This window comes from Nelumbo nucifera, chromosome 5 (genome assembly GCF_055504915.1).
Source record: "Nelumbo nucifera cultivar China Antique chromosome 5, China Antique-T2T, whole genome shotgun sequence".
In the NCBI taxonomy this organism is placed as follows: domain Eukaryota; kingdom Viridiplantae; phylum Streptophyta; class Magnoliopsida; order Proteales; family Nelumbonaceae; genus Nelumbo; species Nelumbo nucifera.
The window spans coordinates 42,442,653-42,514,741 of record NC_142653.1 but is presented as its reverse complement, the minus strand read 5'-3'; the positions used below and the strand labels follow the sequence as shown (position 1 = coordinate 42,514,741).

At 37.8% G+C, this 72,089-nt stretch overlaps 3 protein-coding genes and 2 pseudogenes across 4 annotated transcripts; 2 read left to right on the top strand and 3 right to left on the bottom strand.

Moving 5' to 3' along the window:
- Positions 1-10,183: 10,183 nt before the first annotated feature.
- On the bottom strand, positions 10,184-13,077 carry LOC104587048 (esterase-like). Its single transcript, XM_010244487.3, has 5 exons — positions 12,610-13,077; positions 11,397-11,606; positions 11,133-11,302; positions 10,754-11,024; positions 10,184-10,636 (listed from the first exon to the last, which is right to left on the bottom strand). The coding sequence occupies exons 1-5, from the start codon at positions 12,872-12,874 to the stop codon at positions 10,374-10,376; spliced, it is 1,179 nt and encodes a 392-aa protein (XP_010242789.1). The 5' UTR covers positions 12,875-13,077; the 3' UTR covers positions 10,184-10,373.
- A 15,295-nt stretch (positions 13,078-28,372) lies between these two features.
- LOC104587049 (magnesium transporter MRS2-F-like) lies at positions 28,373-51,818 on the bottom strand. The gene is made up of 6 exons (XM_010244489.3): positions 51,191-51,818; positions 50,766-50,984; positions 48,601-48,729; positions 40,984-41,135; positions 34,546-34,678; positions 28,373-28,965 (listed from the first exon to the last, which is right to left on the bottom strand). The coding sequence occupies exons 1-6, from the start codon at positions 51,572-51,574 to the stop codon at positions 28,684-28,686; spliced, it is 1,299 nt and encodes a 432-aa protein (XP_010242791.1). The 5' UTR covers positions 51,575-51,818; the 3' UTR covers positions 28,373-28,683.
- Positions 51,819-60,313: 8,495 nt separating this feature from the next.
- LOC148791483 (disease resistance protein At4g27190-like) lies at positions 60,314-64,751 on the top strand (annotated as a pseudogene).
- LOC148791482 (F-box protein CPR1-like) lies at positions 63,446-65,242 on the top strand. Its single transcript, XM_088888192.1, has 2 exons — positions 63,446-63,509; positions 64,614-65,242. Exons 1-2 carry the CDS (start codon positions 63,446-63,448, stop codon positions 65,240-65,242), a joined length of 693 nt encoding a protein of 230 aa, XP_088744318.1.
- A 2,697-nt stretch (positions 65,243-67,939) lies between these two features.
- Positions 67,940-70,760, bottom strand: LOC104587050 (L-type lectin-domain containing receptor kinase IX.1 pseudogene; annotated as a pseudogene). Its single transcript, XR_016075869.1, has one exon. The product of XR_016075869.1 is annotated as an L-type lectin-domain containing receptor kinase IX.1 pseudogene (transcript).
- Positions 70,761-72,089: the final 1,329 nt, after the last annotated feature.

The window sequence follows — 72,089 nt, the reverse complement described above, 5'->3', positions numbered from 1 at the left end:
AAGCTCAATGTATCTTTTGACTATCAAAACTACTAAAAGATCTTCCAAAAAGACACCAAACAGTCTCTAAAACTTTGTTTGGTTGGATAGAAAAAATAACAAACTGAAAGTTGATGAAAAGTTGTTGAGGAATGAGGATGCTTATAAATTTCGTTATTGAAAACTTTCTCTTAACTTTCTATTTCTCTCTCTTTTCTTTTTGCAATCAAACCAAACATATATAGCTTCAAGTATAACTCACTAATTTTCATATAATTACCCTACTTTGATTTTCTCTGGATGTATAACAAAAGGTAGGTCATGGGTCATTTGGTGATTTGTCCTTGGTGTTGGCTCTAGCCGTGGACCGTTCCCTCTAGCATCTAGGACCACCATAGACATGGAGAAAAAGAGCTTCATGTTGGTTGGAGATAAAGTGACATGACATGAACCAATCAACCATATTATACATATTTATATGCACGCACACGCATGTAATTAAGAGATTAGAAAAGAAAAGGAGCCCCATTAAAGTAGGAAACTGGTCAGGTAGGTGGATGGTCTGCTCAGATCCGACCCATCTGAAAATTTGACTAGTCTTAACGGGAAAGTAGTCGGAAGATCAATGACTTTTGTATAAGAGATGAGTGGGTCCAGCCAAGTTGATCCGAGTTTGGTTGGGATTTGGGAAATAATGCTCAATCAGAATGTAATTCGAATTGTAAACCGATAATTAAAAGAAATGACAGCTCGGGTAGGATGTTTTTGTTCCGTGGATAAGTGGGTAAGAGATCCGGATTCGGATTTGCCACCGTATATTCTTAAGAAATTTGAGTCAGACTATCAGTCTCAATGCCTATGTGTCAACTCAACCCGGAGTTCAACCGATGTCAGTTCTGCAAAGCATCGAGTTAACTGAGTTGATTTGTTGAAACACAGGAAATTTGAAATGAACCGACTTAACACTTCCATTTCAGTTTGATCAACTTAAGAATCATTGGAGAACATTACTCTGCAAGTCATCGAGTATACTTGTGACTCGGATCTCCGAGTTGTGAGTTTGTATTTAAAGCAAAAGTCATTTACTAAAACATTAAACATTCCCCTATATGGTTTGCAATTGGTTTAACTAATCAACCTTGAGTAAGATACATGGTTTTAAAACAACGATCAGGAAATGAAACTATTCTGACCAAAAATAGTTCAACTGTCAAGTTCCAATGGATGGTTTGTTCATACTAAAAATTTAAAAATATAAAAAAGTAATTAAAAATAAAAGAAAAATAAAAACCATTGAACAGGTTGACGAGCCAATGGTTTGTTGATTTTTTCAATGGTTTTTGGCCAAAGACTGGGTTTGGGGTAAAAATGGAATTGATTTTCTGAATGATTTTTGGGCCGAACGGTCTAATTGTCTGGGTCAACGACGGTTCGAAAACCATAGTTAGATAGAAGTGAAAAGGAAAAACCTATGATAGTGAAAAGACATGGTATCAGAAGAGATTTGAGTCTTTGACTAACCAAAGCACCTTCCGAATTTTGATGAATACCATCAGATTTGTCACTTCTTCTATGATAGTAATTGATTGACTCTAAAATTTTCGAGTATATGTCTTTCCATTGAACCCGAGTGAAAAATGATGGTTTGACCCTAAGGCTGTGTTTGGAAATGATACAAATAAGTGCGAATGCAAATATGTAATGTATAAAATGGTTCATATAAATTATAAGTTTGGGTTAGTTTTATGTTGACAATTTTACCTTCTTACCAACCAGACTTTTAGCTGTAATGGATGCAAACATGAATTCCAATAAAACATATGTTTCTTTTATCAAAAGCCCACTTGAATGCAAATTTACTTCTTTTTTGTTGATGTACTTTTACATCTTATTATCAATGTAAATATGCATTAGTATGCAATTTGTCAATGCATAAATGTAATATTGTCAAATACAGATAAAAGTGAATCAGAGTGCAAATTTACCATGAACTGAGATTTACACTCCATTTGCATCGTTTCCAAATGCAGCCTAACATTCCTTTGAACAAATTTAATCAAAAAAAAAAAATGAAGACATTATTCTTCACCCCGGTGAAACACTGATAACTATTTTGTTCTCTGAGGCATGTCGAGCGTCATTATTCTCTCTTCTTCGTACTAAAACCAAACACTGTATTGTTAGATCGGAAAACCAAACATTGTCTCCTATAAACTTCATATGAAGTTATAAATTGATAAGTGTTAGGGATATTTACTCATGGGCTGATGCCTTTAGGTATTTTTTCCTTCCGTTTAAATGATAACCATTTTCAAAAGGCAATACAGACGGTTTTCAATGAAAGATCGATTAAATAAATCAATTTTATTTTAATAAGCACAAATTATAGAATAGATTTTAGTAAATTCATAAAATTATAAGGGCTGTTTTAGTAAAAGACCTTAAAACAATTGTGAAGACAAACCAACAATAACTTCATTCCGTGAGAAAGCGAGTGGAGTTGGGGATGCGGATTGTTGGTGAATGGTGAGTAGTAGATGTGAATAGAGACGACAGACGTCAAATGCAATCACATCTGGTCAGTATCAGTTGCCTACAGAAGGTCCCAGTTACCTAAACAGTGGATTTAAAAAGCTCTGAGACATCCCTATCTTGTGGCCTACTTTTGTCTAGTATGGTATCTGCTCTCACCATGTGAGCACACTGAAATGTGGTCTCGCCAAGTTTAAAAAGAAATCATCAGCTAGCAACATGGTTGGTTTTGTAGTTTTACACGTAAAAGGAGTTATAGTCCTTAACTGGGTATCTCATGTCTCATATTTCTACAACTTTTAATCTAATTTCTTCTTTTTTTTTTTGTATATACTGGTAATGTTCAAATGCATGTTAGATATTAACCATATTGGTTGAAATATGAGAAAGAAAGAGAGAGGAAGGAAAGTGATGAGGACACATCAAGCCCTCTTCACCACAAATCAAATCAAGAGTAAAGTAGTCTTGGCTCATTGAATTCATCATAAGAAAAGGAAGCCCTTTTGCAAACCCAAGTCAAAGTTCTTTTCATAACTAGGCATGTTATAGAGGGTGAATATGGTCCATCCAAGCACTCAATTCTGAAAAGAAATGGTCCATGAATCAAAACTGTAAGGTGTGGTGACTGGTGAATGATGATGAATGTTGGATACTTGGACAAGAAATAGGAATCCTCATGTTTATTTTAAATTCTTTCTCTTTTAATTTTATAGAAATTAATATTAATTTAGGGAAATTGTCTAAAATTCATCATGAGTTTTCAGCATTCTTCTTAAATTCACCACAATTTTTCAAAACGTTTAAAACTCATTATGTCAATAAGTTTTTATTTTCCAAAACTCACATTCTTTTAGTACACCGTTAATGTTTCTTAGCAGAGGTGTCCATCACCCTTGAATGGTGAGTTAGAGGAAAATTCATTTTTCAATTTTTCTTTTTTTACATTTTAGTGTTTTGTTATAATTTCTGTTTTCTTACATTTTTCTATTTTCTACAATCTATAAGATTTTCTGTATTTTTTATTTATTTGCAATTTCTGTGCTTTTCTATAATTTTTGGTATTTTTTCTACAATTTTTATTTTCTAATTTTGTTTTCCAATTTCTATAGTTTCTATAATTTGAAAATAATTTTTTATTTTGTGTGCAATTTCTATAATTTTTTATATTTTTTCCAATTTCTGTGTTTCTATGTATTTTATATTTGAAAATATTTTTTGAACTTTTCCTTTTTTTCATATCTAAATATTAAAATATATGTATATATTTTATATTTTTCTATGAAGGTTAAAATGACAATATATTAACAGTTGTTAGTCTCTTTAACGTCAAGTTAGTTACAAGGTGAGTTTTAGACATTTTGAAAAGTTGTGGTGAGTTTAAGAGAAATGTTGAAAACTCATGGTGAGTTTTTGACAATTTCCCTTAATTTTAAGATGCAACTTCTGTGGTTATTTGTTAAAGACAAAGGCTCAGTTTGGAAGGTGTACAAATACAAATTTATAGAGTATAAAACTTTGTATTTTGTATTATTTTCTATATTTGTATTATAGTCGAACCCTGAAAAGGAAAATCTAAATTTATGGGACTGGGGATCCTACAGTTGGGACATTAAAGCATTTATCCTTGTTATGGTGGATTGAACCAGCCTGAAAACTGTCCTGGCGGACCTGGCCAGGTTCAAACTTGGCTTGACCTAAAGCAGCTGGTTTCTCTGCTCGTTGATGGGTTGAACACAGTGTTTTCAAAACCAGATCGGAACGGACCAGATGGGTGGACAAAAAAATCAGGTGGTTCCATTTCACCGCAAAATCACTTCTTGGACAAAAACTATTGATTTGGTCAGCAAATTGCTATCCTGGGCAGTCGTCCAAATTAATTTTTGGCCATTTTTTATTTTTTATTTATTTTTCTTATTTTTTTGTTAGAGTGAGCCATCTATTCAGATCGGATGGTCAGACCATTCAACCTGGGAACTAATCCCAGAATGATTCCTGTTTGGTCCGGTTTTGAAAACCTTGGTTGAATGGTCCAACCATCAGAGCCGGGCAGGGTCTTGTAACTGCAAGCACTGATATATATATAAACATGACCATATTGAAAAGTAGTTTATTTTATTTTACTTTTTTCTTTTATTACTATTATCTTGATTTATATCTACTTCCTCATTGACGTGATAACTTAATACTAACAGCTTGCACAACTTTTTCTCCCCTCAATTACAAGTAGTCCATTCAAAACATTCTATCTTGGAATTCACAGAATGTCATCACATGGCCATCATTTTGTCTTCAGTCCTGTGATAATGAAGCCTAGTCTGATTCATTCCTCAATGAAAACAAGTCGAACTCAATCTAATAAAGAAGCACAGACTCCAGCCTCCAGCCTCCAAAGTGTGGCTATGATGTCCTGGTCCCATACAACTCAAGCTCCATGGCTTCATGCAATGAACCTAGCTAAGTGGAGCAGTAGTCCGTGACTTCTACGCAACATTAGGTGGTAACTAGAGGCCTAACTGCTTGTGAGTCCATAGAATGTTGGCATGGCTATGAGGGTACCTTTTGGGCTCAATCATCAAATAAGCACAAAAGTCCCTAGAGTCTAAGCCATAGTATGTACATCTATAATTGAAACATTTCAATAGGTTTGGTTAACCTAGACTTAATAGAGTGTTTGGTGATGGTCATTTCTAGTATGGAAGCAGAGGCACCTAACTCTACCATACAAATATTGTCATCTTAGACATGTGCATATAAGCAAACATGGGACTCTTTGAAACCTGTCTTCTCGTAGGGTTCTCTAGGAGCTAATGAGCCTATTGGATGATGAGCCACAGTTTATGCCCAGCCCATTACTGTCCAACTCTTTGCCAGCCTTTAGATCCAGAATTTATCAACCTAAACATTAGTCATACTTAACCATGAAGGTCAAAACGCAACAAAGACTCAGGACAAGGTCTGATTCAGATCATGGTTTCGAAAACTGGACTGTATTTGACGGATGGACCAGAAGAACTGGGAATCGATAAGGAAATCAGTTTCATTTCATCCTAAAACTGTTTTTGGCCAAAAACCGTTGATTTGGTCAATAATCCATTGACCTGAGTGGTTGAATTGTCAATTCAGACAATGGTTTTGGCAGTTTTTTTTTTTAAGTCAGGACAGGCCATCTATTTGAATCAGACGGTCGGATCGTTCAACCTGGGAACTGGTCCCAGAACAGTTCCTGTCCGATCTGATTTTAAAAACCTTCGTTAAGACTTAATTGCACCAGGATTGGCCAAATTTGATCAAGTTTGACTGAATCATGTTATTATGAACACCAAGATGTTGGAAACTTGAAATTTTGGGAAAGTAGGAACAATTTTATATCCTATTTTCCCATAAAAATTTTCCTGATTATTCACATATTTTGCATAACTGTCCTATTTTGATCTATTTACTTACGTGCTGTATTGCTATGGAAAAATAATAGAATCATTTTTTATTCCGTACAAAAACAGTTAGGTTGACAGTTATTCCTATTTATGATAGAGCTAGGGGTGTCAATGGATCGGTTTTGGATTGAAGCCCAAAATCAATTTGAACGGATTGGACGGACCAAAAAGATATAGTGGATTGAACCAATCTGGTCTAAAGTATGTATTATATTAGACTGGACCTGGTCTGTCTATAATAAATATATATTGGATTTGGTTGGATTGTGTCAATATCTAATTCATTGATATAAGATAAGAATATAGGTGTCAATTGACCAGATTTGGTTGAAATCAATCTAAATTAAAATGAATTTGAACAAATTGATAGTCTGAACATTGAATTGGACCGGTCCAAAATGGTTTATGAATAATTAGATTGAACCTGACCCATTTATAATGGATTCTCATTAAACTGGACCAGATTAGACCAAACCTAATCCAATCGACACCCATAGATAGAGCTAGTTAAGTTGATAATATATTTATTATTTATGAGTATGACAAGAAAATTCATTAATCATATGCTCTGGTTAGGTCTTTCTCAATACAAGAGGCAGGACAAATAGTCCAGGTCTGAGTTTGAGATACAGATAAAGCTATACAATGGCCAATGGGCAGCAGAATTAGTAGACATTGAGCAAAGAGAGGTGTGATTCAAGTAAGCTCTGCAATCATCAATCAAGGAGGAGATTTTTCAATCTCCAACAAAACATTAATAATCTGAAGTGCATCCTCCTCAGTTAGTACCATATTCATCCCAATCTCTAAGATGAATTTTAATGGTTCAAGGAAGGCCAGAGCTTCTAATTGTCCAGTGCAGCTTTTGCACATGGGCCCAATTTAACAGCTATTACGATCATGATTTAGAGTTTTGCTCCTCAATTTAAGCATGGGCCCAATTAATGATAAATCATCCTAATTGCAGCTTTTGCACATGGATTTTCATATCTGCAATATATAAAATGATACTACACATTTAGCAAATAAATGTATACCAGGTGGCAAAACCAGTAAAAGAATCAAACCACATTGCACGTGGCGTGAATAGGTTATGAATCCCACGCTAAATCAATAAATGTATACCAGGTGGCAAATTTTTGGTACGCCAAGTAATATTAATTAATAAATGCAGGACGAGTAGTAGAGAACGAAGATGTAACGCTCTAAGCTACAGATGTGGTTAAATCTCTCGAGGAAATTTTGGTCTAAACCAGGTTTAAAAATTCGATATGTATTGGCCCATATCGCTCAATACGTCTATTATTGAAAATATCTCAATAATATGTCCCTATAAATAGTGTATCGGGGTTTTGACTGGTTCAAAGGGTGGAGGAATCTTAAACCGTCCCTCTGAACAAAAAAAGTAATGACGTATTGAGTATATCTATATTTAGAACCTTGTTCCAAACTAAACAATCCTCTCCATGCAGTATATCTTCTGAAAAGCAAAATATGTTTAATAGCATTGATTTCGGCCGCTGTATAATATCATTCCGATACATCATCCCTCCATTTGTGAGTATGAGTATCTATTAGGTGAGTGGCCCTGGTACATTGGATATTTGGAAGCTGCATCTCATCCATTACTGAATTTGAAAAACCCGAAATCCATGGATCAAACTGTGTATCAAAACTCCTACCATTGCCTATTGGTATTACCCATAGTGCCCTCATTTCAAATTAATTCTACATTCTTATCTTAATTAATTAATTTGATAAATGTAAACCAACGAAAATCGTAACTTACTACTTTTTTATATAGCAAGGGCAATCGTAACTTACAGTTGCAATTTTGCAAAGGCAATTAGTAACACTATATATATATATATATATATATATATTAGGCTTTATTGTAGACACTAGTTGGGCTGGGCCTGATATATAAACGTCCCTGTCCTCAACATCTCACAGTTAACATTCAACCAGTTGAGAATATATATCACTCTCAATTGGTCATGGTGGAGGAAAGCAGTGGATTTTGCCTTTGTACTAGCCGTTAGGGATGGCTATGAATTGAGCTTTTTACAAGCTATTTGAATTCGATTTGTGAAAAGTTTGGTTCAGCTCAGTTTAAACTGAATTTTGAGTCGAGTTTGAGGTTGATATATAGGCTCGTTTGTTAATCAAGTTGAGCTCGAGCCCAATGAAGCTCGACTTGTGAGGCTCACAAACAGGTTGATATAATAATAAATATTTTTTATTATATATACACACATACATATAAATATATAAATAATTTTTATTATATATAATAATATTTTTTATTTTTTGTATGTAAAATAAAAAACATTTTTATATGTATATATTTTTTATTTTATATATATAATAATAAATAAATTTTATAATTTTTAATTTTTTGTATGTAAAATATAAAATAAAAATTATTTTTATATGTATAATTTTTATTTTTTTTTTAAATACTTGGCTTCTACTCAAGCTCAACTCAAACTTGCGAGCTTTGAACCGAACTGAGCTCAAGCTCAAATCTTATACAGTTTTGGCTGGAATCCACCTCTACTAACCGCCTCAGAAAATACAGATTTGGGTTGTATAGGCCATGAGCCAATGGCATAAGAAATAGGACTGGTTTGGGTTTGGCCAAATTTGGGTTCCACCTTGAAACAGAGCGAAAGATCTGATTTTGAAACAAACCATGGGCGTTGGTAAGATAATCCATTTAAACTGAAATCAGGTGGGTCTAAAGACATATCTGATCAGACATTTTTTTTGGTAAGCCCCACTTTATGTAGGACCTATCTGAATATCTGCGACATGGAAAGTTACGAGGGATTCTGAAGACAAGTAGCGGTTGTGTTCCCACTTCCAACACCCGATCCAACTCCATTGATAAATTGGAAGAAGAAATTGGTTGATGGAACCTGAATGTCGACCGAGAAAGTTGCCGAGATGGTAAGTTTAATGGTTCGACCGAGTAGTTCATCTGGCGAAATGATCAAAACTGTCTAAAACCAGAGGCAGTCAGCTGTCTGGATTGTCACCGGTTCAATCATATAGGTCAAAGATGGTTTGATAACACTGGTCCGCTATTGTGAAAGAAAAGAACTGTTGTTGTAATGTTGTACTGTTTACTTAGATGAATAAGAACCCCTACGGGGGTGTCGGGCAATGGTTAATACGAAAAAAAAACTAATTGATCCTATCCTGATCACCAAATTTGGATTCGGAAAAGCCTTTATCAAAGAAAAATAAGCATTTTCTGTGACATAGAAACAATCTTAATATGAACTGTCCTATAGGCCTAGTTTGTTTGAAATGCAATTTCATTTGCATTGGTGCAGAAATATGGGAGTGTATGTGAATGGAATGCAAATCCTGATTTATTTTTGTTTTAAATTTTACTCTCATTTGTTTGCGTTGTAAATGAAGTAAAATATAACTTGAAGCAAAGCAAAGTAAAACCCCAAGCAAAAGTGAACCGGAATTTCGAGAATTTACATCAGTAGAAAAAAAAAGGAAAGACCCTCGTATGTCATATCTCACCACCTGTTGCATATTCAGTGGATAAAGATCTACATTGGATAGGTCCCACATTTAGAGGTGTCCAGCCAAAAATAGAATGATGAGATAACTTTAGGCCATCTCAGAATTTCAAGAGTAGTCAAGTACTTCTTGCAGCCTTCCATGTATTAACACAATGGATATACAGAGCTGCTAACAAAGTAGAGGTTTGATGAGACCAGACCCTCTGAATGGAGGACAAACGACAAGATATGGGGAGCCCCAGATCAGTTACTGGTCTTCTTCCCCTGACACAAGCTTTTGTAGATCTGGGAGAAGGAGAAACCTGAGTATGGGGACAAAGGACCAATAGAAAGATTAGAAGGGGGAGGGATATTCTCATAACTTGTCTTTTGTCCTATGCATTGAGAATCAGGACCAAACATTTGATCGGGTCCAAACTACAACTTGGGGTAGGCCCAGATGATGATAATACAGATTCTGTTTTGCCTTGATAGGAATAAAATCTTCTGCTCCCAGATTTTTCGCCCAAGTAATAACACTGAAGTGTTTTGGAGGAAGGAGGGCATCATGCATGAAAAACTGGGATACATGGCAAGTTATGAGGACTTAGACCCACTAATGGATCCTGAGTAACCAGACTCAAGATTTAGCCATTTCTGAATTGACTCTCACTGCATTTAATCAAAGCACTCATCCACACATCAATACAACCATGGAGGAAGAAGAATGTATTTCTATCTGCTAACATGCTTGTGAAATAATCATAATCAACGAACTAAGCTGTGGCCACAGAGTCACAATTATACATGATAATAAAAGGAACTCCATTTTTATTCTCACTACAGCTTATAAGTATGTTAGGCATACATATATCTGATTCATGTTTGAGCATGCATGCTCAATTTACATGGCTTTCTTGTGGCATGCCATTCTCAAAGGAAGAGGTGGATCCGAGTATTTGCCATCGACAATCCTGTCAAAAACCCATCTGTTAGCTGCCTCGGTGTAATGTATTCCATCCCAAATTACTCGAACAGAAGGGCGCTTGCAGGATCCAACAAATAGTCGGGTGCCATTGACAGTGATTGTATCTCCACATCCTGCAGTAGGACTGTAGTTATACTTGCCTCCATAGCCACAACAAGCTACAAGTGGGTGCTCAAAACCTGCATGTATAGTTTATACAGAATTGGTTAGAGGCTTAGAGAAGAGAGCAACTATAACAGAGTTGCCCACATGTGAACATTAATGCCGGATGAATTGGAAAATCTCAGAAGACTTACCATACTTCTCAGCTTGGCTAATGAGAAGGTACTTCACCGAATAAACATCTACATATGTGAATGCAGCCAAGGGAAGGTCCTTTCTGAGCTGAACCACAGCCTCCTTCAACTTCTTATTGAAATACTGTGCAACATCATTGTAAGGAGCGGCGCAACCGGCCTTGTCTATCTGAGAAGCTGTTATAGGCATATTAACCAAAATGTATGGAAGGCAACCAATGGGACCAGTGTTGTGGATCCAGAATGATCTAGCTCCAAGGTCATAAATTAACTGCATAATCACAAGCCCTGACATGGTTAGCAGTGATGATGGAAAGAGTAGGAAGAGCATTTAGGGCAGAATGACTGTAATATGGTAAATGGACATTGTTATTCATACCTTAACATCCCTGCTGAAGTTGCTGACTATGTCAGGGACTGAGGCATTAACTTCTTGAACAGATTGGTTACCAAAAAAACCTGCTCCCAAGTCATTCTGACCAATATCAAATGTATACAGAGCTTGAGAAAAATATTCTTCCTTGGGCATCAAACTTGCAAAGACTCCACCTACAATGAATCAGAATCCCATCAAAGGATGAGTTGCATTTCAGTCGCAGGTACCAATTAAGGTAATTTTACTAAAAGACGTTCAGAAAGTAACCTCTTTTCTTGATCAACTGGGATCTAGATTTGAATTGCATGAATTGCCAGTATTGCACCAATAAGTAAAATGGACTAAATCCACCCTCACTTAGACCTCTTTTCACCGGTCGAATCGGCGATGCTGCTGTGGCGAAATTGGCGCCATGGGTGAAATTAGATTCCAGGGAATTAAGATAAGCACTTAGGTAGGGCAATCCAAGGCTCTGCGCTGGAAAATATGTGTTGTTGAATATTGTCAATAATAGTGAATCTTAAAGCTTTAGTGGAAAAGAGAAAAATCTATTGAGACATGATAATGTTAAGCTGAATATCCTAATGTGTTTTCTATTAACATCACAAAAGAGATGACCCACAATTTTTCAGTATGTAAAAGAAGATCCTCTTTTTTCTTTTTCTACGTTAGATAAGCTTTGATATTACTTCCTCCAAGTTCTAGATAATACTTTGCTCATAAGAAAATAGTAAAAAAAAAAAAAAACGATTCTATATATTTCATTTTGAACCCAAATCACCCCAACTGTTTTCATCTGAGATGGATCCGGGTTTGATCATTAAGAGAGGTCCTACCAAACCCAAGTGGCCTAGTCCCAGGTTCAACAAAGTTGCCAAAAAAAAAAGTTCAAACATAAAGATGAAGACCCAGTTCACCATCATGGATCGATCGATTGGTCTTTGTAAACAAAATCTGAAAATAAGGTCAGTTTCAAGTTCTATTCCAAAAGAACTCTTGCACTTTCCATTACATTTCAATACTAATGCAGAAGTGAAACGAAATGGGTGCAATAGAGGTGGAATTTTTCCCTAGAGGGCATAGCCACGTGTATATTTGGCTACTGCTGGACTAGGTTTGGGCGAGATTTGACAATCCTACAATACCCAACTTTATCTAAACCCAAACCCGATTCAACTGGCCTCAGCTCAGGCCAGTCATCAGAGATTAATATAAGTATTCTGCTCTTCGGGTAAGGTTCAGGCTGGCGCAACCCCACCCAGCCCGACCCAAAATCCCTCCCTGCAAAGCATTTGGTCCTTCTCACTTTCTCAGTTCTCATCCTTCTTCCATGTGGCAAATATCTGCATGAATTCACTCACTCTTGTGCTAAAATTTCAGAGACTGAACACAGAACAGTATAACAAACAAGTATAATAAAATGATGAAAACCATGGAAGAATGACAACAGTATCACAGTTGGATGAGGAAGAGCCAGTACCCATGAAATCGATGGTTAGCCGCCCATCAGAATATCTTCCAGCCGGCATGTGGAAGAAGGTCTCCCCATTGGGTGGTTGTGTGGGATAGTACGAAGCAGACAAGCCACCAGTGTCAGAATTTGAGTCACCGAAGTTGAAGATCGCCGGAAAATTACAATCTCTTGAAGCAAATGCAGGATTCAAGATCAAAGCCAGAATTATCAATGTGGAGAAAAAGAGAGAAAGAGAAGGTTCAGTGGATGCCGGAGAACCCATGATGAACATAGAGAAAGAGCAAACAGAAGTTGATTAGACAATGAACAAACAACAAAAGAAAATATATAGAGGATAAGAGGACTGAGGCGGGAAACTGACTTTTCCACAGCACACCGCGTTGAGTGATAAGAAGCTAATTGGAATAATGCGAATTCCAAATTACTTCTCAAGACCAAACAAAGAAATTTTATTCAAAAACCATGTTTTATTTTAACAAAGAAATTTCCGTGTCCTTGAGGAAATTATACTGCTTATTGAGTGATGTATTTTGATTGGTTCTGTTTTTTTTTTTTCTTTTTCTTTTTTTTTTTAAGAAAAAACCTTGTTGGTTTGTGGCTGGCAATATCTTGGTCTTTTATTTCCATTGTACTAAATAATTTGCTTCTGTTTTACTCTTTAATGGTTGTTTGAGACCTGGGAGGGCTGGAGATTGATTTGGGCACTGCCAGTTTATTTTAATAATTAAGCATTTGGGAACAGTGATCAGAATAAATGGTGAAGAGGATCTTTTTCTTGTGAAGTTGGAGTGATTATTTCCCATCTTTTGGCCACATCACATGGAATTAAGGATAGTCTTGAGAAATCCAGTGGGGCTGTTTGATAACAGATGGATGAATTGAATGACTGGAAGAATTAAATAGTTTTGAGCTCCTTAATGGTAGAATTTATTATTAGGTTGCCTCTATTTACAAGAAGACAAAAGCAATAAGTCATTCATTTCAGCTCTTACAGCCATTATCATAGAGTACCTTTCATGTCGTAGAATTTAGAGGAAATGAGACAAAGAGTCGGGTTCAAAGATTTTGATGATGTCACAGTGAAATGCCTAAAATACCAAGAGGGGATAAATTAAAGAAAGAAGAATAATAAAGGGCCTTATACAACCACCAAAAAAACCTTCACTGAGGACAGAAACACAAAAAGAAAAGAAAATCTCTAACAAGAATCTTCATATAATAGAATGCGCTGCAACCTGCAAGAGCAAAACTAGGGATTGCAGTGGTTCAATTAATAGCACGGTAGAATACATTCAGTGGTGGGCCCCTCCAGTCAAATAGGACGAACATATTTTGGTGGGCCCAGATCGGAAACCCAATAAGTTTTCTGAGTCCTACAATTTTTTTTTTTTTTTATCTGGGTGGTGGTGGGGTTGGGGGAATTGGGATCTGCTCGTCACATTGACTTTACAGTCACATTCGACCGTATATTGAAATTATCTGACCGTGTATTGGAATTATCTTCCATGAATATGCGGTCAGGACATGTTGTGAGGTCAGTACAAGGAGTGCACTCTGTTGGGAATAGATCCAACTCGGCTTGGGGATGGGAATGATCCAAGGAGCCTTTCAATTTTACATTTGATACAGTTCTGATTTGAGTTATGAGTCCTACTCAAAGTTTGACATGAGAAGCATTTTCATTAGATTAAGAGACCAATTCGATTTGTTACGTGTCGAATGACGCCGTGAACAATCTTCTAGATTGTGACTTTAGAGGCAGAAGAGATGAGGCTTTGAGAAAATTTTGCAAGCTAACAGATAATGAACTCTTCAAATTGGCAACGTGTTTGACGGAAATCATGGTCTTATGGCTTGCAATTCAAGCAGTTGAAGCGTGCAATTTTCAAAGATTGAATACGAAGTGTCCCAGAAATGACACAGCTAACTTGAGCTCTTTCTCATGTGGATTGCCAGATTGGATGTTAAATAGTGGTACAAAACAATCATTTTGCTAACTCCGAACTCTGTACGAATAATTGTATTCTGAGGCTATTGTAACTTGCCACGTGTTGTGTTCAAAGTATTACGATTCAGGAGTCAGGACCCACCATTTTGGTTTGTTTTGCTGGATTGGACACAACTATTTCAATTCATGCATTATCTCTTACCATAACTTGCAATAACAATAATAATTAATAATTTTTTTCTAGAAATGCATTGGAAATCATGTTTAAAGACTGATTGTAATTGTTCGACAAGCTTTTTTAAAGGGTAAAAGCACAAAAAGAAAAAAAAAAAAAAAAAAGGAATAAAAAGATATTGAGATACTGTCGTTGAATGCCTTAATTCATTTAACTATTGAAATATTTGAAAAATTACTGTTTATAAACATTAGCCGATATAATGATGCTATCAAAATACTATGATTTAGCTCTTATAACCTATTTGAAAAAGAAAACTCTTATAAGCTGCACGAAAATCAAGACAAGGGTATTATATAGTATAGGAAATTGATGGGTCCTGGTTTCCTAGTGCCCCCGGCCCATAAAAAGTGCAGTGCCACTTGGGATCATACAAAACATGTTCGCAATAGCTCAGATGATAGGGACCAACTAGAAATGATGGTACTGGTGACAATTTTAGTAGTACTCTTCGGATGAGTAAAATTGATTATTGATTAATCAAAATTCAAAAGGAGGGAAGCTTTCAAGCCTACAAATGAAGGTTTTCTTTCTGTTTTAAGTTCAGCTCAGGTTTATACTTTATAGTTTTATATCACATCCTCTGATGATTGTGAAGTCAATCTTCACCATTTAATTAATCGACTTAACATTAACCCATTGAGAACAATAATAAAGTAAAATGTAAAGTGTAGAAATATAAATAGAATTATATCTCAAGCTATGAGATCTAGTATAAGAATATTTATCTTGTGAAATTCATTTCTCCCCAGGAAATAAAAGCAGTTTTTTTTTTCTGCTTTCATTTGGAGATAGCAAACTGCTTTATTTTTAACTCAGCTTCCAGAGCTATAATAAAGCTGATTAGCTGTTTTATAGGCTTCTAGTACATGTAGATATCAGTTTCATTTCTGGGTTCCCACTCTGCCCTAGTAATGTTATGGTTGTGTTTGGTTTATTGAATGCTTTTGTTTCTCAAAATGAAAAGTGCCACATCAGGGAAATAAAATAAAACCATTCACATCATCAAGCACCACCTATATATGAGCCCCGTTCAGGGGGTGGAACCAAGGGGGGCGCAAGAGGGCCCCAGCCACCAGAAACAGCACGTTAGGGTGTTTGTCCAGGTTTTTTTAAAGTGTTATTGATCCATAAGATACACATGCATCCAAAAATGACAAGGTTGGACTGTCCAACTTGCCAAGTATCCAATAGTTCACACACAGACACCCTAAGTGACAACTGACAAGGTTGGACTGTCCAACTTGGACAAGAAAAGGTAGCATCCCTCTGTCAATTGTTGTACAAATCACATGAGACCTGAAAGGCTGAAACAATGGCTCTGAATGATTAATAGGATTTTTTTTTATCAATAATTGTGGATTGAATTAATATTAAAAATATGAGAAAATTACAGGGCAAGGGGGCAAAACAATCTTAGCTCCCAAGAACAACCATTAAGCATCAAAAGAACAAAACTTACAAGACAACCCAAAAAATAGAATGTCTGCTCACCCCTTGTCTAGCTAGACCATCTACCAAAGAGTTCGACTTCTTTTTACCCATTTGTATTGGATTTTCATGTCCTTAGTCAGCCACTTGAATTTCCTCTTTTCATTATTGTATTTCCGAAGTCTAAGACTTATCATTTTTCAGCCAGTTTACCACCACTTTGGAATCTCTTATGATCAACTTATTAATATGCATATCTTTGATTCTTTGTACCCCTTCAAGAGCTGCAAGAATCTCAACTCTCAAAGAACCTCCCACACCAACTGGTCCAGAATACATAGCTAATAGTTTCCCTTGTTCATCTCTTATTATTCCTCCTATTCCGGATGGCCCTGAATTGCCCAAGTTGCTGCCATCAAAGTTCAGTTTAACAAAGTCATGGGGTGGGGGGGATCCAACAAACATTTGAGGCCTTCCTCATTGGAACAAGTTATGCTATCACCTTCCATTTTCTTTGCAGTTCATCAACTGAGAATTCTGCGAACAGAACCAAGGTTTTCAGCCAGTGTATAACCTTAATGTGGATGACCTCCAGCATTGCTTCCAAACTTCTCTCCTTATCTGTAAATATTTGTGAATTTCTCTCTTCCCAAATAGTCCAACAGACTGCAGTCCTCATACACCTCCACATAAACTTGGCCCTTTTTGTTGGCCGAAACGGCATACATGTGAATAGGCTTTGCACATTCGAAGGGGGGGTCCATCTGCACCCAAACAAAGAAGTACACCACTCTCAAATGATGTTAGTGAACCGACAGGAGATTAGTAAGTGATATCTAGACTCACCATCAGCTTTACAGAGGACACACCAGTGAGGACAAAAACAATTATTGGGTCTTTTTCTTTCAAGTAAATCTGTTGTGTTAACTCTTTCTATAAAGGCTTCCCAACAGAAACTCCCAACCTTAGGAGGTATAGGATGACACCACACCTCTTTAACAGGGAAAGACAAGCCTGTAGAAGAAGAATGTGTGAGAGAGCTAAAGAAAGAGGCACAAGTGAAAGAACCAGAGGGGGTGAGAGTCCAAATTCTACTATCTGCCTTTGTTGTCTCTAGGAACACCCCTTCAAGAATGGATAACAGTGATGAGATACCATCAAGCTCTATGTCCCTGATATCTCTCCGCAGGCTCAAGTTTCAGCCGACCTCAGAAATAGAATTAGAAGTTACAATGAACGAAGACACCGATTCATTTTTAAAAGTGGAAAGGGCAAAAAGGCTTGGGAATTGGTCTTTTAGGGCGGAGTCCCCAATCTAAACATGTTCCCAAAAATTAATGAGATTGCCTGAGTGCAAGTCATACCTGATCCATGGAGAGAACAAAGCTAGAATAACTTGAATAGCTTTCCAAGGAGATGCTCTTGTACTCCTTGCCAGAATCCCAGAGTCCCATCCATTTGTTGCAACCCCATGAACTTTCAACTATCTTCACCCAAAGTTTGTCCTTCTCCAATGAGAACCTCCAAAGCCATTTCCCTAGAAGAGCCAAGTTCTTATTCCTTAAATTCCCGATACCCAAACCTCCCTCCCTCTTACTCCTACAAAACATCTCCCACCCCACCCTATGGTCTTTCTTCTCCTCCCCTGGCTCCTAGAGAAAGTCTCTCATTAGTTTTTCCAATCTACTAGCCACCTTTGTCGGAATCTTGAAGATTGACAAAAAGTAAACAGGAAGGTTAGCTAAAGTAGACCTGATTACATTGGTTCTCCCTCCAAGAGACAAATAGTTTTTCTTCCAAGTTGCTAATTTCTTTTCAAAGCTCTCCACAATCGGAACCCAAAACTCACCTTTTTGAGGGTTATCACCCAATGGTAAACCAAGGTAATTAAGGGGCCAGTTTGCTATTGCACATTCTAAAATGTCTGCAGCCTCAGAGATCTCCCCCTCGCCCATATTTACCCCAACTATACAACTCTTCTCAAAATTCACCTTAAGGTTTGACATTTGCTCAAAAAGTCGTATAGTGAGCTTCAAATTTTTAATCCTGTTAGGGTCCCTTGCTTCACAAAAGAGTATGGTGTCATTTGCAAATTGCAAATGTGTGAGTAGCACAAACTCCCTCTCAACTCTCCAACCTCTGATTAAGCCCCTGGAATCTGCTCTATAAATTAGTCTCCCCAGAACTTCAGCTACCAAAGTAAATAAGAAGGGAGAGAGGGGGTCTCCTTGCCTAATCCCTCTCAAGGCCGGGAAGAAATCGACCACTGCCCCATTTTCCAGTATGGAGTAATGGCAGCTCCTGATACAACCCAAGACTATCTGCACCAATTATCCCCAAAACCAAAATTGGTCATCACCTCCATCAAGAAAGACCAATCCACCAAATCATAAGCCTTTTTCAAATCTAGTTTACAAATCAACCATTTTTTCTTGGATCTCTTAAACTCCTCCAAGGTCTCATTTGCTATTAGAATCTGATATGTTATTTGTCTCCCCTTCACAAAGGCTCCTTGATTATCTGCTAGGCTGATCGGTCAGTACCTTGGTGATAATCTTATAAAGGTTGTTGACTAGGTTGATCGGCCTGAAATCCTTTGGGTGACATGCATTCCTCTTATTAGGAACCAATGCAATAAAACTAGAGTTCAGCCCTGGGTTGATCACCCCTCTAGAGTGGAATTCATCAAATACAGACCATAGATCTTCCTTTAATATCTCGCAGCAATCTTGATAAAAAGTCATCGTAAAACCATCTGGGCTTGGTGCTTTTGATCTATCCATAGAGAACACTGCCTCCCTTATCTCTTCCACTTCAAATTTCCTTTCCAACCAATCCCTATCCTCTATCTGCAAAGTTGGCCATTCCATGCCCTCAATCCACACCCTATTATTTAGGGGTTTTCTAAAGATAGACCTAAAGTGATTTGCAAAAGCCCCTGCTATTTCTCTTTGGGCGGATATTGTAACCCCTTCAATCTCTAGACTTGATACAAAATTCCTTCTTCTTCCACTTTCCATCGCATGAAAAAAATTGGTATTCCTATTCCCCTTCTTCAGCCATTTACACCTTGATTTTTGTCTCCAACTTATTTTCTCCTGAAGAAGATAATCTTCTAACTGTTTACGCAAATTCCATCTTAACTCCTTATCTTCTTCTATAAGACCACCCCTTTCTTCCTTACCATCCAGGTCCTCAATTTGTGCAGCCACTATTCGCTTTTTTTTCTCTAATCTCCCAAACTCTAACAGATTCCTCTCCTTGATTTTTCCTTTCAAATATTGGAGCTTCTTATGAAACCTCATTCCACTCCATTTCACTGTTGGATTGATTTCTAGCCACCACTCTTTGACTTTCTTTATGAACCCCGGGTGTCCTAGCCACATGTTTTCAAACCTAAAGGGAGCAGGACCAGCACCTCTCACTTCCTACAGATCACAATAAGCCAATGGTTTGAAGTTACCCTTGGTATGCTCTAGAGTTTAGATTCCCCCAATGTTCTTCCCAATCATTTGAGAAGAGAAATCTATCCAGTTTAGAGCAAATCAGGTTCACTTGAAGATTGGACCAAGTAAAACAGCTGTGTGATAGTGGGATTTCTTTAAGCTCGTAAACATCCACAAATTGATTGAATTTCCTCATACTCAAGGTCGATCTCCGCCTTAGACTATTTGTCTCTTCCAGAAATCTTATAACATTAAAGTCACCTCCAAGACACCAAAGCCCTTCCCATAGTCCCCTTATATCGGCCAGTTCTTCCCACAACTTCCTTTTCTCTCTGTAATCATTTGAACCATATACATTGGTAAGCACCCATTCAAACCCATCCTCCACTTGTTTAAACTTCAAGGAAATTGAAAATTAGCCTATTAACTCTTCCTGACCTATGAGTACTTCATTCTTCCACATTGTGACAACACCCCCCCGTAGACCCCCAAGAAGGCAGAGCCGCCCATCTAATCCCCCTGCCTCTCCAGACACTCCTTGCCCACCTAATGTCAAAATCTGCTCTCTTGGTCCCCTGCAAAAGTACTACATTTGGGTTTGTTTTCTTGATGGCCTCTTTTATTACTGCTATCTTTCTAGCACTTCCCAAATCTCTGACATTCCAACTTAAGATCCTCATCTAACTATCTTCTTTCCCCTTAGACCCTCCTGCCCTTAGTTATCAAACTTCTATTTCCTCCCACCTCCTTTAGCAGCCTTTCAGCCTCACTCACTTTTCTCCTTTTAGATTTTGCTTATTCTTTCTTTGTTTTCAAAAATACTTTGAGAGTATTTGGATCTTTCAATTTGCACCCCAGTTTGCTATTACATCTCTTACACTTGAATTTCTACTTCCCTCCCCTGTTGTTGTCTCCCCCCTTCTATCTCCTTTCTCCTCAAAACCCTCTAATCTAACTCACTCTGACCCTTCCTTTTGATTGTTTTCCACCACTGCTTCATTTAATAGACACTTTAGGATTTCCAAGATTCTTTTCTTTTTTTCTGTTTCTCCTTCATTCCCTACTTCTCTCTCCTAACCCTCCCTGTCACTTCTATTTTCTCTCACCCCATCCCCTCCAAGGGCTGCAGCCTCTGGGTTGGGATCTGTATTTGGAATAGAAGTCAAAAAGCAACAGTTAGTATCACAAAACGAAAGGACACGGTTACCTAGGTTGTGGTGGGGAAGATTAGGAGTGCTGGAGTTGGATATAGAAACAGTCTGGCCCTGATAAGGAACGTGGGTTCCATCTGGTTCCAAGGCTCGGTTCTGATTAGTTAGCCTTTCCGTCACCTCTGTTAAACAAAGATCACAACTCTCACCCACCTATTTATGCCTCCCCACTGTGTCCCCGTATTGCTTTTGAGAAGTCTCGAGGGATCCTTTACAAAAAACCTGTTAGGATTGAATTGGGAGTCTCCGAGATTAGGAGACTCCGCTGAGTTAGGATCGAATTAGGAGTTCGTTTTGAGTTTAAGTTCCTGTAAATTTAGGAGATTCGATATTCGATGGCTGTGTATATATATCTAAATCTTCAATGAATGAAAATAGGAAAAGCAAACTAGAAAAGCTCTGGTTTTACATTGTATCAAAGCCACGAGAGGTCTGTGTTCCAAGACCTCTGGAGATTAGTGGCGGAAGCGACGATATTCGGTGTCGAGAAAGGAGAAGCTATGCACGCCAGATTCCGATCGAGACTCCGGATTACAGAGTTAGATCTTCATCTTCGTCCTACCAAGACTGCAACCGGCGGTGGAAGCGGTGATCTGTTACCAACGGTGCAAACACTGAGAGGCGGGAATTGTTCCAGCGGCGGCGATCCATTACTAGTGGTCGTGTTTCGTTCCAGTGGTGGCGATCCCTTACCAGCGGCGGCGATCTGTTACCAGTGGTCGTGCTTCATTCCGGTGGCGGCGATCTCTTACCAGCGGCAGCGATCTCTTACCAGTGGCGGCGTTTGTGTTTCGTTTCGGTGGTGGCGATCTCTTAGAAACGTTGTCGACAACACTGCTTCTGCTTCATATTGCTTCCACATCCGAACAAGGGAAGAAGCCTGCAGTTTTGGGATATCAACGAAACTTTCTGTTGGAGTTGGTGAAGCCCCTCTTAGAAACGCTGACTGCCTTGTTGACACAGGTTGTGACTTGGAGAGAGTCAAGAGTTCAGCATCACGGTTCTGTCTCTCGGTCGTGGTAACCACATCCCGGGCCTGAATAGAAGCCCACCGATCAAGTATCCGTGAGCGACTGCGTCGAACGTCTGAAGATTCTACACTGACTCAAGAACCCTCCGACTGGATCAGGACGGTCCCGGAGGAATCACGCATTGAGGCTGTCGGAAGATCGGTCTCAGATTCCACGGCTTCGAAATCGGTGCCTCTTCAGGGAGTTCCGGATAAGACTCACGAACGTCCGGATCTTTAACGGGTTTTCGGCGAGTCGAAGTTTTGCAGCAGGTTTTAGGGAGATCCGATTTTCTGTTTTTGTGACGATTCTGCTGCCGATTGAGGGTTTTCAGACACGGTGGTTGATATGGCTGAAAGTAAAGAAAAAGAACACGGTGGGCGTGGTGGATGAAAACAAGGAACAGGGGTAGGAGGAAAAGGTCGTGGCGGCCAAGTCAAGGCCAATACAGCCAAAGACTCTGCGCAAGGCAATGCATCTCAAGGAGAATCAATCGATGCAGTCAAGACTGGATTAAATGGACTAAGTAGTGAGCAGTGGAACATGTTACTCAACCTTTTGAACACACAGAAAGAGGGGAGTCAACAACTAAGTGGTAAGCGAAAATTGTCAGAGTGGATAATAGACACAGGGGCTTCTCATCATATGACATGAAGCCTCGAGTCGATGAGAGACATAAAGAACATCATTCCATGCTCTGTCGGGCTGCCAGATGGGAAAGCAACAATAGCAGAGAAAGAAGGCACAGTTGCATTGGACGATCATCTGAAACTGACTAATGTTTTATATGTGCCTAGTTTGAATTGCAATCTAATTTCTGTGTCGCAATTGATTGAGGAGTCGAATTGTGTTGTTCAGTTCACTAATAAATTATGTGTGATACAGGACCGAACTACAAGGATGCTGATTGGAGCAGGTGAGCAGCGAGAGGGACTCTATTATTTCCAAAGCATTGCATCAGCAAGAGCAATGAAGATTACAGAGAGCAAGACGTGTGATATTTGGCATCAAAGGTTAGGGCATCATTCTCATAAAATTGTTAAGTTGCTGCCTTTTGTTAGTACTAAAAATAATAAGGATGATAGTATTAAGGGTTGTGATGTCTGCTTCCGAGCTAAACAATGTCGATAAGAGTTTGTTTCTAGTAATAACAAAGCATCCAATATTTTTGAGTTAATTCATTGTGATTTATGGGGTCCTTATAGAACTGCTGCTTCTTGTAGTGCTCATTATTTCTTGACAATAGTAAATGATTTTTCTAGAGGTGTTTGGATTTATCTTCTAATTGATAAGACAGAAGTGAGACAAGTTCTCCGAAATTTTTTTGCTATGGTTCAAAGGCAATTTAACAAACCTGTCAAAGTGGTTCGTACTAATAATGGGACTGAGTTTGTCTGCTTGGCTAGTTATTTTGCTCAGCATGGTATTATTCATCAAACCACTTGTGTCGGGACCTCTCAACAAAACGGGAGGGTTGAACGCAAACACCGGCACATACTCAATGTTGCCCGAGCATTGCGTTTTCAAGCTAGCATGCCTATTGATTTTTGGGGGGAATGTGTATTGACCACATGTTACTTGATCAATCGGACACCGTCCATTCTGTTGAAGGGAAATACTCCCTATGAAGTTTTATTTGGATGACCTCCTTCTTATGATAATGTGCGAGTTTTTGGTTGCTTGGCATATGCGCACAATCATGGACATGGAGGGGATAAATTTGTCAGTCGAAGGAGACAGTGTGTTTTTGTTGGGTATCCTTTTGGAAAGAAAGGATGGAGCTTGTATGATTTAGAGTCCGGCACGTTCTTTGCATCAAGAAATGTTACCTTTTTAGAGGATGAATTCCCTTATGCACGCAAGGAGGATAAACAACAAAACAAAGCACAAGGCTAATTTCATTGTGGAATAGGTGGGACAGATGAGGTGTTGGTGCCGTCCACTTGTTTACTAGGACAAGCAAATGGCGAGATGGAGACTAACCAGCGATGTGAACTTGCAGAAGAAGGAGGCAATGTAAAAGAAGGAACCCACGTAGACCCAAATGCCAATACTAGTGAACCCATGCATTCTTCTGACGTCACCACAGAAAATACAAGCGAAGACAGTCCTGACGTTAGGGGGGGTGGCAATGTTGAGCAACAACAACACTCTGATTCTCATTTGGGCGTGGGCATTGACAGAAACAGCAGTCCACAAGGTTAAGAGACTATGTGCTTCACACCATACAACGCTTGAGTCCCTCTCCGCGTCCCTTTGCAAGTTCACTCAGCCAATCACATCCTGTAGGTAGTCCTTATCCCATAGATAACTGTGAATTGTAACAATTTTTCTTGTCAACATCGTGCTTTCTTGGCAACTATTACTACAGGAGTTGAACCTACTTCTTTTGCTGATGCCGTAAAGGATGGAAAATGGAGGGATGCAATGCAGAAAGAAATATAGGCACTTGAGAATAATTAGACATGAACCGTAGAGCCTTTCCATCCGGAAAACGAGCCATAGGATGCAAATGGGTATATCGAATCAAGTACAACGCTGATGGGACAGTGGAAAGATACAAAGCCCGTCTCGTGATCTTTGGGAACAAGCAGGTTGAGGGAATTGATTATAATGAAAATTTTGCCCCAATTGCAAAAATGGTTACTTTCCGTACCTTTCTTGCAGTCGCAACAGCTAGAAATTGGGAGCTTCATCAAATGGACGTACATAATGCATTCTTGCACGGTGACCTTCATGAGGAAGTCTACATGCAAATGCCTCCTAGTTTTCAGTCAAATAAACTAGGTATGGTGTGTCAGTTGCGAAAATCCTTGTATGCCTTGAAACAAGCACCGAGATGTTGGTTTGCTAAATTAACCGCAACCTTGAATACATATGGGTTTTAGCAATCAGGTTCAGATTACTCCCTATTCACCTTTCGTCGAGACAAGGTACATGTGCTTGTCCTCGTGTATGTGGACGACATTATCGTGTCAGGTAATGATCATATGGCAATTCAAGTCTTCAAGAAATATTTGAGTGACTGCTTCCATATGAAAGACTTGGGACCATTGAAATATTTTTTCTGACTCAGCGAAAGTATACTCTGGATATTATCATTGAAGTTGGATTACTTGGTGCAAAACCTGCTCCTTTTCCTATGGAGCAGAATCACAATCTAACATTGACAGATGGGCCTCTCTTATCTGATCCTGAGCGATACAGGCGCTTGGTGGACAGGCTTATTTATTTCTCAGCAACTCGTCCTGAGTTGTCTTATTGTGTGCACGTTCTGTCCCAATTCATGCAGCAACCGCAAGAAAAACATTGGGAGGCTACATTGCGAGTGGTGCGCTACTTGAAAGGAAATCCTGGTCAAGGAATTCTCTTGCGTTCAGATTGTGACTTGCAGTTATATGCATGGTGTGATTCAGACTTGGCGAGTTGTCCTTTGTCCCGACGTTCCCTGTCTGGGTGGTTTATTCTACTTGGGATCGCTGATTTCCTGGAAAACTAAGAAACAACACACTGTGGCTCGTTCTTCAACGGAAGCAGAGTATCGGTCTATGGCTATGGCCACGTGTGAATTAAAATGGCTGAAGGGATTGTTATTGGCCCTTGGAGTGACGCATTCGAACCCAATGCGATTGATTATATTGTAATAGTCAGGCAGCCTTGCATATTGCAGCAAACCCAGTGTTTCATGAGCATACGAAACATATTGAAGTTGATTGCCATTTTGTTCGTGATGAGATTCAAAATGGTTGCATTCGTCCCGCTTATGTGTCAACTACCGTTCAGTTGGGAGATATTTTTACAAAGGCACTAGGTCGTAGAGAATTTGAGTATTTTCTTCGCAAGTTGGGCATTCACAATCTGCATGCTCCAACTTGATAGGGGGTGTTAGGATTGAATTGGGAGTCTCCGGGATTAGGAAACTCCGCTGAGTTATGATCGAATTAGGAGTTCGTTTTGAGTTTGAGTTCCTGTAAATTTAGGAGATTCGATGTTCGATGGCTGTGTATGACTGTGTATATATATCTAAATCTTCAATGAATGAAAATAAGAAAAACAAACCAGAAAAGCTCTGGTTTTACACCTGTTCGGCAAGGAGATTTTGAGATGTAGCTTCTGAGTGTGAGTTAGTGTTTTCACCCCTAGAGTTCGAAATGTGTTCAGCGACAACAATGTACGGCTCTTCCTCAGCACAGTGAGACGTAACCGCACCTGGTCTTTGTGAGAACAATGTATCCAAATCAAAAGTTGCAGCAGCTTCTTCCTCTAAAAACTTCTCACCCAAAACACTGCCTAAACTGGATTGGCTATCCACGTCTTCTTCCTCCATTTCGTAGTCCACCCAGCCCTCGTCAAAACCATCCTTTTCCTCGAGATGAGCTCGATCGTACCTGGGGTTTGGTCTGTCTTGTGATGTTTGTCCCTCCTGGGTGTTTCAAGAACTGCGCGAGGCACCCACCGGAGAGTACTTGAGCTTTGCTCTGACTGCCTGAGATCCCCAACTGTCTCCCCGACCCACGTCCTCACTTAAACAATCACGTGGGTAGGGATTCCCCCTTCTGGCTGAGCCGATCGGTCCACCCACCGGTTCAGATGACCCGACCTGCAAAAATCTCCCTTTCTTAACCACGTTAGCGAAGGTGTCTTGTCCCTTCGAATTACCCGCTAATTCAAAAAATTTTGAATTTATTTCTTTTAATAGATTTCGTGGCTTTTGGTTCTCTCCCACCGACTTTTCAGCTTCCTTTTTAAGCTGCCCCTATGTTCAGTCTTACCCTCCAGCTGTAGGCCCCTAGTAGTCCAACCCTCCACGTCAGCATCGTCTTCTACCTTGGGTCTTTGTCCCTACAACTCTGCCTCCATGTACCTTCAGCAAGAACCTCTATTGTTCGAGCGATTCCGGTCTCACCCCGACCATCCTAACCACAGCGGCACGAAAATCTTGCAGATGGACTTCCTCCATTTCTCCGCCCAGCAGCTTCACAATATTTCCCAGATTTGCTTCACTCCAGAGATGGAAGGGAAGACCTACCAATTTGAGCAGGAAACTTCTGCAGACATGTTCCATCTCATTACACAACGGTTTCCAGTTTTGAATCTGAATCAAACCTTCTTCACATTCAAAAGATGTAAATCCCCTGATTTTTTCATCGCCAAATCTCAACACTACCTTCCTGTCTGAGAATGGTTTCAGAGCAACCTCGGACTCCAGCTTCAAGTTGTGCACCACTGAGTTTGGGACCTTCCTCCAATCTTGTATTGCTTTGCTCGCTAAGATCACCATTCTCCGCTCCCAGTCTTCTTTCTCACCCTCAAACCACAGCTTCACCCCCGTATTAGAGCTCGAAATAAGTTCACCATCACTGCATGAGCTCTTCTTCAACGGCTTCTCTAGGCTTTTAATGGGTGCTGAACTTTGTTCTTGCTCCAACACCACATCGACAGAGACAAGAAACTGCTGCAACCCCTCCGCAAAGGCCATCCAACCTTGTTTCTTCTTCCCTTCCGGTAAGCAAAGCAATTGTCTTCTTGCGTCGAAATATTCTGTAACCATGATGAACCAGCCTTTACCATTGCATCTCAGTTCCAATTCGTACCTCTTCTTTCCCAGTTCGAAGACATTTTTCCATCCTATTGTCCTAACCGATTGTATAACACCATCAATAAAGCCCTTTAACCATGCCACTGCTTCCTCAAACAATAGTATCGTGGCCTTCCTATCCTCCCTAATTTTTAACAGGTTCTTTCCTCTGGCCCTTCCGCTCTCAAATAAAAATTTCTTCGCTTCAATAATCAGTTCAGACTTCCATCTACTCACCAAATGAAAAACTTCTCCACTTCGGCTTCCCATCAGTTCAGTCTTTAGTTCCAATCCACTAGATCATAAGCAATTTCCAAGTCCTGAAAGATTAATAGGATTCAACTACACTATTCCGGTTGATAGAAGGACAGCACATTATTTATTTTGGGGAGAGATCAGGGAGACTAGGTAGGAGAAAATAGAAAAATACAGGATGAAGACAAAAATAAGGACAAATAATTTTGGAGAGAGAAGTTGAGGATTAATGACCCCATTAAAATTTATTGTTGAATATGAGATGCAAAGATAAAAACATTTACCAAATAACAAAGGCAAAGAAAATATCCCCTAGAAGACATGGAACTCCAGAATGTTTTCACATTTTTCTCATGAGATCAATCAGAAAATCATCAGGTCAGTCCCAAAAGCTGTGGAAAATGTTCATTAATCCTATAAAATCTGAGTGATTACACTAATTGCGATTGGAGGAAACTTATATGAATGTACAACAGTTAACTTCATCATATGGTTTACTAATGAGATTGCCACAAAATAGGAGCTTCAGAAGTAACATCACTTCAACTTTCTGTCCTCGTAAACCATACCAACGCATGGATGCTAACACCATGAAGAAACAATAGAGAGAAGATAAGATGGAGCCAAAATCAGGACAAGAATGTTGGACAGAAAATTTGAGGATCAATAGCTGGATTGAAGTTTTATGTATAAGAGATACAAAGATAATGATACCCCTGACTATGATAAATACAATGCATCAACACTGAATAATAACAATACAGAATTCAGGAGTCTCTACAATCTCTTCAGTAGAGTGTTGTTTTCTTAACTATAGATATTATCCATAAAAAATTACAAATCATTTTATGCATGGGATATTTGGTTAATGTGCATAAGATCAATAGATTGAGTAGTTGGGCAGTATTGCTGAGGTTATCTGAGGGAATGAATTGGTATCATCGACCTTATGAGAGGAGAATTTCATCACCCTATCAGTCCTCTTTTCTTACCCAAATGGATGGCTATAACATATAAAACCAAACAACCTCCTAATGTACCAATGGTTGTCTCCCAAAATGCAGTGGATCCTTCAGTTTTAAAGAGACTTATTTTGATATTCATGCCAAACAAACCAACAACAACAATTCCTGCACTGAACAACAATGTTGCTGTACTGAGCACAACTCCCATCTGTAGCAACTGATTCTGTTTGTCATCCAGCATGATATTGATATAGTCTTCTGTGTCATCCACATAATCTCGCATCTTTTCAGTACAAAAAGATATGGAGTTAGAACATTATTATGGAATAACAGGAAATATATTAGAACCAAATCCAGAAAGAATATAAATTGTGACAGAAGAAGAGGGGAAATCTGGTTTTCTTTCATTAGTGAGCAGAAAAAAGACCACACATGTGGTTAAGTTATTTTTCTTAGTGTGAAACTACATGGAAATTAAATCATTTCACTGTTTCCTGTACCATTTAAATACACAAGTTATTTAAATTGCACTAATCAGAATGGAAAAGGTACTAAAACTATAGAATCATTTTTTTTCTGAAAAATATAGAATCAGTTCTCTTCTTCAAAATCCAATAGGTATATACATTTATAACAAGTTTCTCTCCAATAAAATCACAATTTTATTACACCTACTTTTCAGTTACAATAAGATGAATTCATTTCAAATTATATGAAAAATAAAAGGAGATTATTAAATTCAGCATGATTTACAAACCCCACTACTATTTTTCATATTTCAGAAATATGTTTGCCAAGAGGTTCATCTGGGACAAATGCAGCAATAAGCTTTAGGGAGAATGACCGATAACCCCCGTGTCAGAATTTGTAGGCTCAAAGTACATTTGGGGTAGGTTCCAGCTCGGAATTGATGCCAATTCACAGGCAGGTATGGGTGCATAGAGTGCGGTTTTTGGACCTTCTGAATGTTTATAGGGTTGCAGTGGGAATCAGAAATCTGCATTAGGCCTGTCCGTACTTTTCCGTAAGCTTTATGCCATTAAGACCTACTGAAATAATTAAGACCTCTATTACGACAGTAATTGTTTCCTGATTGCCTGAGAAAATTATGGCTTGTATAGAAATCTCAAGGTTAGAGTAGAGATTAAATGAACTAATGTAGAATCAAATGAGTAGAAGAAATTGATAATAGAAGCCTCTTACAGTCACCAGAAATCGTCCAAGATTCAGTAGAAGAAGAAAACTTGAAACACAGTCTAGAAAAGGAAAGTATGGGTGCAGCCGCCCAGAAGAGATGTATAGATCTCTCTCAAATCTTCTCAGATCTCGATGAAAGTTTCAGAATATGATGAGAGGGCCTAAGTGACACTTCATTTCAAATCTCATTGCAAACTGAAGAGATCTAATAAAATCTCTCTCCTTGGATGCGCAAAACACAGAGAATAGATCTCTGGATAGATCAAAACAAACCAGATTCAATCGGTAGTGACAAGATGTCACACTGATAAAAAAAGAGGAGAAAAGGATTAGAGAGCAGCCTGCTCTGATACCATGTCAGCTGGAGAAAAAGTGAGAGAGCAATGAGAAAGACAAAAGTCCAGATCTGTTAGGGTTGATCAATCTGATCGATCCAACCCAGAAAAGATGTATTTATATTAATCTTATGTGAATGGACAAGATTGTCCTTACAAAGAGAATAGAAAAGGAGTTGTACACTAAAGTACACGCCTATTATAGTACAAGAAGGAAAAAATAAAGTACAGTACAGTAGAATTACAAAACTACCATTCAGTAGTTCTTCTACAACAAACACCTTAACCTAACCAACTCAAGGCACTTAAGCCTCTTTTCCTAAGGGACAATGAGTCCTTTTCAGTCCCTTTAGTAGCTTCTCTCGAAAAGGAGTTCTGTAACTACTAGGGCACAAAACAGAGGAATGAATAGTAACCTGTGAGTTCACAGCTCTCATACCATATTAAAGCCTATGAATACAGAAGAAAAAGAGGAGGGAAAAGGAAGAAAAAGGATGGGAAATCTGTCTTACATAGTAGAAAGCAAGAAGAAAGTAGGAGGAAGTAGAAAAGTGGGGTTCAAGGAAGGAATACAAACTGTGTACACCTTCCTATTGACCTGGATTTTAGTTCTATTCATTAAGCATGCAAAAATTACAAAACTGCCCCTGTTAAGTGATTCTTAACAGGGGAATACCATATTACATCAAAGGACTAAAATGTCCATGTGAGCAAACATTTCAACAAGGTACTACCACAGAACTCAATGACTTTTTTTTTTATAGTTGAAAGATAATTTCATTAACCAAAGAAGATAAATTGTTACATGCATCCCTTGGAGAAGCGCGAGGTGCAACCTCTCCTAAACATTACAGAAAAACAAGAAAAACAAAAAAAAAATTACAAACTTACCCAAAATAGCTTTTCCCTAGATAACCCTTGTTTGGCAAGAAAGTCAGCAAAAACATTTGCCAACCTACCCACCCATTGTACTCTAATTGTCATGTGTCTTGTTAACCATTTGACTTTTTTCATAAGATCCCTATAGCTCCAAATAACTGAATTTGGGTTCAGCAACCAACCCACACAATCGCCTTGGAGTCCCTTTCAATAAGTAATTTCTCTACCCCAAGTTGTTTGGCAATCTGGGTTCCTTGTACAAAAGCCAACAACTCAACCTTTGTAGAATCACCTACTCCCACCGGGCCTGAAAACTGTGATAAGACATTGCTCTCTTCAGTTCTCAAGGGTCCTCCAATCCCTGACGATCCTGGATTGCCTTGACTACTCCCATAAAAATTCAGTTTAATAAAACCTTCCAGAGGTGCCCAAACTGCTACAGATTTATTTTTCTTAGAGGATATGTTAGCTATTATAGCCTAGCTTCTCCAAAAGTCAACAAAGGTAAAGGGAGTAAAGGAGTCTAGGGTTCTCACCTAGTGTATAGCTCTACTTAATATACACTCCTTTACTGTTGAAAGGGTTCTCTCCTTGTCAAGAAAGATTCTAGAATTCCTTTTTCCCAAATAGTTCACTACGTGGTTTTGAGGCATCTCCACAAGCATTTTCCTTTTTTTGTTGGCCAATAAAGGTAGACAAGCCAAACAACAATTTTACTTCTGATGGCAGATTTCCCCTATAACCAAACAATTCAGACATCCAATCCCACAGAGCTGCAACAAAGGGGCAGGAAATCAGTAAGTGGTAGTAGTCGTCACTATGGGTTTTGCACAATATACACCAATTTGGGCATAAACACAAGAAAGGCCTTTTCTTTTACAAGTTTTCTGAAGTATTAATCTTACCATGGTATACCTTCCAGCAAAAGATAGATATTTTGGGGGGAATAGGCTTGCTCCAAACTTCTTGCACAAGGAAGTCCCAAGAACGTCACTAGAGTACAGGGATTTGAAAAAAATAAGCACAAATAAAAGAGCCTTGGGAAGTAGGGGCCCATACTCTCTTATCAGAAGAAGGGTCTAAGCAAACATTGCCAAGAGAAGAAAGAAACTCAGTGACAATGAAATTTCCCCTTTCAAGTTTCTCCAAAAATGTTGGGCCTGGTCATGGAGCGGGCCGTGGACAAGAATTCAATGCACAACTCAACAGTTCTCTATTTATTCAGTGCTAGTGAATGGGACAGTGGTTGATTTCTTCCCAGCCATTAGGGGTATAAGACAGGGAGACCCCTTACCTCCTTTTTTGTTCTTACTAGTTGCTGATGTTTTGGGGAAATTGATCCACAGAGTAGACTCTAGGGGTCTCATTAGAGGTTGGAGGGTTGGAAGGGAGGACATCCCACTCACTCACTTATAGTTTGCTGATGATATGATCATGTTTTGTAAAGGAGGTAATGTGAGCTTCATCAAGAACTTGAAACTGGTGATTCAACTATTTGAGCAAATGTCAAATTTGAAGGTGAACTTTGGGAAGAGTTGTGTAGTGGGTGTGAATCTGAAGGAGAGAGAGATTAGGGAGAGTGTAAAAGTACTTGGGTGTGAAGTTTTCAAGGTGACCTTTGAGTTATTTAGGGTTGCCCCTTGGTGATAATCCTAAGAGAGAGAGCTTTTGGAACCCGGTGGTGGAAAGATTTGTAAAACGACTTGTCTCTTAGGAAAAGAATTACCTCTCTCTGAGTGATAGGACTACACTGATCAAGGCCACATTAGCAAACTTACCCATTTATTTCCTTTCAGTGTTCAAGATTCCAGGGAAGGTTTGTAGTAGGCTGGAGAGGTTGATGAGAGATTTCCTTTGGGAACTAGGAAAAGGAATTAGGCCCTTTTGGGGAAGTGGTTTTGGAGGTTCCCTTTGGAGAAGGGGAAGCTATGGGCTAGAATAGTGGCAAGCATACATAAGTTGGAGCAAAATGGATGGGATGGTGGAACTAGAGCACGGACCACAAGCACTTCACCTTGGAAAGCCATTGAACTTCTTGATAATGTTTTCTTAGACCCCTCTAAGGTGGACTCTAGAATTTGGACCCCTACCCCCACAGGCTCTTTTTCTTATGTTTCATTCTTCAAAGTCCTTTGCTAGTCCACCAGTCCTGCAACCTCTCCTTTCCCGGTTAATGAGGTTTGGTGCAAACCAATTCCTCCTACGGTTGGTAGTTTTTGTTGGGAATCCTATTTGGAAAGTTTCCACACCGGTGATTTGCTCCAAAAGAAAAGACCCAATACTTGTTTGTCACCTCATTGTTGTGTTCTTTGCAAAGCGGATGGGGAGACTGGTTTTCACTTACTGATGTCTTGCCAATTTGCAAAGTGAAATTGGGAGTGGGCTTTTTCTCTCTTTGGGTGTAGGTGGAACCCTCCATCAGACTTGTAGAGTCTCTTTTCCCCTTCTTTTTTCAGGTGGCGCATGAAAAGGGGAAGGACTATGTGGAGAGGACTAAGGGCTGCAATATGCTAGTCATTATGGGAAGAAAGAAATTCTAGGATCTTCTCAAAAGATGAGAGAGGGGCTGAAAAGTTGAGGGCTGTGATCCATATAAGGGTTGTACAGTGGCTGAAATCATTTGAGCTATTTACAGACTACACAGTGGATGACATGTTGAGAAAGTGGGGTGAGATTGCAAACTGCGCACAGACCAAACCAGTTATAAGGGTGTCCTGGACCCCCCCCCCCACCTGCTAGTTTCTTAAAATTAAATTTTGATGAGAGTTGTAGGGGGAATCCTGGACAATCAGGGATTGGAGGTGTTTTTAGGGATGAGAACGGGATCATTTCTGCCCTGTTCTCAGGCCCAATTGGAGTGGGGGATTCCCTTAGAGCTGAGAGATTGGTAGTTATGGAAGGAGTTCAGAAAGCCAAGGAGATATAAATGTCAGAAAACTCATAAATAAGGGGACTCGGAGGTGGTGATAGGGTGGCTGATTAAAGACAACTGTGGCTTATGGAACTACAGCAATGAGAGGAGGAAATTCAAGTGGCTGGTGCGGGAGATGGAAATCAGGATGAGTTGGGTTAAGAGATCAGCTAATTCTATAGCTGATGGATTAGCTAAACAAGGGAGAGAAAGGGAAATAATGTTTTGGGCCAAGCTGTAACTTAACTGTTTTTTTTTTCCTTTTCTTTCTTTTGAGGGTTTAAGTTGTACTTGGAAGATAAGAGTGTTTGCCTTCCTTGCTGTAAATATTATGCTGTTTCAATGAATATAATGAACCTGTTATTGATAAAAAAAAAAAAAAAAAACTCAACAGTTCTCTATAAAAAGTATTACATTTCATGCAATTAAGAGTTCAAAACTTAAGCCTACAATACCTTTTAGCTTAACCTTACCATGTTAGAAAAGAACCATGAAAACACAACATATAGACAAGCATTGAATAAAAAGAAGCACAACATACAGTCGATAGTTTATTTAAGGTTCCCTCTATCTGCACAAAGTAAGCCTCCAACAGCATCTCCAAATCTTCAATATTTGGCTTAAAACCAGTGAAGTTTCCAATACTGCTTTTGTTGCTCCCTGAGTCCTCGTAACTGAAAGTTGAAGCAAAGATGAAAGAATGCAAGTGCACAAGTACAATAAAGTATATACTGAAAATCTCTTGCACATGAAAGTAAAATAACCGAGCTTTATTGCTACCATATATTATAATAATTCATGAAATTCACAAAACATTTCAAGGATGTTCTCAAAAAAATGATAAGATTAAGGACAGCCCAGTGCACAAGGCTCCAGTCAATGCAGGGTCTGTGGAGGGACAGATGTACACAGCCTTACCCCTGCACATACAGTGAGGATATTTCCAAAAACAATGATAAAATGTGCTTGTTTTAATTTTAAGAAGTCAGTATTGCTCTTTTTGATGGGTGTGGTTGATTCATACTTAAAATAATCAAATTTTGGTATCATGGCTTACATATACTAATATTGAAAGTGTGGCTGATAGTGTGGATTTTTTGTTTGACTAAAATGCCCAAATTTTTTAAATTTGGTCCCTCTCTAATTGTAAGGATAGAAATGTAATTTTCTTTTGATAAATGGATAGAAATGCCTGATTTGGGACTATGAAACCTTCCTGCACAAATGCCTGATTTTGTGTTATGCAGGAGGTTGCCCTTCAAGTGAAGAGGTAGAACGCTGGACATCCCTCAAGTGGCGGAACCTGCAGACCTCGTCTGTGCAAAGGCTCAAAGGAAGCATGTGGCTCATCATTTTTGCTTCATAGGAAGAAGCATGCGAAGCTCTTCACTCCTGAAATCCCTACTTCAACGGGATGTGTTTCTCCTTGACGCATTGGACCTAGTTAGGTTGCTCGGAAAGACAGAGCCGCAAGTTCGGCAAGTGGTGGGACAGAGTGTTCGGAGTTCCACTTTTAGTTTGGTGCCCAGCGGTTTTCAAGGAATTTGGAGACATAGTTGGGAGTTTCATCTCTGTCAAAGAACCATTCAACCTAAAAGCTTCAGCTGTTAGGAGAGGTCCTTGAATAGGTTGATATTCTTTAACACACCCCCCTCACACGAAAGCCCATTGGGCTTGAAGTGTGAACAAGCACAGGCCCACCCATACCTTGTGCTGAAACTTAATTAATTATAATGGGGGTAATGAGGATCGAACACTAGACCACTTGGTCAAAGTGGCTCTGATACCATGTCAAAGAACCATTCAACCTAAAAGCTTAAACTGTTAGGAGAGGTCCTTGAATAGGTTGATATTCTTTAACAATCTCTGTGGACCTGAACAACCTAGCTTGGAAAAATCTCGAAGCCCTCTGTCTTTTAGTGTGGAGCAGGATGGTTCGTGATATACCAAAATGTTTAGAAATCATAGTTTGTGGTGTCAAGTATATTTTGCGGATTGCAATAAGTGATTTGGAGACACCTGTGGCCTGCCGAACTCTAAGTTGCAATGAAAGGGTTTTGAAGTAGCGGCCACCTGCTCTGCATTCGCAAGCAGGTTCAGAACAAATGACCTCTGGTGTGATGTTGGGGTCTGTTTTGGGGAACAATGAAGGCAATTTGTTTGGGCAAGGGGTTTCCTTTGTATATGCCAAAAGAAGTCACTGAAAAAGAAGAAGAGGGAGGAAACGATAGTCACAACTTCATAGTGGAAGCAGAGAGGCAAGGGAAATGGTATTGCAGAGGCTCCCAGCGCTGCTACATGCTGAAGCAGGGGCTCCCTTCCCGAATCAATCATCATCAACAGATAGGAGGACTAATGAGGCGCAGCTGTCAGTGGGTTTGTCACTTGACCTAATGCCTTCAAAGGACCAGTCACCGAAGAAAACTAGAGCAACGGCCTTCTCTGTACATCGAATACCCTCCTGTTTTGCAGCTAGGTGTGACTTCACATCTGGAGCAAGGTGAGCCCAACGTTGGAGGGGATAGGGAATCCCTGCCGCAATTGCAAGAGGAAGATACTTCTGCACAGTTGGTAGATGCAAATCAGGTGGAGAAAGTGTTGGCCTTCAGGAAGTTCCTTGGGGTGTCCTACTCAAAGGAACAAGAACTCCAAGTACGAGAGTGGGTTTAAAGATAAATTAACTGACGAGGTGAAAGTTCACACCTCTCAGAATGATTCATATTTAGAAACAGGTACATATGTGGAGACAAAAAGGTCGTGGTCAAATTTCTCTTCTTCTTCTTTGTGTCTGTCTGGGAGTGGAAAATCCAAGTCTCTAATGGATTGTTACGACTTAACGACTGTTACTCCTTTCCGAGGGATATGCAGCACCAAGGGGAGGGGCAGAAGAGGCAAAGGCAGAAACAACTCGGCCTACTAGAGCAACTGTCTTCCTGCTTGATCATGATTGTTTGGGGTGTGTTTTGTTAGAGGTCCTAGATTAGTTACTTTCTTGTGGTTTGTTTTGTTTTATTGTTTGTGGCCTTTGAGCGAGTGAGCACAGGTCGAGAGTGGTGTTTGGGGATCTGTTAGGCTAACTTCTTATTGTATATCTCTTGTATAACTTCTTCCTGCTTTTCTAATAAAAGATACCTTATCCCTTTCAAAGAAAAATATTAATTAACCATATTAAAGAAAAATAAGTGTAACAAGGTATAATTGTTGTCATTGATGATAGAAATAAAATACAAATTTAAAACCAACCCAAAAATGAAGTTGTTTTCCTATTTGGTGGTGAGTCAACAATTCAACCTTTTGGGTCAAATGTATCAAACCTAGATGTCATAATTAAATAATAATCAAATTGAAAAAGATGAAAACATACAAAAGTATAAAAAATACAAAAAACAAATGTAGAAAACATTTGGGCACATCTCAATATCATATATTCATCATATTAAAGAAAAAAGTGTAACAAACAAGAATAAATTTTATAGACATAAATATAAAAAGAAATTGTAGAAAATTTTGAAAACATTATTTGCTATCGTCATCATCAATATTTAGAGAACCGGACCGGGCATAGAACCGGAAAAGGGAGAGGTTCACGAGTCAAAGGTTTAACAGGGGTCGAACAGGAGGTCGAATCTTGATGATGTGGCATATACATATATATACTATAAGTCATATAAATAATATATATAATATATTTTACATCTTTTAATATACTTAAATATGGTAGATGGATGGTAAGTTTCTTAATTTTTAAAACTAATGACTAGGGTTCAAGCCTTTTAATTTACATCTTTAAAATACATGTATAATAATGTAATATATATACAATAAAGAGTCATTAATTAACATAACTAAAGAGGTGGATTAGTGGTAATTAAGTAATATGTGAGAATAAGAGGTCTTGGGTTCAAGTCTTGTTACTTACATTTTAAAATTCCACTCATGTATGAACCCGAGCGGTTTCATGAAACTGGGACTGGTTCACAGATTTTCTGGTTAAACTGGCTAGTCAACCAGTTTTAACTGAGTTTTGAGCAAGTCCAATTATTGGGGTGTGACCTAACCAGCCAGGGTCCCGGGTCACAGTTCAACCAGTTTGACCAGCCAGTCCGGTCCAGTTTTCTAAACGCTGGTCATCATCATCATAAAAATTGTGACGTATGTAAGGAGGTAGGCTTCAACCAGGGCAAAGCCCATTTGAGCAGCTTTTACTGCCTTGAATTGAGAATATCTTCGTACTTGTGTGCTTTATTTTCATGGGGAGATATTCCCAATGCAAGGTTGCAAAGGGCTGTTAGAACGGTGTGGGCACAGATTTGCCCTGATAAAAGCCAATCTCGTGTGTAAGTCTTGTTATCGTGATCTTTCAATGAAAACATTTGTTAGAATCAACTAAAAAGGGGTATTTTGGTCTTTTCCCCTAAGTAAAGTGCTAGTTGTATGTCTCCTCATATGTAGGGGCAATTTCGTCCTTGTAATTTTATGTTTTGTAATGTTTTAAACTTGGTCGACTGGGTTAGACGTTTGGTCTTCTCAGTTCGACACTGTTCATCTTCTTCTTCCTCTTCTCTTCTTCTTCTTCTTCTCTTCTTCCTTCCTCTTTTCTCAGTTCAGCTGAACAGCACAAATGTGAAATGGGGTTGCTAGATCAAAGGAAGGCATCAACCTCTGTCAGCGGAAATATGTTCTTGACCTGTTGGAAGAAATGGGGTTGCTAGGTGCTAAACCAGCTAAAACTCCCATGTAACTAAATGTGAAATTGGGAAGTGACACAGGTGAATTGTTTGATAATCCTGGAAGGTATAGAAGGCTAGTGGGAAAACTGAACTATCTAACTATCACTAGGCCTGACATCTCTTTTACCGTCAGTGTAGTAAGCCAGTTCATGCAGAACCCTCAAGTGCCTCACTGGGATGCAGTTCTTAGAATTGTACGGTATTTGAAGGGGACCCCAGGTCGTAGGTAATACAAGCCAGGAGGTGACCTTGAAGTAGTTGGATACACCGACACAGACTGGGCTGGCTCTATATCAGATAGGAGATCCACTACAGGTTATTGCACCTTTCTAGGAGGAAATCTAGTGACTTGGAAGAGCAAGAAGCAGGCTGTTGTAGCAAGGAGCAATGCAGAAGCTGAACACAGGGCCATGGCACATACTACATGTGAGCTCGTATGGTTGAAGAATCTATTGCAGGAAATCGGGTTTTCAATAAGCAAACCCATGAAGCTATATTGTGATAACCAGGCTCCAATTCACATCTCATCCAACCCAGTTTTTCATGAGAAAACTAAACACATAGAGGTAGATTGCACTTTGTAAGGGAAAAGGTCATCAATGGTGAGATAAGTACTGAGCATGTGAGAACAAGTGATCAATGGGCAGATCTGTTCACAAAAGGGTTGAGTTCGGGAAGAGTGAGCTATATATGTAACAAGCTGGGATTATATGATATATACTCTCCAGCTTGAGGGGGAGTGTTAGAATCAACTAAAAAGGGGTATTTTGGTCTTTTCCCCCAAGTAAAGTGCTAGCTGTATGTCTCCTCATATGCAGGGGCATTTCCGTCCCTGTAATTTTATGTTTTGTAATGTTTTAAACTTGGTCAACTGGGTTAGACGTTTGGTCTTCTCAGTTTGACACTGTTCATCTTCTTCTTCCTCTTCTCTTCTTCTTCTTCTTCTCTTCTTCCTTCCTCTTTTCTCAGTTCGGCTGAACAGCACAAACAACATTATTCACTGAAAGATGCAACAATGCGATGGATAAGCCTGGCTCATTCTCTACAAAATCCTGCTAAAAGGGATGAACCTTAATAATGATTGTTATCTTTGTGGGGTGAAACAGGAGTCAGTCAGTGACCTGCTCATCCACTGCCTAGTAACATTGCTGGTGTGGCCGATTTTCTGCAGCTATTTAATAGACAGTGGGTTACTTTCTTGAATTTGTCCTGTACATATTTGCTGTACTCTTTCCAAACTGAGCCTAATGGGAAAATTCATTGGATTGTTTTGTGTTTTTCCCTTTCTTGGTCTGTATAGAAGAAAGGAATAGCCGGATTTTTGAAGAAAAAGCCTTGCCCTTCGAGCAAGTGAGCAACTTGATTGAATGGACCTTCATGAGGTGACCTGGGTGTTGAAACAATATGCAGGGGTCAAAGATAACATGTTTAGGAACCAATGTGCTAGAATCATTTTTTTTATTTTTCCTCTTCTTTTCATGGACATTTTGTACATGCTGCACATATACCTATACCTTGTAATCTTTTTGTCTCACCCTCTGTTCAGCAATATAATTTTTTTATGAATCAGCAATACAATATTATACACCACTTATCCAAAAAAAAAATCACTAAACGATGCATAAAGCAGCAAAGTTAATTATATTGAAAACAAAGAAAGGTCAAGTTACTGATTACAGTGATACTCTTTACCATTGGAAGGAAAAGAACAAAAACAAATGTAGCAAAAATGAAGGGTGGACCATGTAATGGATGAGGTCAGATTAATGGAACTTGAGAACTATAAGTTTGTACATGCAAATAAAAGAGAATTTAATTTTAAGCACCATACAAGGGTCTCTTGTACTTGTGTGATCATAAACCCTCATGAACTTGAAATAGTCATCAGCCATAGTACTACAGAGGTCAATTAACATAATATATGGCACTCCATGCCTCCTTGAGGAATAATTTGGTAACAGCATTCTTTTGAAATAGACTTGGAAACAAAATGCAAAGGCATAGACTGCAGATGATTAATAGCTGTGTGCTTATAGCTATTTCAATATTACATAATGGATCCCAGCAAATATTATTGATCATAAAACCATGGTGATTTAACTAATTCTACAGTTTGCATGACCACCATAAACCAAAAAGAAAACAATGAAACCCATAATTGCAAGATGGCATAAATGGGTTAAAACTCTTAAAAGACTGACAAAACAAAATTGAGTAATAAATACAAACAATCCATTAAATTAACACACCTTTCATTATCAAATTCAAGTGGGTCAATATCCTTATCTAATTCATCCTTTGAGACAATTTCTTCAGATTGCTGGCGGAAGATCTTTTCTGTCAAATACATCTCAGCCATGTCCATATCATCATCCAACAAATTTTCAAGCTCATCCCTCACCTGAGAAACATGAAATGACAATACAGCAGAAATAAAGAACATATCTGAAAGCATGATGAATTCTCCAAAGCTAGATACTGCAAATTCAAGCACCATGTCTTTCTAGTGGAGCAGACAGCAATAACAGTTGTAAGGGTTTTAAGTTAAATGGAAATTTAATTAACAAAAAGTTCTAATGAAACTAATATGCTTCACCAAAACATTCCAATATATGGTTATGTTAGAGAGATGATTGTAGGTGCATATGCACAACATGCAAAAGGTTTCTTACATCTAGTAAACTGGCTAACAGGATACATTTATAATGGGCAGAGTTAGACCTATTAACAGATAAAGAAAAAAATTAAAAGGGAATTCGACCAAATCGAAGTAAACAAATGTCATTTATGCTACAATAAAGAGCTGCATAAGTGTTCAAGAAGCTGCTCATGAATTCCTTCTGTCCATCTAAACCTCATCTACCACCAATTGCAGCCGTCATGATTCAGTATACCTGGTCAAAAGTCTATTTTGTATACTTTTTTCATCCATTTTCAAACTTAGGAGTGTCATAAAATTCAATCCATCAATTGGTTCCTGTTTTTCAAATAAACAACAAAGTCTGAGTATTTTCAGAATTATATTATTTGAGAAAAAATATACCTGCTACTTATGATGTAGTTTTAAGCGCTCCACCTCTTTCTAGAATTCAAATTGAACAAATAAGGTGAAGCTGATTTTGAAAGCTGAAACTGAAACAGGTCATAGATAAAAACAGAAAGGGGCCTAAGCATATCTCAGACTGAAGAGACTCAGAGGGACTCAGAAATTTTTCCTAGCTATAACATTCTAACTTAATGAAAAAAGGAAAAATGTCCACATAATGTGAGAATGGAATTGAATTCACTTCCCCTCACTTCATGCTTTTACAAATATTTTCATGTCTTGAATGATTCGGAGTGTCCCTTATTTTACAATTTGCTGATGAAACTTTATTTTCTTCTAGGGTGACCTGTATACAATGCTAAATTTGAGTTTCATTTTAAAATGGCCTGAGGCAATCTCAGGGCTGAAAATCAACTTTTTAAGAGTGAATTGTTTGCTATTGGTGAGGAGGTAGATGCAGATTTGTTGGTTGATTTGATAGGATGTGAAGTTCACAAATTGCCCATATGATTTCTGGGGCTTCCTCTAGGAGAAAAGTGCAATAGAAGTGGGGGCTTGGGAATAAGAAATCTGAAGCTCTTCAATAAAGCTATATTAGGGAAGTGGTATTCGAGATTTTCACGACAAATATGATCAAGGGAGAAATAGCTGGGATCCAGGTGATGTTAATCTTACTTACAGTTGGAACCTGTGGATAGGTTTTTGCCCAGTCTGGCTCTTGTTTGTAGCTGATTTGTGTTTTTAGTGTCTTTCGGGTGACTTCTTCAGCACCTTCAGTTGTATACACCTTGTATGTCATTTTTCTTTTAATGATACCTTACCCTTTTCAAAAGAAAAGAATATAAAATTGGGGTTGGTATGAGGGTAAGGTTTTGGAATGAACTCTGTTTTGAAGAAAATAGGTTGAAAGAGATTTACCCTGTTTTATTTGACTTAGCTGTAAACAAAGAAGCTTGGGTGGCAGATCTGCTGACTTATCGAAATGGTACAACAACATGGTCTCCCTTCAGGAGGAACTTAAAGAACTGGAAGGTGGAGTAACTGACTAATCTGCTACGAAAGCTCTACATTTTTATCCCAAGAAGATCAGGGGAAGTTGACAAAAGAGAATGGAGATGGTGTAAGGATGGCAGGTTTTCAGTTACTCCTTCCGTAGTAGTATGGAGGGTGGAGGAAGTCGTTTCCCATGGAAAAGTGTTTGGTGTACAGCTGCTCCAAAGGTGGCTTTTCTTGTGTGGACAGAAGCACTGAACACATGTCCAACTAGAGATAACTTAGTGAAGAGGGGTTTTTTGATTGATAGCATGCTGCATCTTCTGTAATGAGGAATTGAAATCATTTATTTTTGCACTGCTATTTTGCTAGAAGGCTGTGGGTTGAAGTGCTGGACATTCTTGGACTCCAATTCTGTTTTCCAAATTCTGTGGTGGAATTTTTAGCTAGTTGGCAGCTGAACTCTAAGAAAAAAAGGAAAAGTAGTTTGGAAGGTGATTCCTTTGGCAATTTTTTGGGCTGCGGATGAAATGAAATGGAAAACTATACGAAACCTTGAAAAGAACAGAAGAAACAATTGTCAAGGAATTATGGGGTAGAATACATTCTTTGTTTGCAATAAACAGATTGTTTACAGATATACCATACAGCTCTTTTTTTAATACTATTTTGTTATTTTGTAATGTATAAGCAATACTTTTTGTAAAGGTGAAGGTAGCTTTTGGCACGGCTACTTGCTGTATAGGTGTGGGGGTGTTAATTTTCCTTTCTTAATACATTACCATTTTTTCAGAAAAAAAAAATGATGCTTCCAGTAAATTAACTGTCAATCTTTAATAAACCAGCTAAGTGAAATAGGAACCGTAAGGCTACTCCAGAATCCAGACACTATGACTTTTAGATAAATACAGGCTTCAAGTGGCATGTACCAAGTGGCATCAACATTTAGCACCTAAGACAAGCATTATAGGTTGCAAGGAACATTATTGATCTTGTGAGATTCATGCACTATGACCAGGCATGTACCAAGTGGCATGCTTGGCATGTGTCGAATTACATCCACGAAAGTACCCTGACATTGTGATCAACACCATTGATGTAAGACTGACTGCTCTGATAAAAATTGATGTAGGAATGGAATGGCCCATGAATGCATCTTGGCGGGCAATGATGGGCTAAGAAGGGTTTAAGAGGTGATTTTAAGGCAAAGTAGAGATTGGTTAGGTTAGTAGGGTCTTGGGGCTTGACTGCAAGAATTGCAAACTTGTCCCAAGATTATGAAAAACTTCTTTTTTTTTTAAATTTTGATTGATAAAAACTTCAAAATAAAGAAAATAGCAGGACTGGAATTTTTTAATGAAATTTTGTAGGTAGGGTGGATAACTATAAAGGTCTTAACAAATTTACAAGGGCCAATAATATGTCTTGCACAAAAGACAAAATCTCTACTTTGTGAAGAAAATCTTAAAACTATGGAATCTAGGGTTCTGGATGGAACTTTGAGATAATATTTGGTGGGATGAAAGGTTATGAAAATTTATGGGTTGCCCAAATGTGAGAGCAATCAGAAATGGTTTGGCACAAAAAGATGCATGCGAATGTGAAATTTTTCAATTTTAGAAGTGAACAAAAGAGAAACATATCCAGGCCGAGTGATATAGGACCAACTAAACCAATTAATGGAGGACTGAACTGAATTACTGAAGGATGAATCTAGGAGGATAATGGTGGGTTAGGAAGGATTTAAGTATGATTTTAGGACTATATGTATAGATAGGTTAATAGGAAGGGTTTACAAGGTTTGATTGCAAGAGTTGCATATTTGTCCAAAAACAGTGAAGAAATCTGAAATCAGAAAAATAGATCAAGGATTGAAAATTTTCAATGAAGTTTTGTAGATAGAGTTTGAATGGATAGTTCTAGGGGCCAACCAAGTTTTCTAGGGCTCAAAGTACATCTTGTACAAAAGGATGAAAATTCTGGTTTGTGAAGAAAACATAAAAGTTATGGAATCTCAACATCTGGGATGAAAATTCTGGTTTGTGAAGAAAACCTCTATTCCCAAGAAGTACCTTAGAGGTCTCAAGTCTTTTATCTCAAACTCAAAGACCAAAAGCTTCTTAAGTCTTTTGATCTCTTTTTGAGTCATTTCCTATCACCACCATGTCATCCACATAAGAAATCAATGCTGATAGTTTCTGTCGGCAAGATATGATTTGCGGAAAATTAAGAAAGATATGATTTGCTGCAAATTTAGAAAGCTTTGATTTGATTGATTGATTACAGATTTGAATAAATTTAGGATAGATTAGATTTGAATAAAATTAGGAAAGTCATATCCTAGGATTAAGGGAAAGATTTAATCAATCCCTAATTGAGAGAGATTCTAGGAGTTTGTCTCTCCTATCTTTTCTTATTTAAGTTGTATGCTCAACATGTTTTATCAACACATTATCAATACAGAAGTTTTTCTTCTTCTCTCCCTCTTTATTTCTTCTTCTCTCCCCCTTTATTTCTTCTTCTCTTCCTCTTTATTTTCCACAGTTTCTCTCCTCTTTTTCTATAGAATAGTGTGTGATCGGCCCTAGGTGATTGCTTAAGTCCATACAAGGTTCTCCTCAAGCTGTATACGTTTCCATTCATGTTATACCCCTGTGGAGGATCCATATAAACCTCCTCTTGAAGATCTTCATTCGAAAAGGCAATCTTGACATCTAAGTGCTGCAATTCCCAGCTGTAGTTAGCTGCTAGAACAGTAACACCCATATGGTGTTCAACTTGGCAACTGGAGCAAAGGTCTTTGTATAGTCAATGCCCTCCTGTGTAAACCCCTTTACCACCAACTTTGCTTTATATCTCTCTACTAATCCATCAGCATTATGTTTCACAGCGTACACCCATTTACACTCAATAGTGCTCTTTCCAACTAGTAGATCCATCACTTCCCAAGTACTAGCGCCTTTAATAATTCTCTCATTTCTTCATCCATTGCTTCCCTCCATTTAGGGTCACCAACTGCCTCTTAGTACCTAGGAGTGGAAATGGAAGACAAGGCAGAAACAAAGGAATAATATGTTGGGGACAAAATGAGAATAAGAAACAAACTTATTTATAGGGTGAAGAGTACAAGACCGAGTGGGTTTCCACAAAGCAATGGGAAGATTCAATTTTGAGTCAGAAGTAACAAGGATATTACCTTGTCCAGCTTCAAAGGCATATCTATTTGGTTGTAGTCATCAACTAATGCACCTCTCTTCCTTTTCCTCCAATACACACCCATCTCCCTCTCAACCATCTTGTCAACTTCTGTAGTAGGAGCCACTTCATCATCTTGAATAGTGGGAGCAGGAGCAGTCTAATAATCTTAGGTTTGTGAGTTAGGACAAGGGCCATGATCAAAACACTAAGGAGCAAGAGGAGAAGATGGAAGGGAAGAAGACACGATGGGAGCATAAACAAACGGATTAACTTCAGAGGAATTCTCTTCCACCCCACAATTCTCCCCCTTAAGAGGATTCTGGGAAGGTTCAAAGAAAGACTATGACTCACAAAAGGTAACATCCTTGGTGATAAATTTCCTCTTTGTATGCAGACCAAAGCACTTGTATCGTTTTTGTGTGAGTGAATAACACAAAAAAACTCCCCAAATTGCCCTTTCATCCAACTTAGTTCTTTTTGGATCCTTAACATGAATGAAATGGACACAACCAAAGACTTTTGGCGGTAAAGAAAACACGGGACCATTAGGACAAAGAATAGAGAAAGGGGTTTTCAACCCAAGTATCCCAGATGGCATCCTATTTATCAAATATGATGCAGTGAGCACTGCATGAGACAAATACTTCTTGGGAACCTTGTGCTGAAACGATAAAGCATGGGATGTCTCCATAAGATGTTATTCTTCCTCTCTGCTACCCCATTCTGTTGTGGAGTGTAACTACAAGAGGATTAGTGTAAAGTCCCTTGATTTTCAAAGAATGTACTCAAGATGTTCTTAAAGTATTCAATTGCATTGTCCAACGTGAATTGTCTAAACTTGTAAGCAAGGGGAGAGCATCTCCCATCCTAAACACTTCTTTTAAGCTAGAGCCTGGGTCCATACACACCTGTCATTGAAAGAGAAAAGTTGAAAGGGATCTAAAGGAGATTTACTGAATTTGAAAACTTTCCAACTACTTGGTTCAAAAGCTTGAAGCAACTCGAGTTCAAAAGAAGAGCAATCCCACTAACCATGTTAACCACTAGAATGGTTAGATAGTGTCGCAAGGACCAAAACACCAAAAACTTCTCACTTCTCTGAAAATGAAATTCTGGAGTTTAGTTTCTTGTAATAAAAGAATGTTTGACTTCCTTTCCTTCAAAAAAAATCGAAACCACCATTCTCCTTCAACCAAAGCCAAGACCACTAACATTCCAAGAAATTAATCTTAAATTCTCCATGGAATATCATCTAAAAGCTCTATTGTTTCAATTTCCACTCCCAACATAGTCGTTTAAACCCCAAGTCAGACGAAGAAGCTCTTTGGATTACCTCTTGTTCTTCTCCCTTTTTCCATCAAGTGTTTACTTTCAATTACCACCAACAGAGCTTTTGTCTCCTCGTCCATGCCTTTGAAAGAAACCCCTAGAAACTTCCTGAAAGAAAGAAGCTTAGAAAAAACCCACGATGATACCTCATTTTCATTAGTGTACCTCAGGTTTACCAACTTATGTTGAACCAAATGTTGTAGATCAAGGGTCTTTGAAATATGAGAGCAATCCAAAGAGCAATCAGAAATCGTTTGGCACAAAAAGGACGAAATGGCAAAAATAAGAAAACTTTAGTACTTTGATGTAAACTAAAGAGATGATTACTTGGGTCAAACCCATATATGGGAATAGGTTTTCTAGTTGGTTTATTGGGAAGAGATCTAAATGGCTTAGGAATCTTACAAGTGACAATATAGTTTGGGAACCAAAAGTATTGTACATGTTAGTCTTTTCATCCTCTACAAATGGGAGAAGTTCCAGCTCAAAGTCCTAATTATGTGTCTGAAATAATCCCCTTTGTGAGGAAGTTATTAAAGGCATCTTCCATACCAGTTTGATATATATATACACTGGCATCCATTTCTAAAGGCATCTTATATATGTTTAATTGTTAGGAATAACCTTTTAAGTCTTAGCTAAATTGTTTTGAGTGTTGAATTAATGATCTCAGAAGTAATAGATTTTAAACCAGACATCAAGCTCTAAAGCTAACAAGGGAATATACAAACTTAATCGGACCCTGTGTTCTTTCATTGGATACAAACAGAATTTGGTGTCTTCAAATCAAAAGGATCTTTGATAAAATCAAGATCCAGAAGATACATAATTGAACAAATCAATTGAATTCATAACTCCATAAGCCCTGTCAGTGTAAGAATCATATGCCTTTACAGGAGCATTCTATGCAAGGCATAGAGCATAATTGCTTCAGATGTTCTCACCTAGTAGTTCTCAAGACCAACCAGAATGGTAAAGTTATTGTAACCAGAATTTCCCTTCACATTTCTTTTGGAGTTCTCAAATATCATACTCATAACCTTTCATCTTGATAAAAATATAGTATTGATACACGTCCTTGACCAAAACGAAAAAAAAAAAAAAGGAGGAGCTTCCAGAATGTGAGTGTATTGTCCTTTTCTCATGCCGTGAAGTCAAACAATTAATGTTCATGGACAAAGAGGAAGAAAAATTGTGAACTATCCATATGCTTATAATTCATTTTTGGGACTGGAATTACTCCAAACTACAAAACAGATGTTGACATACATGTCTGTGTGTATGTCTGTATAAATCTCACCTTCTGGACTCTCCCAGATAATGCAACAAGGCGATTCTTTATATGTCTAACACGCTGGAGATTAAGTGTGCTGATCTTAGAAGTCAATTCATCTAAAGCAGGATATGCCTCTTGTTCCAATGTAGAAGTCTGTTCCAATATACATAAACAAATAGTTTAAAACAACGTAACTGATCCATACAGCATAAACAAACTTAGAACTAATTAATATTACTTAATTAAGACAAAATATTACATTCAGGAATTAAAAAAAAAAAATCAAGGTCAGAATGCTTAGTCATCCTTGAAATCTGCCAACTTGCATAGTTAGTAACCATTGATACAAATTCCAATCCAATTAACCTGCCTACAACAAAATACAACTATAACTCAACCTAAGAGTTCTTGTCTTGGCATATTTTCTCCTACTTGATGAACTAAGCTGTCATTCTTTTGCTAAAGCTTATTTGGCTTCAGTTTAACTACACAGATATTTATCTCTAGGTTCCAGCTCTGCCCCGGTAAACCCATGAGTGCTCTAATATATCAAACCAGATAACAATTAAGAAAACACCTCAGCTTGTTGAGTTATTCCCAAAATGTCATGCTTAAGCCAAATTCCACTTTACTTCATTGAGGACTCTTGATGATCACCATTCCAGCATTATGAGTTTTCCTTTATTATTTATTTTTATAGGTTAACAGTAATATTTATTGAAATCTGTACAGAATAATTACAATATATACAAGGATTAGGCTAGCATAAGCTACCAAAACCCAAATTGCATGAACCTCCCCTTACATGATTACTCCCCAAATCAGAGCTTCCCTGATGACTCCTAGCCTTGCAAGTTAAGTCAGCTACCATGTTAACAGATCCGTTAGTCCAATTCCAAACGACACCCAACTCTCTAACTAGATTTTTAGTTTCGCTCACAGTATGCCTGCCACTTGCCTTGTGCCCCCTGTTTAAGCCATCCTGTTAAAATTCAGGAGTCACCCTCCACCATAATTCTGCTCAAATTCAATCGCTTGCAAAGCTATAATCCCTGTAGTAAATCTCTAAATTCAATTTTCCTATATTTGATTTTCTTTCCTCTTTTTTGGTAACAAAAAGCATTAAATGTTGACAGAAGGTGATATTGGTTTCAAACTTCAGAGGAACACACAAACTGGGGTCTCTAAACTGTAGAAGGAGCTAATGATATGGTGGCTATTCCATGAATCATGTCTTGCCATTGCATTCTTCTCATCACACTCAGGTTGAGGTATAATGTGTCACTTCCAAGAAATGACCTAGTATGATGCATGAACAGAAAAAGACAATTCAGGATCCATGACCATAAGAGTTTCGTAAAAGTTTTAGTACCAGCTGTCAACCTGACAGAACATTACTCCTTTATCTGGGCCAAGGATTGGTAGTATAAGACAAGCTCACACTATATATCTTGAACACATCTTTTTTTTAACCAATGTCATATTGAACCTGAGCCCATCTTTACAATTCCGTTCCCATTCACAACCATAAGAACAGTTCCAACACGCATATACAAAGAACTCTAAAAGAATCATAGACATGTCAAAGGAACATCTAGAAACATTTTATTGAATATTATACAACTCATGGACTCTTAATGAATGTATCTGTATCACTTGTAAAACTAGTTTTCTACTAATATGACATGCCTACAAATTTTAGTACTGCTTAATGAACTTCTGCACATAATATTTTGCATATTGTTTTTTACTTACTTTGGTTAAAGAATCAATAATTGGTACATAGGTACATGATATATGTGATGGTTAGAATATTCACAATAAGTTGAACTTAAAAAGCAATTAGAGTTTGTATATTTTTCAGAGTCTAAGCAAAAGACAAGAGAAAAAAATCAATAAGAGTCTATTTAAATACTTCCTTGTTTCTTCAAGTTCAAAATATTACAATGGCAGGTTTCCACCTGATGCTTTCAGCACAAAACTAGTCAACTACAGCTATGGTTTATATGGTATCAAACAGATAACTGTAGTAAGACCTTGAGGGAAGAAGTTTCAGAAGTAATTGGTATTCAACATTAAAAAGGACGGAAGAAAGAAGTCTTAGCTTTCTGTTCTTACTTGTCAATTCAAAGGGAAGACCAGTGGAAATTGTGAAGAAACAATACTTATTAAAGAAGTGTAGTATATACCTCGGATTCTAGGCACCTGCAAGTAGATTCAAGGCAAGCTTCAAGTGCCTTGAACTCAAAAGGCAACACCTTCGGGCCATCCACTTTTGGCATGTCCTCTGTACGCAGGGGACCGTCACTACCATCTATTGGAATGACTTCTGTACGTTTAGCATTGTCATAGGGCTGTTGAGAAGAATTATGGGAAGCAGAAATAGTGGGCGAGTCGTCTGCATCCATCTGTGAAACTTCCAACTCAGCATCACTGCCTTCTTACAGAAATTTAATTGAGTCCACAGAAAAAAAAAAATTAAAAAAAAAATCTAGAATTAACCAAAGGAGAACAATTTTCTGCCAAAACCAAATTGAACAAATTCCATAGAATTGAGAAACAATACACTCCAGAAAAAAAAAAAGAAAAAAGAAAAAAGAAAGAAAAAACTCACCCCCAGATGTGCCGCATTGAAGTTGGCAAGACGGGATTCAAGATCACCGACGAAAGGAGCAACGGCCGGATTCTGCGAGTTCAGCACCAACACCTCCGTCGCAGTGATAATCGCCTTGATATGCTCCAAATTCACAACAATCGCCCTCTCTCTCCCAAGTATAGTCGAGGGGTACGAAAGCGCAGGATCAAGAATCCTCAAATCACGCGCCGGGAGTCCAGTCCGTCGCATGATGGAATGCTTTCCAACCTCCTCCAAGTGAGACTGTCCAGATTCAGACACAACGAGCCATGCCCTAATGCCGGCACCCTTCCGCCTCGGCGCCGGCGGCAAAGGAGGCGGAGGCGGTGCTGGTGGAGCTGTGTAGAGTTCTAGTCCTGTCATCCGGTTGGATTGCTAAGTTTGGTTTGTGCGGTGAAGAAGATAAGTTTGCATCTTCATTCTGAGGATTTGGAGTCAAAGCTTGCAAATTGTTGCAAGAGACACGTAGGTTTTGGACTTAACTAGTCCAGATCCAGACCTCCTTTACTCTATTTTTTATTCTTTTGACACTTTATTCGCCTATTCGTGCAGTAGTGTCTTCAAAGCTTCTCGTCTCTGTTGTATGTAGTCAACTCCACGAGGATTTATGTTGGCGGGAACGGACAATCTCTTACCGGTCGTTATTCGTTAAGTTCTGTTTTGCTTTCTGTGGTATTTAAAATATATCGTGAGGGTAGTTTAGGTATTATCAAGGCCACGTTTTCACTTACACGTGTAAAAAGAGCAAAGATTCTGGTACTGGGACAAGTCACAACCATCTAGATTCTAGATAAAGGATTTTTTTTTTATTTATTATTTTTGATGTCGGGAGGCGAGAATGCCCAATGATTCATAAACGTTGATATGCAACATAATTGCAAATTTTGGCAAAGTCGAGGGAATTGGCGAGGAGATAGAGCGGATCACTTGGGAGATCAAACTAAATAATTGGAAGGCTACAAATCTTTCTCAGGTGGGAAAACTAATCTTCACTAAAACTGTCATCCAAGTTGTCCCAAACCATCTCATGTCTATGTTTATGCTTCGAGCTAAAGTGGACAAAATTCGAAGGAATTTGTTGTGGAAACATGGAAGGTAGCCTGGTCTTTCTTAAACAAGGAAAGTTCCCTCTCGGTGCAGCTCTTAAAAACCAAGCGTTGGATGAGCAAGAATCACTTCCCACAGAAAATTAGTAAGAGCTCCTCCAGTTTTTGGAAAAATTTAGCCAAGGCTTTGGTGGAAATCTTCCCATTCCTGGGCTATAAGGTGAGGCCCACTATAGAGATTACTGTTTGGAGCAACTCTTGAATAAGAAAGGAGGGGTTTTGTGGCAGAAAAGCACGGACAGGCCTAATGTAGATTTCTGAATTTTATTGTAGAAAAATAGGCATTTAAAATGTCAAAAACCCTTATTCTATACATTAATATCTGCCTGTGAATTGACATCAATTCTAAGCTACCCTAATTGTACTTTGGATCTAAAAATTCTGACCCTAAGCTAAACAAGCTCAAATGACCCTTGCAGACTTTATGAATGGGGATAGGACTTGGAATGTAGAGACTTTAGAGTAACATTTTGACGACCAACACTGGACCTTGATGATTAACCAGACTCACATTTTTAGGACCCAGGTCAGCAACGCCAAATTCTTCTGGACCCTCGGAAAGAGAGGTTCCTTTTATAAGAGGTCAGCGAGTCCACATTCTGTGCACCCGTGGGTGCACTGGATGAACCTTCCAATCACAGGTGACCACATCTGCGTTTCGAAAAATTACTAGCGTTAACGCCGTTAGCTGTCCACTACTTAACGGCCCAACGCACTCTAGTGTTAAACTCTTAACTTCTTGTCTCTAATAAAATTAAGTTTGGTTTTCGCCTATTCTTCCTAGGTATAAAATTTTCCTTTGGAGACTCAGGGGTTTTCTGTTTCTTCTTCTTGTGTTTTCTGTAAAACTGAGATTGAATCGGTGTTTCACCCTTTTTTTTCTTTAACTATTCGTTTGCAAGAGCAATTTGGTTTGCCTCTCCTATGCCTTACGTTTTGAATTTGGTTGGTGCTTCAATCCAGGAGACTGTTACTGCGATGTTGGCTTTCCTTGGTAATTAAAAAGATAAAAAAGACTTTTTAATTACATCTCTAGAGAAAGTGGTGAACCATATTTTGTTCTGTTCAGCCCAAGTAAAGGCATTTTTTAATTACATCTCTAGAGAAAAAAAAAACTCGTTAGCCCATGAAATTGCAAAATGGGCCCAAAGAGGGGATAAGGAGGTTTGTTTTGTACATACCCCTCCTATTTTTTGGTAGCTTAGTACAAAAACTTTCTAAATGAATGGTAATCTCCAATTTCATAAAAAAAAAAATTAAAAAACATTGATCCTGTATACACTTGGGAGTTGGGTTTACTCAGGTGGAGGGATGTCATCATAAAATTTTATTAACTATTATCTAAAGTATAATATGGGGAGGTAGTCCACCTTTCCCTATAACTCAACGATAATGAAATTTTTTCAAAACAAAACAGAAAAAAAAGGGAAAATTGTATATAAGTACCCTATTTTGGGCTAGTCTTACTTTGGTCTCTGAACTTCAAAATGTACCAATTCAGCATCTAAACTTCTAAAACGTGCCAATCCAATACCTGAACTTTCAAAATATGCCAATTTAGTACAAAATCATTAACCACCATTAAGTGGAATGTAAAAGGGCAAATTCCCTTTGAGTGTCATCCAATTTTCTTTAGGGTTAAGTACACTACAACTCAATGTAGAATTCTGAATTCCAACCCTCCATAGTCTACTAGTAGATCCCCCCCCCCCTATAAATTACATCCTTCCCATGAATTTGACATCAATTTACGGCCAAGATGCATCCCCCTTGTGGTTTTGTTAAATTGAATGCAGAAGCTTCTCTTAGTACCAACTCTAGAGCTTTGATTGCCTTTTATCCTTCATTCCTCATCATGAGATATGATTTGTGTTAGAGGTTCTAGAGCTTGCCCTCTTTAGTTCTCACTTTGGAAGTGCTTGCCCTTAGAAGGCATCTGGCTTAAGTCATTAATTGTGGAATTACTTCTTTGGTTGTTAAGTCTAACTCCAAAGATCTAATCGTGCTTCCCAATTCTCAAGTCTTTCATATTAGACATGAAGCCCTTCCAATCATTTTTGGCATCAAGGCCTTATTATCCAAGTTTCATTCAATCTCCTTTAGATGGATTAGTAGGATTGCTAACCAAGTATGTCACTTTATTTCTACCTATTGCTCAAGAAATGAGTGTTGGAATGGATGTGCAACATTTGGACCTCCTTGGTTGGAGAATCTGTTAGACAAACATAGGTAGTTTTTCATTTTGTTGTATTTACCAACAGAAAGAAAAAAGATATACACATATATGAATTTATCAAAATAAAAAAAAATAAAAAATAGAGTATCAATTGTCAAAAGTTCTGCACACATGATTTTACATATCTAGAGATGTTCACAAAATTTCTACCAATTCTCTAATTATTTCTATAACCTTTTTGTATTACTATGTAATTTCAATTTTTTAAATTTAATTATGCCATCATGGTTTAACTCATTTGACTCAAATAATTTTAATTTTTGTATTTTCTTATTCCTATATATTTTCAAAATTGTTAAGTTTTTTAATTTTGTATTTTCAATATTTATTATACTTATTTTTGTTTTATATGAAGAATATATGATATTAGTGATGTACCCAGGTTTCTCTACAAAATTTTTGCATTTTTTGTAATTATATATATATATATATATATATATATATATATATATGTTTAGTTTTAAATTTTTATTATTTAATTACATCATGAGTTAATGCAATAGACTTGCATGGAAAATGGTTTCTTTCCTATGTCAATTTAAATTTTATATTTCATTTCTATCATTAATAAAAATAATTTTTTGTTTATGACTTTTATTTTTTAATATGATGAATGTTCCCTAATTTTGTATATTTTTACATAATACTGTATATTATTATCTATTAATAAAATTTATTATTTAATTATGACATCATGTTTTGACCCAAATAGTTAAATCACTAACTTGTCGCTCAAACAAAAAAAGTTTTGTTTTGAAGGCAATTCTAGAATCTGTATTCTATTTTCATAATTAATAAAATATTTCTTATTTATACGACTTAATGAATTTAGAGTATCAAATATATGGTCAATTTTTCACTTTAAAATTTCTGTAATTTTTCGTGTAAATTTATGTATTTTATCTATTGTTTTAATTTTAGTTAATTGTGACATCATAGGTTGATTGATTTGACTCGGTTGGCTGATACACACTAACTCGCCTCCTATATGAAAATACTATTTAATTTATAAGTCATTTTAAAAACTTATATAAGTTTAATGGGTTATGATTGAAAGTTAATACCTTAAATATAGGTTTTAATGAGTAAGATGAACTAAAAAGTGACAATACAAATTATATTTTCTGTTAATAATAGAAAGGGATAAATTCAAAAATAGAATATTTTAGTCAATAAAAGCCCAAAAATCTGGAACCCCAATCATATTTTTAATGGTGGTATAGTTGCATGTATTAGGTGATGATTCTCATATATATCAACTGATGATGCACATAGCAATTTCATTTTACCAATTTATTCTACAAAATAGGATGTTGATGCATCATCATCATTTTACTAATGTTCGTTTATGTTGCATTACTATTATTACTACTAGTACTTCTACTATTGCACATGACAAGTTCAAACGATGATGACAATAACAACAACAACATCAATAATAAAATTAAAGCCAATGTAAAAATAATTAATTAAAGCATGATATCCTAGCAGATTTGTTGCTTTCCAACCTAAATACTTAATTTGCTTCAAATCTTTTTAATGGATTGATCAACAATCAAATGACCTTCTTTGTTAAACTGCCAACCTACCACCTACATGAAAATACAATTTCATTTCTATGTAATTCTAAAAACACAAGTTTTTATAGCACCAAAAATATAGATTATAAATATAATTAATGATCTTTTTCAATGAAAATTAGTGAAATTAAATAGTAATAAATAAAAATGCTTTATATATAGAATTTAGTAAGGGAAATTGAGAGCTAATACCTTAAATATATATTTTTATGAGAGGGAATAACTAAAACATCACAATGCAAATTATATTTTAATTAAGAAAATTCAAATTCAAAAATAGGGTATTTTAATTAAGAAAAAGTACAAATGTTTGGGACCTCATTCATAATTTTAATAGTAATATAAATGCATTTAATAGCTAGGTGATGATGATGCAACATCATATCAAATGGTGGTGCATGTGGTAATTTTATTTGGCCAATTTGTTGTATAAAATAAAGATATGATGATGTATCACCATCATCATTCTATTGTTGTACAAAACAACAATATGTTCACTTGTGATTGATTATACAACTAGATTCATAGACTTGTTTTCACAATAGATCACGTGCCAATAAAGACAAGTAATCAAAGCATGGCGTACACGTTGATTGGTTGCTTTCAAATTTAAAAACGTAGCCTTTTGTGTTTTTAACTTGTGGTTGAACCAAACAATCAAATTTAATTAATCCACCACCAATACAAAATTATGCATGAATTATGAATGTAACCATTACAAAAAAAAAAAAAAAAAAAAAAACATAGTTAACAACCACATAACCTTATTGGTTGATTTGTTGACCTATTTATCCAGGTTAATAGGACATGGGTAAGACATTGATTTCTTTTATTTTTAGTCACTTTCATCTTTAATAGAAATAAATCTCATTTTTACACATTTCTTTATTATTATGAAAATATAATATTAAAGGCATGCTCATTTTTTTATAAATTCTATTAAGGTTGTTATATTATTATTATTATTATTATTATTTATGAATCTCATATTGACTTGTTGGATTGGGAGGGAAATACATATCTAATTGATTTTAGAACAATGTGTTTTTAATTCTATTCCATCATTGTATATTTGCAGTACTTTCTCATTTTTTGTGTTATATCTTTTTTAAAATATTTACTATTTAGGGTTTAATACTTAAACTACACCTATAGTTTAGCAAATAGACTAAAACTTACCCTAATATTTGAAAAATTACTTAAAGTACCCTTAAGTTTCAGATATTTGAAAATTTTTTCCTTTGTTGTTAGCACACTGTTACAATCTGCTCACATGTGATGCCTTGTCACTTATATAATATTTTTAAATTCCAAAAATACCCTTTTGTGGTAAAAAAATATCCTTTCAACCTTGGTGGAAATGTCAATTTTGCCCTTCATTTTTCTTTAAACAATCAAATATATACCACACCTTTCAAATTTACAAAAGAGGAAGCACCAAGAATGTTAAAAACATACAAAATTTTAAATCAAACCAAAGTGTTGAAGTACTGTACATGCAATTCATGTTCAACATATCAAACCTCACTGCTAAACAGATATAACCATATAGATTTTGAGCACAAGAATACACATGGATGAAACCCATTGACGAGTTCTTACTCAATACATTTTTTTGGGTTCACAAATTCAGGTCCAAGATCCCAACTCCTACTTTTCATCATTTTTTTAGCCTCTTTTCACTACTTGTTGTACCTTGCTATGTCTCTAACTCGTTACTTCATTGTGTCTTTCACTACTTGTTGTACACCTATACTACAAGATACAAGACAGTTGGATTGGCTACGTGATGCATGTCAATAAATATTGGCTACGTGAGAATGCATTCTCATGATGTGGTCTGTGATATGGGCATTAAATCCATTGCATCATCATCATCAATAGTAAGAGCAAGAGAAAAGAAAAAAGATTGGTTGCATGGCATGACCGCAAAGGGAATCGAAAGATGATGCATATTAGAATGAGAAGAATCTCACTCATGCACAATCAGATAAAAGGAACTCCCCAGCCAGTTGAAGCTAGTATTCAAAACTCCAGACCGCCTTATTGGTGCAATCCAATTGTGATATCTGGAGGGGCAAATGATGGGGCTTTACTTGGCTCCTAGTCTCCTACCATGGTCCGATCAAAGCCTTCAACCACGTCTTGATTTTCATATCTGAATCCCGAGTTTTAAACCCTTAAAATTAATGCTGAAAATGCATGTCCTACTCTGACTGGGTAGGATCCAAGTATTGCCCCAAATGATGACGATCCTAAATACGTTCTTTGAAGGAATGCCAAAAGTTAGAGTTTTGGACGATCCTAAATACGATCCCCCATTATTATCTTGGCCAACTTCGTCCGGACACTTCATCTGCTGTGTAGCGAGTTGGGACAACTAACCAACCTAAGATTGTTGGATATGAGATGCTATTTTTGCGATTCCATTACAAATTTATTCGTGTTTATTAGAAGAGCCATTTATAATATGGGCAAATTGCATAATAGTATTTTGTATTTGGAGCCTAGTTTCACTTTGATATCCGAATTTCAAAATGTATCAATCTAGTATCTGAACTCCTAAAATGTCTCAATTTAGTTTAAAGTCATTAGCTGCCGTTAAAAGGCATGTGAAAGGACATAAATGCCCTTTGGGTGTCATTTAGTTTTCTTTATCGACCATCGAAATGCCCAAATATGGTGGTGTCAACCGATCTTCTCAGTTTGTTTCATTATCTGTTGTGGGCTTGAAAGTTTCGACTATCTTGATTCTTGAAGAAGAAGATGATAAACAATGACTAACATATCATCATGTGGTATAGATAATTAACAGACTACTAATGAAAATGACTAACCTCACAGTTTTTGGGAATTTTCCTCTATTTCTTTTATATTTTTTCTATTGTTTAGAAAAAATTGGTTAATTAACTGGTTATTATGATTCGTTTTGGATGTCCCATTTCCGACAATTGTCATGGCTACATCTTTAAATATTAATGCCTTAAGAAGACTCACTCATTTGGGTTTATAAATATAATTCATCCTTATGTTAGAAATGTTTAAATATAATTACGTAGATTTATATCAACCACTCTTCATTGCGTACAACCTTAAAACAACTTGATAATTTTAATAGAGTTAGAAAGAAACTGAGTCCCTTTAGATTAAAATAAAATCCAATTAATATCTAACCATAAATAATAACTAGAGGCAGTTAGGTTAGCCACCCAAGCAAGAAGTTGATAATATTTAAAAAAAAGAAAACATTTTATTTAGATAGTGTTTGGTTACGTGGGTGTTTATCCTATATATGGGCATTTTCCTTATAACAAACGGTGTTTTTGTATTAAAAATAAAAGTCAATTGTTGATGGACAGAAAACAACATACAGCATTTTATGTATTAGTAAACAATCATCTTTGGCCTAAAAGCATGGTAAGAACAAATAACTACAAGGCAAAATTGGATTGAACTTGTCTTTTCATGGGTTGCAGTTTGTCTAGTGTAAAGAAAACTGAGAGTTGCATGAATTCATTGTATGTTTACCTTGTTATTATAAACTCAAGGATTTAGTAAAAATTGATCTTTTGTAGAAATTAAGCAAGGATTATCCAATACATGGTTATTAGGAATCACAGAATTATACATGAATTGATTGTGCTATCACGGCCATTTTTTGTTGGCCTTAGTATTTAGCACACAAAATACAAGAGGGCAAAATAAAACCTGTTGTATGGATAAAATATTAAAGAAAACCTGCTCAAAATTGCAGCTGCCAAGTGCCAGAATTAACAGAGAAAAGAAGAGGTTCTATAAACCCAAACTAAAATAAGAAGTTTGGAACTTTGGATTAATTAATACAATTAATAGACACTCTTCCGGTATCCACATGCATCCTGCCTGTTTTTTGATGAAAGCCCGTCTGCAATTCATTCATCTGGCTCAATTAAGAGTGCTTTGCCAATAATAACGCCCCACGTCAGCATCAAGTTTATATTGCCTCACTCCCACATGGCTGACGTGGGGTGTTCTTATTGGTTAAACAGCCCCAAACAGAGCCATCTAAGTCAAGGCTAATCCGGACTCACATCCCACGTCTGAAAAGGGAAAACACCCATAATTATTATAAATTTTTATTTAAGAAGCGCTCAGTATTGATTTTTATCATTGAATATGATTACCAAGAAATCAACTGTATTAATACTTTTTAATCCTTCTTTTAACTTCAAGAGAAATACAAGAACACACAAAACTTTACTAGGAAGTTGACTGTGTATCTCGACAAGTAATTCGAGAATAGTTATTAGATAAGTTGGTTTCATTACTTGCATATTTCGTTCATCACTTCTTAAATTCCCAGTTATCTGTGTGCCAACAGAACCTTCACATATCATTGCTTCATCTCAGACGGCCAAAAAGGCAGGAGATCATCAGTTGAGTCGAATCAGAGAGGCTGGCAACTGGAGCAGGACTCCATAGAGAGAACAGATAAGTACACCCATAAGCCTCCCTTTTCATTAATAACAGAGATCCTCTACTGCTCTACTTTTCAGTTAAAACTTTAGTTGTTATCTACAGTTTTAAAAATTAGAAGAGAAAAGACCCCAAAAAAAGAGGAAAAAATATTTTCATCGCTTTCAATTCTCGTTTCTTTGGATTGTTTCTGGTTCTTGAAATTAAAAAAAAAAAAAAAAAATGGCGTCTCTGTGGATGATCCTGAGTATTGTGGTTAAACCCATTACTGAAGTGGGTAAGTATGTAATAGAGCCTGTGGGAAAGCATATCGGTTATTTTATTTGTTACAAAAAGAATTAATGGCAAAAAAGAGGGATACAGATGATGCAGCTGATAAAAGAGGAGAGGAAATCCAAGAAGCAGTGGGGAATTGGATGAGAAGTGTAAAAACGATTGAAGAAGAAGTGAGAAGGTGGTTTCCTGATGATGGGTCTTCGCAGAATAACAACAAATGTTTGGATGGATGTCGTCATGCTCGTTATGTTCGAGGTAAACAAGCTAATTAAAAGAAGTTAAAAGAAGCTACCCAGCTTATGGAGAAAGCGCCACCGCCTGACAACGTCTCACTTCCTTCATCTGTACCTAGTTTTTCCACAAGTGCGATTGGAGATATCATGCCCATTGAATCCAGGAGATTAGATGTGGATAAACTCATGGAGGCGTTAAGGATGAGAGAGTCAACGTGATCGGGATACACGGTATGGCAGGGATTGGCAAGAGTACCCTAATAAAACAAGTTCGCAAGCAAGCTGCAGAAGAGAAAATTTTTGACAGTGTTGTGATGGCAACCGCCTCCCAAACTCCAAATTTGAGAAATATTCAAGGGCATATTGCTGGAATGCTAGGTTTAGAGTTCAAAGAAGAAGACGGCACAGAAACAAGAGCAACTAAGCTGTGTACAAGGCTGATGAAAGTGAAGAGTGTCCTAGTAATCCTGGATGACCTATGGGAGAGACTAGACTTATCTCTTGTAGGAATTCCTTATGGAAGCGAGCACACAGGTTGTAAGATTCTAGTTGCCACGAGAGACTTAAATGTATGCCATGCTAAGCAAGAGGCATGGGCTTTGTTTAGATGGAGCACAGGTGAAATTGTTGAATCATCCCCTGAGTTCAAAATTGAAGCGAGTAAACTAGTTGGAGAATGTGGCCATGTGGGGGTCTACCCCTAGCACTCGTCACACTTGGAAGAAGGGCATTGCGTGGTAAGGGGGACATAGAAATATGGAAACAGACTGCTACAGAATTGAAGAAGTACTCGAAAGCTACAAGCGTCAAAGGCATGGAGAAAGAAGTGTATTCCTGTATAAAGGGGAGTTGTGATCAGCTAACAAATGCGGAAACCAAACAGTTATTCTTGTTGTGTTGCCTGTTTCCAGAAGATGATATGATAAGCATAGAAGAAGTGATGGAATATGGAATATGGAATAGGAGAGGGAGTTTTTGAAGATGCCGACACGTTGGAAGACGCAAGGGGGAAAGTCCATATAATTATCAGCAACTTAATAGATTGTTACTTGTTAAATGTTACACAAGAACAATTAGAATGGAGAAACGACAGAGAGGCCGGCGAAGAGAAGAAAGATTGGAGAAACGACAAAGGGGTCCCCTCCCTAGTCCCAACAATCCAACAACTCCATGGAAGAGGCCTCTGTTCCAGTGTTTACATCCGAACATGACATTCTCAATTTTCCGGAATTCTGATTTTCCGGTTGGTGATGTCAGGTTCACTGTGAAGGTCATCAGGGCAAAATCTCCGGTTGGTGATGTCAGGTTTGACAGATCACCATACCAGTAGAAGTAGGGGCAGGACTGGTTATCGGCCTTGCAAGGTTGTAGGGGATCAGGGGAGGAGACCAGCTGACAGCGAGGATCACGGCAGGTGACATTCCAGAAGGACCATTCTGCTCGAAGTAGTCATGGCAGGGAAGACATTGTATCCAGTTGAGTATCAAGAATCAGAGAGAAATGCTTGGGAGGAGTACCCACAAAAACGTCCATCAAGTAATCGCCTGACCCAAGGCTGACACCGGATTCTAGAGTTGCCACAAGTCTTCCGGTTGACCCGCTTGTGTCAGATTCCGGTGCTGCTGCCAGTGCAACCACAGGCTTCGGCCCTACCAGCTTCTTCTCTATTAACCTTGAAACTGTGTTCTAGTTCATCCTCTCTGTAATCCTTCTGAAAAGGGTTTGGATTCTGGTCAAGTTTCTGTGGGTGGATTGACATACTGATTCCTTTTTCCCAGCTTCATCTCCATGAGTCATCAATCTGTGTTTGAGGTGGAGCTTCACCATTGGTTTACTGGATGAAGTTTCTACTATCTTATCTCTGTCGCCATCACCATCTTCTTCCTTTAGAATGGTTGTTTCTGTTGGTTTATGCGAAGAAGTCTTCGTCTTTGTGAGACAGCACCCTGTATTTTCTGAAGTTGTGACTGAATTGAAGCTTAGGTGATCGGGGAGTTCAATACCATCAAGGAATAGAAGAACCATTGAACTTAAGTCCATGTTGGCTAGAAACAGCAACAGCGGCACTGAAGCAAATGATAATCAGGATGAAGAAAATATTGGAAAACACCATGCTCTCTTCTTCTTCGTTTGCAGAGCTCCTCCTACATGAAAAGCTTCAAGGGGAAAAAAGTAGACTAGGTAATTAAAACGTAAAATTAATCGAACTCCAATTCAAAGCAGATATTCTTGCAGAGGAAGAAGAAGAACAATAGGAAGAGAAGTATCAGTTTATCGAGATCCAATTAGTTTCTTGATAAAGAAACTAATACCCGTACTTTAAACCGTGTACTTTAGGTTGTTTCCAGATGGTGCATTCGCCTGACACCACCGGCATGAGGGAGCTAGTTCTCGACGTCTTTGTAAATGCAAGTATGAACAGTGGTTCCTACTTGCATTGTTGGGTGGGTTATTTTAATTATTTTATTTGGTCAAAATAGCATTGGGGGTATTTAAGACTTTTTATCCTCTAACCAACGGAAATCTAAAGTTGGGTACCAAATTGTCCCAAATTGAAAGTTTGGGTACTAGATTGTCATGATTTAAAGTACGGGTACTAAATTGGCACTCGACCTAAAGTACAAGGTACCTATAGGGAATTTTCCCAAATTATATTTATTAGTAATAATTTTAAAATAATAGTGTATATTCATTATATATTTATATATACTATAATTAAATATGCTTTCAATAAATATGTATTGTTCTTTTATAAATATGATTTTAATAATAATTTATAAATGTATTTTTATTTTCTTATTTAATAGAAAAATATCAATAATTATTGGGGATTAAACAACTATTATTTAACTTTTGAAATTTAATTTATCGTATTTTTGTTATAAATTTATTTTTAGTAATTATATATTTTTTATAATTTATTTATTAATATTTATTAGAGATTAAACTATTATTTGAGATTACGCTATTTATTGACTAATTTAGTATACTTTTAGTATTTATTATATTTTTGTAATTGTTGTATTTTTATTATATATCTATTATATTTTCATTATAAACTTATATTCAATTATTGTGTATGTTTGCTATAAATTTTCAATAATTATTGGAGATTAAACTGTTGTTATTTATTAGAGATTAGACTATAAATTTAGTTGAAATTAGGAGTATTCAATAATTGGTTCAATTCAGTTGCAGGTTGTTTCGCCAATCAAACCGATCTGGTCAAGTCTGCAATTTGTCACTCGAAACCGATTGACCATTAGCGTAAATCCACCAAGTAAGGTTGTACTGATTTGGATCTATTTTCGGTTTAGTTTGTTTGTTTAAAAGATTTAAACTTAAAAATTAACTTTAAATTTCATAAATTACAATGATATTATTAAAAAATAAACTACAAAAATTAAATCTATGATTAAAAATATTTTATACTAATAAATATGGGAATTTTCCTACTTTCCTGTATTAAAAAAAATTAAATATAAATATAAAATATTAATATATATTAATTTCAAGATTGTAAGGATTGCAAAGTTTACAATGTGGATGGTGCCTCTTATGAATATGAGTTCAAGGTTTACACAGTAGGAAGGAATTCTTGGAAACGAGTTGATGGAATTCCTCCATTCAATGTTCTAGGTCTTTTAGAAGGGAAGCCTGTCAATTGTGCTCTTCATTGGCTAGCATTACTTGGCATTGGCAATGAAGCAGACAGACCCAACTTGATCGTTTCTTTTGATCTTAAGACCGAGAAGTTTGGGAAGGTGCCATTACCAGACTTTGTGGATGAAGATTGTGGCATGGTTTTAGAGGATTTGGGAGGGTGCCTCTTTATGGTTTGTAACTACTGCTATAAGTTAGAGCCTGAGCACCGTGTTGATATATGGATGATGAAGGAATATGGAGTGAAGGAATCATGGACTAAGCAGTTCTCGTTTCAGGAATCAATGCTAATTCCATCCCATAGATGGCCTGTGAGACCATTGTTTATTACTGAAAATGGTATTCTGCTTCTGCAATTTCATGGGTGTCTGGCTTTTTATGATCCAGAAACTGCAACAGTTTCTGGTAATTCATTAGATGCATGGGCGGTTGAGGGACCTTTGGAGACCGGAGAGTCTCACCTCTCCCTACAGTTCTGTTGAAACCCCCCCCCCCCCCCCCCTCTTGGGTAATTAATGCAAAATCTCGTTTTTGTGGTCCAGGGTCTTTATTAGAATGTATGTTGGATTTGGTGGTTCCGTTTTTTTCTCCTCTTTTTAATCAGTCGGAGTTTTTTATGGAACAGCATAAGCCATTTGTTCCGTATGCTCTGTTTCTTTGCGATACAAACTCCGAGTTGGGGCATTTTATATTTTTTTGATTAAAATTAATACATTAGAGTATAAGATAGTTGGAGCATTTAATGATGGGCCCAGATTTAAAACAAACAAAATGAATGCAAAAAGGATTTAAAATGTGAATGGTGTTTGTATTCATAAACTAAAGAAAATCATCGTTTACTCGAAATAACATTATCTGAAACCTTGGTGGCAGAACAACTCAGTGACCCCAACGAAATATGAACACGCCGGTGTTTAAAATGAAAAATCAACTGATGTGATGCGTTTTCGCATTTCATGAGAGATCGCTGAACTGTTCTGCAACCAAAATCACAGGTAATGTGAACTCTGTTTGCTCTCTAGAGAAACAATCCAGCATGGAGTGGACACTTTAATGGGATACAAATTTGCAATTTCAATGATTTTTTTTTTTTTTGAAAGGTGCAGTTTCAATGAATTCAGATATGCTTGTCACAGAACGCTCTTCACACCATCCTTACAGCACATCTTGTCGTGCATTGAAAACTATCTCTCAATAAAAAGACAAGATATCTGAGATGTTACCAATGTACAGTGCTGTGAGGTTGGTGTTAGGAATTCTCAGATAGTCTCAATTTCAACCCAAACCACTCATTTAGTTCAGTTCCTGGTTCTAATTGGTGACAATTGACAAATGGGCCGGTCAAATAACCAATTGGCTGTATTTAGGTGGGTTGGGTTATGGGTACCCATTTCAATCAATCACTTATCTCAACTTTCAATTCTCTCTCCTCCCTGCCCCCAATTTTATCTCCTTTGGCTTTCCATTCTTTCTCTCTAAGAGCATGTTTGTTTCCTCTTAACTCTTATCTCTTAAGAAGAATATTTTAACTTTAAAAGCTGTCACCTTCCCAAAGTTCTTATTATATCATATATAAAATCAGCCTAGGAAGATAAAGGAAATGAATACCGGCAAAATACAATATTTCCTTACTTCAAGGCTGTTTCATGCCACTCAGATCTATTACCCACTAAGTTTTCCCACATCCTTACCCACAAGACACCACCGTCATTTGAGAACATCTCCAATAAATGACAAGAGAGATATTCCCAATGCACAACTGTAATGTGCTACGATAATAGAGATATTCCTAATGCACAACTATAATGTGTTGTGGGTAGAGATGTGGGAAAAAGTTGTAGGTCGCAGATCCAAGTCCCTTTCATGCATGTTCAATGTGAGTCAATGATCATTGTAAAAACTAGAAGGTACCTATTAGCTGGTAGGTAAGGCTCATAAACAAAAAATGAAGGTGTTTTTTGCCAAGTCTTTTTTGAAAGATCTTCCTATAGACCTAGTAGTCAAAAGATGATACGAGCTTTTGTATTAGGATCTTAACAGCCTGTTTGTTAAGGCACATCTTTCTGTGTGAAGATATGATGAAAAAAATTGAAAAAGCTTCATTTGGAGCTTCCCAAAATGGGCCTACTCCAGTTGTATGGCCCATAAACAAAAAATGAAGGTGTTTTTTGCCAAGTCTTTTTTGAAAGATCTTCCTATAGACCTAGTAGTCAAAAGATGATGCGAGCTTTTGTATTAGGATCTTAACGGCCTGTTTGTTAAGGCACATCTTTCTGTGTGAAGATATGATGAAAAAAATTGAAAAAGCTTCATTTGGAGCTTCCCAAAATGGGCTTCACACATTTTTTAGGGCAGCATCTATTGGTGACTAGATTTTTTTCCAACCAAACAAAAAAGACCAAAATTTGAGTTACTGGGGTTCTAAACAGTCGGCAGCCCACGCAAAAGATGCGCCAAGTGAGGCCTAGTCAGTGGTCATTAATTGTACTTGGTAGCAATCTACTAAAGACCAGCCTGGCCTAGCCCACAAAATTTCAGATTTAGCCTTGGATTCGTTCAAAGTCTGGAACCTAGACTAAGTTAAGTACTTTTATGAAAGTACTTTATAAAACACAAAAGTACATTTGTAAAAGTGCTTTCATAAAAGTCTTGCCATAAAAGTGCTTTCAGAAAAGTACTCTCACAAAAGTGTTTTTATAAAAGTGCTTTTGTAAAAATACTTTCTTATAAGTGTTTTCATAAAAATATTTTTATAAAATTCAAATAGGGATAATTTTCTAAATGATAATTTAAAATTCAACAAGGGACAATTTTGGAAGAAAAAAATTGAATGTATAAACACTTATAAAAAATTAGAAATTTGAGCTAAAAAAATAAATATTTATTTTGAACATATTGCCTAAATACCGATAAGTACTTAATAGTCCAAATAAATACTTATTTTTAAACACTCCCATTTATGGCCTAAACCTATATTAGGCCCAAAAGTTTGTTGGATAGACTTAGGACAAATACTTACTTTTGGTGCCTAAACTAGTTTTTAGCATGGGGCAGAGCTACCCCAATCTTGTTCTATCAAAAAAAGAAAAAGAGCCCGACTAGATGCCTAGCCGGGCCCATAATCAGCGCTAGATCAAATCATCAAACCTTACCCAAGAAGGTTTCATTGGAATGCTTCATTATCAAATAGTTATCTTTATTATATTTACAAATTTTGATAACTCGTAAATTGCATAGCCCCAAGCCCCCAACCCCAACAAATCAACCCAAAAAACAAAAATTGACACGGCTCAAAATACACTTGCTTTTACAGGTCAAAAAACGCTCACTTTTGTTCAAAAAATGGAATTAAATATTAACAAAGAAAAGTTGGATGATAATAAAATATCCAATGAATTTGCCGAGATAAGAAACGACTAATGAAAGAACCTCAACCAACCATTCTGCCTTAGAAGCACTTAACGTGGTTGTGGTTGCAGGAAGGAAGTAGAAGTTGCAGAGGATGCAGAAGGCGTGTTTGATATGGCGGAAGAGTTGGTAGTATAGCCATCGGATGAAGATTGGGCTTGGAATCCCTCAGAACCCGTTGCCCCATAAAATGATGTATTCGAAAACAAGCTGATCTGTGATGGAGGAGCAAAATAAGTGGGCACAGGCATCTTAGAAGGTAGAACGGGCAATGGAGCTTCAAAACTAAGAACATTCAACGCTTGCCTTATGGAAGGTCTGAGGTTGTAATCTGGGTGAGCGCACCATAACCCAACAATCATCAAGCATTCCAACTGCTTCTCGTCAAAACCCAGATTTAGCAATCTCGAATCTGCTGCTTCAACAAGCTTCCCTTGTCCATAGAACTCCCACACCCACTCCAACAACCGTACTTTTCCTTCTTCAGCCTTGGAATCAACCGGCCTTCTCCCACAAGCAATTTCCAGAGCCACAACTCCAAAGCTGTACACATCTGATTCCTTGCTAGCCTTCCCTGTTATAACGCATTCAGGAGCCATGTACCCCATGGTGCCAGCCAACATGGTCGTCTGTGCTCCTTCCCCATGGTCTACGAGCCTGGCCAGCCCGAAGTCCCCCAGTTTGGCATTGAAGTTGGAATCCAACATCACATTGCTCGACTTAATGTCTCTGTGAATGACACACTGCTCCCACAGCTCATGCAAATAAAGCAATGCAGAGGCTAAGCCAAGAGCTATATTGTACCTCACCTCCCATGTCAACAAACCCTTTGTTCCAAAGAGATGAGAGTCAAGGCTGCCGTTGGGCATGAACTCATAGACAAGGAGGAGTTCACTTCGTTGGTGACACCACCCCACGAGTTGCACCAAGTTCTTGTGTCGCAGTCGACTGATGATCTTCACCTCAGACATGTACTCTTTTACACCTTGCTTAGATCCTTTAGAAACTCTCTTGATGGCCACATCTGAGTTGAGATCACTCAAGAAACCTCTGTAAACCCCTCCAAATCCTCCCTCCCCAAGCTTCCCTTCTTCACTGAAGTTATTTGTGGAGCGAGACAACTCTTTGTACAAGAACCTTTTGGGTCCTGTTCCCTTTTCAAATTCATCATCCATGGTGTCATCTAAGATCACATCCTCACTGTCATAGTCATCGTCTTTGCCTCTGTTCAGCCTCTTCCTGAAAACTAACCATACCACAGTCAAGCCAGCTGCAACCAAGGCGCCTGCACCAACAACCAATCCCACCACTAATCCAGTGTTGTTCTTGTCTTCACCCGTCTCCGAATTTGAGTTACCCAGTTCCAAGCTTGAGGAGAATGCCCAGGAGTTGATGACATGCAACTGGAACGATTCGTTGTGCCTCCCTGTAGAAGCAGAAAACCCAACTGTAACCCATTCTGGTAGATAATCCCTTAGATCAACGGTATAAGAAAGATTGGGGCTCCCTGTAAATACTGGAATGTCATCGTACGTCAAGAAAACACTCAAATCTTTAGTACTGGAATTGTAAGTAATCCGAGCATTGGCTCTTCTCCCATCCTTCATACTATGAGGCCATGACACATTCCTCACAGATTCGATAGAGTTGATGTCGATACCAAGATGATCGTCACTAGGATCAAAAGGGTTTTTGAAAGTGTCGAACTCCACTGCAACAATTTGGTTTTCTGTCGTGTTGAACATGAGTCTGCGTTCAAAAAGACCAAGCGGGCTACCTGTTGAGTTCGGTGGAAGAGTGGAACCATTGGGAGCGAGGAAGAAAGCAAGTCCATCGCCGGGGATGGTGTTATTTCTAGCGTCGATGGTAAAGGAGAAATCGGTGGTGAAGTCGGTGAGATTGTTGGTGGCGTTATCCCATAGGTGCACTGGCTGTTCATATGTGGCTCGCCCGACGCTGAGATCGACGGACATGTCGATTCGATTTCTGGTCAGTTGGATGACACCGTCCGAGGGAGAAGCATTTCCCTCGTACTGGATCTCTCTGCTGTTGGTATCGAAACTGGTGAAGTTGAAGGATAATGAAGCTGCAGATGGAGTGAATATTAAGAGTAAAATCATCAACATCTGAAACTGAACAAAAAGGAAGGTCGGTGATCGGAGAACATAGAATCGTGTGTTGCAGAGAGCCATGGTAGGAAACCAAAGCTGAAGAATTGGCAAATGGGGCTTTGGTGTAAACAGAAATATAGGCGTTGGGCTTCGGATTTATGTTTCATCTGTCCTCGGACTTTTCTCAGTGGTCTGCAAGTTGCTGCGCGCGGACTGTTGATCAAGAGAAATGGGAAGGATTTTGAAAGGATCCATGTAGAGAGCTGGACTCCATTTACCAAAATACTTTGTGACCAGGTTTTAACAGAGTTGAACTCAAATTATCAAGAAATCAAAATGGTTTTTTAGTGTGTCAACTGTCAAGTAGGGAGCTTTCATTCAATTTCTATCAGAAAAAAGATGAAATAGGGTGGTTTCTTATACGAACCACCCACCCTATTTCTGGTTGTCATGGAGAGATTGTGGCCAAATAAAGTAAGAGACTACCTGAATTGACCACATGTTCAATGCTCATTTTAATATTAATTTATCAAAGTTCAAGAAGGGTTTGTTCTTCTCAGCCGGCAAGGGCGAGCTACAAAACAAGATTCTTGGTCAAAGCTACCTCGTAATTAATTCAACCTTTTTGGCTAAACTAATCGATTAGAATACCTACTCCCAATGGGGTGTCTGCGCATCAAAAGAGAACTCCCAAATGGGCCTGGTCTAGAATTCTAGACCTGCACCACTGGCCTGCGACTTTGCCACGTGGTCAATTCGATCGTATTAGTATGTAATTGTGATCAACTCGGCAATAATCCTAACTATATTTATGAGCCCATTTGGGAGGGCTTCTGCATTTGTGATGCCATGGACATGTGTTTTCAACAAGCTATTTAGAGTAGCCTCATACTTCAGTTGTGGTTTTGGCGTTTGGAGGCCCAGATTTACTTTTCGCATTTTCACCAATGCATCGTGTGGCATTTCCAAGTGGGCGGGGCACAGTCGCTCCAGATAAGGATGCTAAAAGCCTCATGACTGAAGCCGTCTCAAATGAGTTCATCTCAGCGTGGATTTGGAACATCTTTGGTGCTTGTCATTGGAAGATGTTTCAATTCACGATTAGTCACAACACAGTGTCCGAATGAGAATGTATTGATTTAGACGACTAGGACAATTGGGACAAGAGGAAGTGGTTCCCTGGCGCATCGCTTAACAGAGTCGTCTGAAAGCGGTTTTGAAGATTGAAACAAATCGACATGTTGGTCAAATGGCCACCTCATCATGTAGCGAGGGACTCTTTACATGATAAGACACGTTTTACACGTCAGATTGGAATCCACGTAATGCCCAATCAAAGGTCGAAAACGCGGCCCTAATTGGTGTTAATCCTACCCCTCCGAAATGTCAAGAGAGGCCCTTATTTGTGGGGCTACCATCTGGAAGACTGGAACTGTAACTCGGAATTGACCCCATAACTTGTCATTATTGCGTTATGTTTAGGATTCATTTGATGCCATACGATAATCGATCCCTTCAGAAAGATTCCACCTGGATGCTGAGATGCATGTTGTGGCCATACAAGCGTTGGTAAAGTACTCCGCTAGCAGATGAAACCCACCGTCGAGTGGGGGAGACAATGAAAAGAACCTGTTTTGTTTCGTTTTTTATATTTGAAATTTAACTTGTAACATTGAAGCACCAACTCCCCTGTGTCCATGTTGGCAAAAGTATAAATTTCCAACAGGTCGAAGGTTCAAAACTAAAAGTTGGTGAAGAAGAAGAGGAAAAAGAAGAAAGAGGTATTCTAAAATACCTTATTTTGTTATTA

Coding starts and splice junctions, on each gene's coding strand:
- LOC148791482 (XM_088888192.1), top strand. CDS start 63,446: ATGGTGCATTCGCCTGACACCACCGGCATGAGGGAGCTAGTTCTCGAC. Junction 63,510..64,613: donor CGACGTCTTTGTAAATGCAA/GTATGAACAGTG, acceptor ATTAATTTCAAG/ATTGTAAGGATTGCAAAGTT.
- LOC104587049 (XM_010244489.3), bottom strand. CDS start 51,574: ATGACAGGACTAGAACTCTACACAGCTCCACCAGCACCGCCTCCGCCT. Junction 34,679..40,983: donor CTTGAATTTGATAATGAAAG/GTGTGTTAATTT, acceptor TTCAACTTTCAG/TTACGAGGACTCAGGGAGCA. Junction 28,966..34,545: donor CCTTAAATAAACTATCGACT/GTATGTTGTGCT, acceptor TGTACTGAAAAG/ATGCGAGATTATGTGGATGA.
- LOC104587048 (XM_010244487.3), bottom strand. CDS start 12,874: ATGTTCATCATGGGTTCTCCGGCATCCACTGAACCTTCTCTTTCTCTC. Junction 11,607..12,609: donor GCTAACCATCGATTTCATGG/GTACTGGCTCTT, acceptor CATATTTTCCAG/CGCAGAGCCTTGGATTGCCC. Junction 11,025..11,132: donor ACTTCAGCAGGGATGTTAAG/GTATGAATAACA, acceptor GTGATTATGCAG/TTAATTTATGACCTTGGAGC.